Below are 72,089 nucleotides of genomic sequence, written 5' to 3'. Positions count from 1 at the left end.
CTTCGGCTCAGGTCACTGGATAGCATCCATGTCACATAACCATATAGCAAGACAGGAAGCACCAGGACTCTAAAGACTTGGACCTTCATCCTTTTGCAGAGATATCAGGAGTGCCAGACACCTCTTTCCAGCGACCTAATGACCCCTCCATGCTCTCCCAATCCATCTACTGACTTCATAGGAAGAGTCACCAGAGACATGAATGTCACTGCCAAAGTAAGTAAACCTCTCAACAAGGTCAACACTCTCTCCACAAACAGACACACTGCTGATGGCTGTACCCAAGAGGTCATTAAAGGCCTGGATCTTGGTTTTTATCCAGGACACTTGCAATGCCAGACATTCAGACTCCTCACTCAGTCTCTCAAGCGCCCCGATCAGAGCCTCCATTGACTCCATGAAGATCACGGCATCGTCAGAAAAGTCAAGATCTGTGAACCTTTCTTCACCAACAGATGCCCCACAGCCAATGGACCCCACAACCTTGCCCAACACCCAGTCCATACTAGCATTGAACAGAGTAGGAGCAGAACACACTGCTGACGAACCCCAGAATCAACTGGGAGAAACGCAAAGGTACTGCCTCCACTCTGCACAGCACTCACAGTACCAGTGTACAGTCCGGCCATGATTTCCAGCAACCTCGAGGAGATCCCGTGAACCCTCAGGATGTCCCACAGGGCAGCTCAATCAGCCGAGTCGAACGCTTTGCGAAAATCGACACGGTTGCAAAAAAACTCTACTGATATTTGTGTTTGCGCTCAGTGCTAGGATGCAGTCGATGGTAGACTTCTTAAACGTAAAACCAGACTGTTCTTGTCGCTGGTAGGTGAGCAAGTGATCACAGATCCTATTGAGGATGACCCAAGCAAGGACCTTACCTGGCACAGACAGCAGTGTTATCCTCCTGTAGTTGCTGCAATCCAGGTGATCACCCTTCCCTTTCCAGATAGAGACGACAAGTCCCGTTTTCTAGTCAGTTGGAATGATGCCAGTCTCCCAAATGGAAGCAAAATTTGCTTGCAATGCCAGGAGGATAGCCTTACCACCAGCCTGGAGAAGTTCACCCCGATACCACAGATCCCTGCAGCCTTTCCCCCCCTTCAGCTGGTTCACTACCCGTGCAATCTCAGTGAGATTGGGTGGTTCACAATTAATTGGAGGATCAGCCTCAAGAACCATGGACCCAGAGATATCCAACATCCTAGCCGGAGGATCAGCTTTGAACAACTGCTCAAAGTAGCCAGCCCAGCGGGTCACAACTGCAGTGTCATCTGTAAGGACCGTTCCATCAGCCGCCCTGACTGTGACTCTCCGAGGAACAGATTCAGATGTGCATAATGCTTCGATTCCTCTGTAAGCAGGATGTGGGTCTCTAGACCACAGATGGTGTGTCACTTGCTCACAGATTCCTCTAACAAACGTCTCTTTATCTGCCCTCGCAGCCTACTACTACTGCCTACTATGCTAAAATTAAAATATATCTATCTATCTTATCCTGCCTACTACGCTGAAATTAAAATCTATTGTAACAATCAAGAGTCAAAGACATCATAAAGGTTTGGGGCAGCCACCCGTCTATAGTTTTTCCCAGCTGCAAAAGGGTTTTAAATAAACAGTACGATGTGCATATCACAGAGTCCAAAACAGAACTGACGATATCAGTCCAAGATGGAGGCTTTAAAGGTCCATATAGGAAATGATGTCGTCAGAAGGGCCAGAACCAGAAGTGACGTCAGCAAAGGGGCCGGCCTCGGGAGTGATGTCAGCAAAGGGATCGGCTTCGGAAGTGACGTCATCTGAGACGCCGGAACCTTGCAGGATTTCCCGGGAAAGGTCTGTAGGGAACTGAGAAAGACAGTCAGCGCACTCCGCCGCCCCCTGGTCGGATGTTTTATTACAATTACTCAGACCCTTTAGCTGCCTCCTACTCGCACGTGTGTGACACTATCTATCTTATCCTGCCTACTACACTAAAAATTAAAATCTATCTCTTATGATGCCTACTACGCTAAAATTAAAATCTATCTATCTTATCCTGCCTACTACGCTAAAATTAAAATCTATCTTATCCTGCCTACTATGCTAAAATTTAAATCTATCTATCCATCCATCATGACAAGACAGTTTTATTGCAGTATTATTTTCATCTAGCTGTTAAAATGATTGACACCCATTAAAAAGTCTTACACACCACTACCCATCCTTCCCCTCATCTCATTCCCCCCACCACAAAGGGCAGCCTGAACAGCATCATAAGCCCCCCAGTAAAGTAGTGCACTGCGGCCACTGTTTTGATTGCAAAACAGATACATACATAGGCATCAGAAACAATAGCTAGTGCCATTGTGCCCATACGTTAAGACAGCCCTGCAAAAAATAATACAAACTTGACAGAATATTTTAAGGCTTCATATAAAGGAGACTTCCTCCACACATATGTAAATGTTTAATTTCAGGGACTACTGCTTGTGCCTAATGAGTAGAGTAAGTGATCTTCCTAAAGAGCTGATTGCTTTATGGCTGCTGAGGCTGCTTTTGTGCGACTCTGAGAGGAGAAAGCATTGCAGCTTTATTGTTAGCCTGTCAGCATGGTTTATGTTAGGCGTAGGCCCTGGAAAATCTGCAGCAGAGAGGAGCTGCCGTGTAATCACAGGGGGTAAAACCTCTCCTCTCCTACAGAGACACCACTGCCTTCTGTGCCCTGGGACCGAGTGCTCAGATTCCACTGCAGTTTATGGCCTGAGGGCAGCAGGTCTCCAACAGTATATCAGGCGGCCCAGATGCACATTTGCCCTATGAACAATGCTTATAGCCAAAGCTCATGCAAACCATGACATCATCCAAATCCACTGAATCATTTCCTGCTTCAATTCCGTCTTCTGTAGATACTCACAGAGGTCTTCAGTCCCTCCTAGTGCTCCAAATGTCACACGCGAGATTCAATGTTGGGCTGATTTTCTCTTCATTTAAAAGGTGGGCTTATTGCATGCAAGTTCAGGTAACTTGTTGTCCTCCATTTGTATGTGAAAAAGGCCTGGAGTATCTTGGACAAACACTTTGCCCTCCTTTACATCTGTGGCTCAACAGATTACATAAATCCTGTAAATAAGGGTCAAGAGTGAGCGGACCATCACCGGGTGCCACTGTTCAGTGCTGGCTCTTGGTCAGCTCCTGCCATGTTCTACTGCACTCCAAGCCACAGTGTGGACCTGTCACCCTGTCTGTAATGCTGGCCGTTCAGCAGATGGTGGAAACCCAGCCCTGTTCTGGTTTGCAGTGTGTTATGTAACTCTGCACTTCTCACGCTATGAGACAGGAAAGTAGAGTCTTATGTGAAATGAAGGACAGCAGGCACACCCTCCTGGAGGGGCATCTCCCTTTCTGCTAATAGGTTTCAGCCTGTAAGTGCCTGCTTATACAATATTATATCATTAATTTGCAGTTTTAACCCTTCTTAAATTATTTTCTTAATTTTATTCAACCCTGAGTTGTTTTCCACAGATATGGCACCTAGACTCTCGCACAGTGATGCCACTCTTCTAAATAGTATTACATCTCATTTTTCCTATGATGTGCAAAGTTGCAGAATGCAGCACCAAAGTTCAACCATATCACAGCTTTGTGGACCACTGGTTTTAATCTCCAGCCCAGGCACCATGCATGTAGAGTTTGCCCGTTCTCCGTGGAGAGCAGCAGCAAAAAGAAAGAAAATAAAGGAATCGAAAATGCAAGTGACCAATATTACTTTCCACAGTTATTTCTACATAATATTTGCATTTTATACATATATTTTGTATATTGTGGCCTGCTAGGGGACACACCAGATGCCCAAACCCAACAAAGACAGACACCAGACACAGTGTGTTTCCCCCTCACTCCCCACAACAGCACACCAATAAGCATAGTGCCTTCTTCTCTTTGTCTTCTCTTTCTCTCCTTTGCCTCCACTCCTCCTCCAGCAAGCTTCATCCCACTCCCTCCCGACTCCGGAGTAGTGGCCGCTGGCTTCTTTAAAGCCTTCTAACCCTGGGAGTGCTCCAGGTGGCTCATTAAGGAGATCTGTAGTGAAAGCCCAAAGTAGGGCTCTGCAGCTCCCCCTGGCGGCTGTCACAGAACCCAACAGGGCTGCAGTGAACTCCAACTCCCAGAGTGCCCTGTGGGAATCCGTGGTGCCACAGCAACCCAGGTGGGGGCCGTCCTTTAGCATCTCAGGGGAGGTAATGCCCTGAGCCCACTCTCTCCCCAGGTCCTTCCATCCAGCTGGCCCTGGATGTACATGACATTAAACAATTTTTTTTTGTTTTGGGACATTGGTCATTCATCGTAAGTCTTGCTAATTTTTTTGTTTTTTATGTGTCTTTGCTGCTGGACTGTGTTACAAAGTCCACATGACACTGTCCCTGCATTGCTAAATAAATTACGCCATTGTGTTTGACTCTTTTTGTCTGTAGCTCTCAAACTACAAGGACGCCCGGTCGTTTGGTGCCCACATTCCCACTACATGGGGTGCCACACCCCTCCATTGGCCATCTTTGGAAGTGCTTTTGACACACATGACCCAGGAACTTCTGTTATAACAAAATCCAGCCAGCCTCGAAACTGCTAGCTTCCGATTGGCTTCTGACCTAGCAGATCTTCAAAATAGAAAGGTGGATTAAATAACTAAAAAAATCCCAGAATACAATAAAAGCCCCAGCAGGTGAAAAATAACCAAAAACATTCATCTGGTATGAACAGAACAAACAAGGAATTTTTAAAAATAAAGGATATTTATTAAAAAATATAAAATGTAACAAAAAAATATTCCAAAGGGCAAAAGGCAATCTACAGCAAACAAGTTCCAATGCATGTAAACCAGGAAATAATACATGATACAGAGCCAGATATTTCAAACAGCTCTCGTATATCTCTCAATGTAAATCTAGAAGGAGGGACCAGCAGAAGTGATGTCACGTGGCTCCGCCTCCTGGGGCTCCACCCACAAAGCACAAAACATGGCAGAACATTCTACTGCTAAAACTCTCCTATATCTCTCAATATATACTTAGAAGGAGGGGCCACCAGAAGTGATGTCACACGGCTCCGCCTTCTTGGGGGTCCACCCACAAAGCACAAAACATAGCACAACATTCCACTGCTAAAACTCTCCTATATCTCTCAATAAAAACCTAGAAGGAGGAACCAGCAGAAGCGATGTCAGTGTGGCTCCACCTCCTGGGACTCCACCCACAAAGCACAAAACATGGCACAACCTTTAAAGTAACAGAACACAATTACAAGCTCAATGGAAACTACATAAAAATGTGTAAAGATATGTATATATAATAGACCCAAATTCGAACTGTTAAATAACATGTTTCAGCATTAATGCTGTTTCCCCTGTTGAAGCCCTGCTGGAGGTGTAATTTTTCCAGACATGAGTAACCTTAAACAGCCTTCCTTCTCAACACTGTTCAAGGTTGGCTGTGATGGACTGGCATGCTCTCCAGGACCATTTCCTGCCTTATGCCCAATGCTGCCAGGATTAGCCCTTACAACACTGAATTGGATTAAGCAGATTTAAGAATTTTAGTTTATGTCATCCACGTGGATTTGTTCTGATGAAATGTTTAGAGGGTAACCTTTTATTCCTTATTAAAAATGCCTGTCTATGTAAAGAACAAGCTGGCTTCAGAAAGAACAGAGACTGCAGTAACCCGATTTTTACCTTGCACAACATTATAGAGCAATGCACAGAGCAGCAAAGGCAGTTATATATAAAGTTTGTGGACTTTGAAAAAGCCTTTGACAGCATCCACAGAGAAAGCCTATGGCAGCTTTTGAGATTCTATGGAATTCCCATCAAGATCATACATATCATCAGAAGTTTTTATGCAGACTTTACCTGTACTGTAGGCAACGGCACCCTGTCATCTGAAGTCAAGATTGAGCGGTGTGGTGTCTGCCATGCTTTTCAACCCGGCCATAGAGTGGGTGATGAGAAAGACAACAGAAGATGCACTGAAGGGTATCAGATGGACTCTCTTCACCACCTTAGAAGAACCTGACTTTGCAGATGATCTTGTCTTGCTGTCTCGCACACACCAACACAAGCCTGTGCCTCTTTGGAGGTCGGGTGGGACTGACAGTGAGCCAAAAAAAAAACCAAGAGATTTTGACGCTGAAGGTGGAATTCCCAGCACCAATCAAAGTATATGGTACTGACCTACCCAGGATAAAGGAGTTCAACCATCTAGGCCCGGGGTCCTCAATCACAGTCCCAGATGGCCGCAGTGGTTACAGCTTTTCATTTCAGCCAGTTTCCCAATTAGAACTCAGACCTTGCTGTTAATGAAACTTGCTATTTAACTCTAGGCCTTGTTAGTGCTTTCATCCATTAAAGACAGATTTTAATTACATTGTTAATCAGAGGTCCTCAGTTACAGTTCTGGAGGTCCGCAATGGCTGCAGGTTTTCACTTCCACCATTTTCTTAATTAGAACCCATTTATTTACTACTAAAGCAATACAGTTTTTGGGATTTTAGTTAACTGGCCTGTTACAATTCAGAAGCCTTAATTGCCTGTTTTAATTTTTAGCAGCTTCATTGTTGCCTGTTTAATTAACCAGACATTCCTTAATAATGAAATGCAATAAACCAGCAGCTCTCCAGATAAAGGGTTTCCTTTTAAACCTGTGCAAGTGCACAATGAAGTATCTGTGTTAAAAATGTTTAGAAATAAATGAGAGGGGAAATGGAAGGACCGTCCAGTTTGATTCTATTCTGGTCCACAAAACACTTGGATAATGTTCTCAGAAAAAGCAATTCAAATTTCCCTTAGATAAATGAACGAACTAACAAGCCAAATAGTTAAATACCAAGATTCGTTATCAGCAAGGACCGCCTTCTAATTACAGTAGGAAACTGGCTGGAAGGAAAAGCTCCAGCCATTGTGGCCCTCCAGGACCATGATTGAGGACCCCTGATTTAGGCAGTGCGTATGGTGAGACAGGTCAGGACATAAAGAGCAGACTGGGAAATGCCTCCAGGACCATGGAAATTGTATAGAAGTCATCCAAGTAGAGCCTCCACACCACTGTGTACACTGCTGCATGGGTCAGAATGCTGGCGCATGACAACAAATGACCTAACCAAGCTGTCAACACTCCACAACATACTGTAAGCCTGAGGAAGATATTGTGCTTTTTCTGGCCCAGAAAGATCTCCAACTGTGATCTCCACATCCAGTTTCCACAAGAGGACTAGGGGTACTATCATAATTAAGAGGTGCTGGAAGTGGTTGGGCCATGTGATGCGGAGAGATGCTGATATCGTCATTAAAACAGCACTCCACCGGACACCAGGAGGATGTAGGAAATGTGGGAGACCAAGAACAGCCTGGTGACGAACAGTGGAGGATGAAATTAAAGCTATGAACTGTACTTGGTGCACTCTGGAGACAGTGGGGGCCAAAGACAGACTGCTGTGGATGAACAACGTTGCTGCCCTACATGGCAGAGGGTGTAAGATAGATAGATAGATAGATAGATGGGAACAGCACTATATAATAGATAGATAGATAGATAGATAGATATGAAAGGCAATATATAACAGATAGATAGATAGATAGATAGATAGATAGATAGATAGATAGATAGATAGATAGATAGATAGATAGATAGATAGATATGAAAGGCAATATATAACAGATGGACAGATAGATAGATAGATAGATAGATAGATAGATAGATATGAAAGGCAATATATAACAGATGGACAGATAGATAGATAGATAGATAGATAGATAGATAGATAGATAGATAGATAGATAGATAGATAGATACTTTATTAATCCCAAGAGGAAATTCACATACTCCAGCAGCAGCATACTGATAAAGAACAATATTAAATTAAAGAGTGATAACAATGCAGGTATAACAGACAATAACTTTGTATAATGTTAATGTTTACCCTCCCAGAGTGGAATTGAAGAGTCGCATAGTGTGGGGTCTCCTCATTCTGTCAGTGGAGCAGGACGGTGACAGCAGTCTGTCGCTGAAGCTGCTCCTTTCTCTGGAGATGATCCTGTTCAGTGAATGCAGTGGATTCTCCATGATTTACAGGAGCCTGCTCAGTGCCCGTCGCTCTGCCACAGATGTCAGACTGTCCAACTCCAGGCCTACAATAGAGCCTGCCTTCCTCACCAGTTTGTCCAGGCGTGAGGCGTCCCTCTTCTTTATTCTGCCTCCCCAGCACACCATCGCGTAGAAGAGGGCGCAGTGAGTAAGTAACTTAATATGCTTTAGTATCATTAGTCGTTGTGTACCGTGTATTGAATTCATGCTCATGATGTTCAAGTGCTGGCATGGCTGGCAGTTTTTAAGATTACCAGCACCACTATTTATTTTGCAAGTTGTTGTAATTCAATAGAAACACCAACTCGTACCAAGAACAAAGGAAAGAGGAGAAAGGCATTTGAGCTCAGATTGTTTGTATCAAAGTCCCACCCGGCTTCCAAGAGCTGAAGCACATCCAAACAATGTTGAAAGGGTTTTGGCAGCCATGTGTGTTTAACTCTGAGGAACAATGCAATTACACGACTGTGGTCCAGACTTTCTGTTATCTCATGTTTACGTGTCCAATTTGAGGCAAGCTATTGTGCTTTGTACTTCATTTTAAAGATTTTGATATTTACCAGCATGGGGGGAATAAACAAGCCAAAGAACAGATCGAAAAAACCAGCAGACATCTGCTGCAGTTCTCCATAGAAAACAGCTTTACATCGGTCAAAGAGCCTAAATGTTAGAAGACAGGCTTACCACTTAGTGACCTCGAGAACGTGCAGCTAAGACAGGATGGGATGGACGTAAGGGAGCTTCTGCAACACGGGGCTACTGGGCAGATTTGCCTTTGATAGCTTACAGTATTCATGTGCAGGAATGGGAGGGTCAAGGCCACTGACACCCATTGGCATTGTCCTGCCTATTATTTCCTCCTGAAGCTGGCACGCCACCAAAACTGGAACATAACAGGTGGATGCAGTTCACAAGGAAACACTGGCATGGGTTGCTTTTCCAGGAAAATCACCCTGCTTGCCAGTCTCTACTTGTCTCATCAATGCTCCGCACCATATACAGTATAACATTAGATAGTTCTGAGATGAGCAGCCAGAGGTTACTGCAAGACAGGGTCACGCATACCTGAGAGAATAAACAGAGCAATCAAAGGGTAATACAGTTATTTAGGGGTAACATGGTTTTGATATGCAGTCTACATTAAAAGCACAAACAACATTTGTTTTCAAAAAGTATGAAGAGACTAATGTAATGGTTAGGTAAACAGATAAAATGCCCTAGGAGGTGTCATTTGAACAGGAAGACTTGCCAGTCGTCATGCATAAAGAAAACTTCATTAAAGAAGGATAAAAGTTGAACTAAGAAATGTTTGAGAAGTACAAGAATATAGGAGAAATGAGACTTTTATTTAGGTATGCTTATGTGAATATGTAAGCGGACGAACCAATCAGAGTAAATATTCAGATGGTGTAAGCGGAGGAACCAATCAGAGTAAATATTTAGAGGGTGAAAGCCAATGAACCAATCAGAGTAAATATTTAGAGGGTGAAAGCCAACAAACCAATCAGAGTAAATATTCAGATGGTGTAAGCGGACGAACCAATCAGAGTAAATATTCAGATGGTGTAAGCGGCACGAACCAATCAGAGTAAATATTCAGATGGTGTACGCCAACGAACCAATCAGAGTAAACCAGGTCACATGTAAGCAACGCACATACCGGGCAACATTGTGGGTATCCAGACTGGGACCAAACTAGAGGTGCACTGCCCCTTCTAAATCTGGGAGATAAACTGTTCAGAGTCATCAATCAACCCCCAGTCCATCCAGTATCCCTTTATCCTGCCTGGGATACGAATCAATAAACATCCCGGCCAGGTTGAGCCTCCACTCACATTGCCCAACCATTACGGCAAATATTCACCTTACAGACAGTGCATCCTCCATGGCATTTACACTGCACAGCCCAACAGCTCTGATATAGATAATCGTCAATGGACAGTTCAGGTGAGAAAATGGATGGCTGATTTAGGCAAAGTGAGTTATTTTTATTGATCTACTAGCAAAATACCCGCGCGTCGCAGCGGAGAAGTAGTGTGTTAAAGAAGTTATGAAAAAGAAAAGGAAACATTTTAAAAATAACATAACCTGATTGTCAACGTAATTGTTTTGTCACTGTTATAAGTGTTGCTGTCATCAAGGATTTGATTATCATGATTTCTTTCAATCAGGTTCGTATTTGGAGGACGTGTTGTTTTGAAGTTACATTCCGTGTTTGTCAACCGTTGTAAAGATAACAGGTTTCATTCATCGATTGTCTTTCACTACGCAGATCGCTACTTGTAAATGTAAGATGTTTAAAAGGCATTCCCGGTATTAACTTGTGCTAAACGTACCATGGTGTGACGTAAGGGGAACTGACTGTAAAAAGGCAAGGAGGCGCGTATTTTGAATGAAAAGGGAGAAGACAGCGAAGGAGCAGAAAAGTGAGAAGGAAAACTGTTTAAATAAAGAGCTAGGAAGGTGAATGGAAAGAAGCAGCCAGCGGTAAAGCAAGGAAGACTCCGTAATAAGGACGGTTAGGTGCACGTAGAAGGTGTAACAGTAAGATTGTTAAGCCTTATGATAATGTTCCCGCACGGAGGGTTTAGAGAGACGCACTGGGAGAAGTATAGAATAGAGAAGCCCGTGTAACTGTTCTGCACCTCTCCAAAGTCAGTTTGTCTTCTCTCAGTAATCTTTGTTGCAAACTTACATCACTGGTTCTTCACACAATTCGGTCACATATAAGGGAACTTTTAATCTCCCTGAAATTGCATGTGCCTGCTAACACCCTCAGATCTGTGACGTAGTTGTCTATATTTTCTCCCCCTGCCTGATTTCTTGAAAAAAATCTGAATCTCTCTACAGTTTGATTTATTTTCGGGTTATAATGTTCATCAAATTTATGTATCATCAAGCTCATGGTTGACTCAGTGTCAGTGCCTGACACAATTCTCTGCCACTCTCTCCAATAAGATAACGGAATAATCTCACCTTAGTGTTTTCCTCTGCCTACGGCATTGCAAGTTCTGTGTATAATCTAAACTCGTCCTTCCATGTTCTCCATGACTTCGCCAGGTCTTTAGCATCAAGGCTTTATACCCTGCGTCTTCTCATTAAACTTGAATCTCACGAATATCGGATTCGTCTTAGGCATGACAACTTAAGCTTTACACCTTGCTTTCCTATTCGTTTGCATAAGCACTGTCCTTCACCAGCAATTTTAACTCCATTACAGCAATTTTAACTCCCTTCCAAAGTGATCAAAAGTCTCGTTTACACCCTACGTCTTCTCATTAAACTTGTATCTCGCGAATATCGTATTCGTCGTAGGCATGACAAACGCCAGCGGCAGCGTGTCTATGAATTTAATTTAAACTTAAGGTTTACACTGTGCTTTGTTTCCGCAGTAGCTGCACTTATAAATATGCTTGTATGCGTCACTCGCTTCATATTCTTTTGCTGCCTTCTCAAATGTGTAATGCGTTTTTTGAACAGGTTTCATTCATCAAAGTGATCACTACCCAAATCTGTACTCATGAATCTAAGATGTTTAATAAGCATTCCCGGTATTAAGTTGTGGATTTGCCTGTGAATATTTAGCGGCAGCGTGTCTATGAACGTAATTTAAACTTAAGCTTTACACCTTGCTTTCCTATTGATATGTCTACAAAGGCTTGTTAAGTGTCAGAGGGTTTCCACAGTAGCTGCACTTATGAATATGCTAAGCACAGTCCTTCACCCGGGAATATTTACCTAATATGGGCAGGCACTCAATTACATGGGAGGCGTGATGATGCGGGACGCAACTCCACCTCACACAGCGACCGAGCTGCAGGCTATGGCTGTATATATGGACGAAAGTAGGTTCCAGTTATGACCGTTACGTGTAGAATTTGGAAATGGAACCTGCCTAACTTTTGTAAGTAAGCTGTAAGGAATGAACATGCCACATTTCAGCCTTCCACCTACAGGGGAAGTTCGAGAATTAGTGATCTCAGTCAGTCAGTGAGGACTTTGCCTTTTATTAGTATAGATTCTAATTTAACAAAAAAAATAAATCCTTGCTTGTGTTTGATTTTGCAGCATACCTGCAATAAAAGCAACAGCAATATAAAAATCCTTGGAATAAAATATATATATATATATATATATATATATATATATATATATATATATATATATATATATATATATATATATATATAGTGGGGAACAACCCGGAAACAGACAGGCAGACATGATGTTTTCACCCAACACACGTTTATTTACAATATTATACAATAAGGTGAGCACAAACCCAGTGCCGCAGTACCAATCACCCCTCAAGTCCAGGCCTTCTCACAATGCCTTTCTCTGTCTCTGGTCCAGCTACACTCCTCTCCTCCTCTGGGTGTGGCAGAAGTGCTGAGGTCCAGGGCTCCAAAGGCACCAGGGCACCCCCTGGCGGTGACCACAGACCCCACCAGGGCATCCTCCTGGGCAGCAGCCCCAGCCACTCACCACAATATATATACTGTATAGATAAAATCCTAAGCCTAAAAGTGCAACGATTTTGTGCAATGATTTTATGCGTTTTTATGTCACTTTTTTTGTCACGCTTTCAATCAGGCTTATTTTAAAACCTACATATATATGTTTGGTAACATTATTTTCAGAATTTTCACTCTTTAATGTAATGTTAGATTTTCAGATTCTTATTCCATTTTTTAAATTATAAACAAAAAATATCAAGAACTCACGTCCTGTGAGATAAGACTTTGTGCCAAGAGATTTAACCAGACCTGGGGCTAGAAATAAAAGACAAAGAGGAGGACAGCTGCTGTACAGGCTTTTAAATGTCCAAGATGCATATCACGCGTACTGGCAGCAGCAGGAGCAACCAGCAGCTGATCGAGCAAAGAGGAGGTAAAAAAAAACTATTTGTTTCCCATTGTATCACCGTTTAAGAGGGGCAACCACATCTCCTTGGGGTGCGTTCAGCTCCCCTCTTCACAATGCGAGAGGCAGAGATGTGAAGTGGCTGGTGTATCGCAGGCCAGGGGGTTGGCGAGCAAAGCGAGCAGGGGGTGAATCCCCTAGTATATAGATATGTATATATAAACTGCTCAAAAAAATTAAAGGAACACTTTGAAAACACATCAGATCTCAATGGGAAAAAGAAATCCTCCTGGATATCTATACTGATATAGACTGGGTGATGTGTTAGGAACGAAAGGATGCCACATCGGTTGATGGAAATGAAAATGATCAACCTACAGAGCCCTGAATTCAAAGACGCCCCAAAAATCAGAGTGAAAAAATTATGTGGCAGGCTAGTCCATTTTGCCAAAATTTAATTGCAGCAACTCAAAATTGTACGCAGCACTTTATATGGCCCCTGTGTTCTTGTATACATGCCTGACAACATCGGTGCATGCTTCTAATGAGATGACAGATGGTGTTGTGGGGGATCTCCTCCCAGATCTGGACCAGTGCATCACTGAGCTCCTGGACAGTCTGAGGTGCAACCTGGTGGAATTGGATGGACCAAAACATAATGTCCCAGAGGTGTTCTATTGGATTTAGGTCAGGAAAGTGTGGTGGCCAGTCAATGGTATCAATTCCTTCATCCTCCAGGAACTGCCTGCATACTCTCACCACATGAGGCCAGGAATTGTCGTGCACCAGGAGCCACTGTACCAGCATAGGGTCTGACAATGGGTCCAAGGATTTCATCCTGATACCTAATGGCAGCCAAGGTGCCTTTGTCAAGCCTGTAGCGGTCTGTGTGACCCTCCATGGATATGCCTCCCCAGACAATCATTAACCCACCACCAAACTGCTCATGCTGAATGATGTTACAGGCAGCATAATGTTCTCCATGGCTTCTCCAGACCCTTTCACTTCTGTCACGTGCTCAGGGTGAACCTGCTCTCATCTGTAAAAGCACAGGGCACCAGTGGTGCATCTGCCAATTCTGGTATTCTATGGCGAATGCCAATCGAGCTGCATGCTGCTGGGCAGTGAGCTCAGGGCCCATTAGAGGACATGGGGCCCTTGGGTCACCCTCATGAAGTCTTTCTGGTTGTTTGGTCAGAGACATTCACACCAGTGGCCTGCTGGAGGTCATTTTGTAGGGCTCTGGCAGTGCTCATCCTGTTCCTCCTTGCCCAAAGGAGCAGATACTGGTCCTGCTGATGGGTTATGGACCTTCTATGGCCCTCTCCAGCTCTCCTAGAGTAACTGCTTGTCTCCTAGAATCTCCTCCATGCCCTTGAGACTGTGCAGGGAGACACAGCAAACCTTCTGGCAATGACACGTATTGATGTGCCATCCTGGAGAAGTTGGACTACCTGTGCAACCTCTATAGGGTCCAGGTATCGCCTCATGCTACCAGTAGTGACACTGACTGTAGCCAAATGCAAAACTAGTGAAGAAACAGTCAGAAAAGATGAGGAGGGAAAATGTCAGTGGCCTCCACCTGTTAAACCATTCCTGTTTTGGGGGTCATCTCATTGTTGCCCCTCTAGTGCATCTGTTGTTAATTTCATTAACACCACAGCAGCTGAAACTGATTAACAACCCCTCTGCTACTTAACTGACCAGATTAATATCCCATAAGTTTCATTGACTTTATGCTATACTCTGATTAAAAAGTGTTCCTTTAATTCTTTTGAGCAGTATATATATATTTAAAAGACTGATGAGAAGACAGCAAAAAGTTTTGGGGTTTTCCGGCCCCGAATATTGTCGAGAATCCACAATATATATTCAAAATATAAGGTTAAAACACAAACAAAACTGTTTATATGCGCGACGCTGTATCATGGCGTCGGCGGCCATTTTATTAGGGAGGAGCCGGAAGTGGAGGGATGCTGGGAAGGACCGTGAGGGAGGATGGGATTGATGACGTCAGGACAAGATGGCGGAGGAAGGGCGGAAGTACCGTACTGCGGTCAAAACCCGGCTTATTTCGGCGGAGGGTCCTTTTTCCTATGAGGAAGCAGAGGGAGAAAGTTAGTACCCCGCCATTCCCTGCCGGCTAATGTGTTCCCAGGTGCTCAAATCCGTCCATGTCTCCTACTGCTACGTATGACTATATATATATATATATATATATATATATATATATATATAGCTATAGATATATATAGATATACAGTATATACATATACATTTTCATTCATTTACTAATTTCAGCTAAAGCTGTATAGCACAAATTGATTTAGAGCAGATGGTGCAAAAAGGTAGACATAAACACATTTAACAGGGCTGTCTGGCATCCAGAGTGCTGTAGGTATTGTTCGAAACTGCAAAAGGAGGATGATGAATCAGTAATTATTTCCTGCACTTACTGCTCTTTTTATAATCTTAGATTTCCTAATGCTTTAAAACTTTCATTTCCCCGATTGGTTCGCTTTCTCTGCCTGACATCAGAGAGTTTAAATCGCTGAGTGTCGCTGCTCTCATCATGTCTGACTCCCAAAGCAAATACTGCCAGGAAGGGAGAGAAAGAGAGTAAAGTCAGTCCATAAAAATGCACGTCTGCTCCCTCCGAAGAAACCTCTCCCAAAAGAAGAACCAGAGGCACCACAAACTGAAAGGGAAGTTAATATTTTATTAGATTTTTTTTTTTTATCTCTTCTGTTATGGATGTGCGGTGATAACCCTGGCTTTCAAATGCATTGTTGGCTTTGTGTAATAAAAAGTCATGGGAAGTGATAATAATAATAATCTTGTCTTTGTGGGGCTGTCCTGTTTCGTCAGGCCTTTAACCCGGCAGGTTTATTTGCTTCTGACATTGTCCCTCTTGCTGAAGTCCGCCCTTAGTCCCACCACTGTATACTCAATGGCACTTTATTAGGTACACACAGCTCATTGGGGGGCAACTCATTATATGGTATAGAGCATGCAGTCATGGTCAGATGTTCTGGTTCTTGTTCGACCAAACACCACATTGGGCAGTGGTCATCAGAGTGAAGAAAGGTTGACAACTTGGTTTGGTGTGCCTACTAAGCATTCCATGTTTAATTGCAGTTTCAACAAAAAAACAACACTCGATGGAGTAAGACAGCAACAAAAATGACAATCGCCATGTAATGGGGCATAAACTTGGCTCTGTCGATAGTTTGTCAGACTCGGAGCTCTTTCACTCAGATCGTCTCTACAATAAGTGATGTCTCCTTCCAAGCACTCGTCCTTTCTCAGTGTAAAGGCAGAAACATTTGAAAATGGGAGATATTGAAATATCAAGGATTTGAGCTATCGTAATGAAGCAGCTGACAAGTCTTACTGCAGAATAAGCGTGCCACCCTTCACCAAATCTGGGATACTGGGAGCTGGCCTTTTTTCCTTTTCTCTTTCATTTCAGTCTTCCTATCTTGATCAAGTTCAAGTTCAATTTTCCCTGTAAAATGAAATTCTTTCTTTGTTGTCCACACCAAATGACAAAACCAATGTATAAAGATAAATGTAAATAATAAGTAGCAGATAGATAATAAGTAACAGAGGCAGCATAAAGTATAAAAACAGAATAGACATATAAAGTGTAATGTGCAGGTAGGTGTGTGATGGACAAGTCAAATACAGTTGTGTGAGGTCGATAGAATGAGGTGGCCCAGGGTTATAAACTCCAGTCAGTTATTTAGGAGTCTAATGGCCTTGGGAAAGAAAGAGTTCTTTCGCCTGGAAGTCCTGCATTTCATACGTCTATACCTCCTGCCTGAGGGTGGAAGTGTGAACAGTTCATATTGGAGGTGAGTCGAGGCAGTTCTCCTGCAGACTCTGCACTTGTAGATGCTCTGCAGAGAGGGCAGTGGGGTCCTGGTGATCTTCTCAGCAGTCTTTACCACTCTCTGCAGGCGTTTGTGGTCCATAGCAGTAGTGTTGCCGTACCACACGGTGATGCAGCTGGTCAAGATGCTCTCAACAATGCAGCTGTAAAAGTTGCAGAGGATCTTAGTCGACACACCAAACTTCCTCAGCCTCCTCAGAAAATACAGCCACTGTTGAGCCCTCTTGACCAGTTGTGTGGTGTTGAGTGTCCAAGGGTGAGGTCCTCACTTGTACAGTAAGTACTACAATAGTTGCCATTAATGATTTTGTGCTACCGCCACTGGCTTGTGACTCATGTTGTTTTCAGAGTTCTCACTCGTTTCTTCTCTTCTGAATCTGATGACCTATGAGGCGATACCTTTCACTTCTGCTTTTGTAGTTTCGATTTCTGGCCGCACTAATTCATCACACCGCATGCTATGATACAGTCTGCTTACAACTACATTTTTATTCTGTGCTATCTGTGGCACTACACATTGCTATGGCTGAAAGGATCATCAGGAAAGATCCATCCTTCTACTCCACTGCCAATCGCTCTTGCCTTTTCAGGTGTCTTCTTACAAAGCATCTCACTCCGTAGAGACCCAAAAGTAAATGCAGAAGAGGAGGATAGACACACTGCTCTAGGTGGAGTTGAGATGCATCTCTCTGAAACTCAGAGCCATCCCTCAACAAATTCAATGGATACCATGGAATCTGGTTTGATTTTATTTGCAGTTTTCCCTATTTTATCTTCAGTTTCTCTTGGGTTTCTTTTAAAATCTTTAAACATAGGATGACCTGCTGTGAATGAATATGCCCAAACCATGATGGTTTCATCCCTGCATCTTCTGCTGTTGGATTCCATTTCCAGCTGCCCTGTACTAGATACAACTTTTTACGAGGCTTCTCTCTCTTGTGCGTATCTACCCAGTTCTACGCAGTCTTCACAAAGGATGATCATCTGCTCAAAGTCAAATGCAAACCGCTTTCTGACTCTCAGCTCCATTTCCTTTTCATTAATGTTTTTTAAATGCGCCTTATAGATCTGCCCAGCTGAAAATGGGATCAAGGAAAATGATCTCCTGCTAATCGCACAGCGTACATTAGAGCAGTGACTGACGTGTTTGCGTCTGATTAAAAGCAAGAGTTGGCGACTGGCCAGAATGCTTTAAATACTTCCACATTTCGCACTGTCAGGGGATATTACACCACTGGCAAGCATAAAATCGCCTCTCCGTCTCCGTAAGTAGAATACAGAATGTCCTCTATAGGCAAAGCAGCATGCCGGTTTATGTTCCTTATGACATGGCAGGCTGAACTTATTACACACATGGTGTGAAGACTTTTACAGAGAATTGCTTCCAGCTGCCAGGTACCTCACTGTTTAGGACCAGCAGACCTCCTGTAAGAAACAGCCCTTGACATCTTGGTTTATACACCTGAGGTTACATGCAGGACTAACTTTATGTTTTAACTTTATGTTTTGCACAAGTAAGATACTCTGTACACATGACAATAACTCTATAAACCTCTTGACCAGTAGGGGGCTTAACAGCACCCGCAGACCCCAAACACAACCTCACAGACACAGTCTTGGCTACAAACACAAACATTTATTTTTTCAGACTTCCTTTGACAGGCCCTTTCCCAATAAAATATAGCATGGTACCACAATGTAACTTTTCTCCTATCCTTGGACAGTATCCTCCAGCTCCTCTCCTGACTCCAACGCAACTGGCTGAAGAAGAGCTGCTTCCTTTATCCAGGAACCAGGAGTACTTTCGGTACCATGAAACTGTCCATTGTAAGCTCTTCCAGGTTAGATGAGAGTTAGAGGTAGGGACCATTAATCACTGCAGCACCCATGGAACCAAAAAGGGCTGCCCTACAGTACTACAGCTCCTAGAATGCCCTGAGGGTATCTGTAGAGGTACAGTAACCCAGGGACACTGCCATCTAGTTTTTGGGGTAAATAACCCAGGCAAGTTGTCTCCCCCTTCCCTCCATTGTACTGGCAAGTCAAGTCCTCCCAGGATGCCAGCATATCAATTTCTGTCCATCTCCTAGTTGTGGCAGACTACCCTGTGTATTTGGTAGGCTGAGTAAGGGGTTTTGATCCAGCCCAGATGGTATGCCAGCCCATGCCTGCCATCCATTATAATCTTTAACTGTTTTCTCCTTGAAATAAATGGATTGCCACAAAGAAAAAGGTTTGGGGACTGTCCACATATAATGTCCATATGGACAAGAAAAAAATTGCAAAGATTTTTGCAGGGATCAAAAAGCATGTATGGTGTTTATATACAGAGGACAAAATGGAGATGGGAAGTGAGTTGGCAGGAGGTGACGTCGAAACTGTGGGACGGATACAACATCATTAAAGGAGGACCGGAAATGATGTCATCAGAGTGAGCCAGTAGTAGCATCATTTGGAAGGGCTGGAAGTAACGTCATTTGGAAGTGCCGAAAGTGATGTCTTGGCGGCCATCTTGGAAAGTTTATTTTTCTTCTCTTTGTCTGATGAAATGAAAAAGAGAGAGAGACGTTAGTACCGCGCATCAACCCTTTGTCTCGTGATGTTTCACTCATCTTTGGGCTTGTTGACTGCCTCCTAAGTGCAGGTGTGTGACAACAGGATACATTAGGAGCTATAGCCTGGCAAAATATAAGCTGCTATTATACGTGAACGTGCTTTACAAAGGCATCTAAAGCTGGCTAATTTTTTAACATACCTACTTTCAAAATGTCATGCGACGTACACAAGCTCCAACATAATTGCCTGATTGTTTATTTCAGCCGTTCTTAAATGGAGGCCACATAACTATAATAGGGCGGCACGGTGGCGCAGTGGGTAGCGCTGCTGCCTCGCAGATAGGTTTGCTTCCCGTGTCCTGCCTATGTGGAGTTTGCATGTTCTCCCATTGTCTGTGTAGCAAAGTGTACATTGTTATCTATAATTTAATTTTTTTTGTTTTGAACTTCCCCAAAAGAGTTGATCCCTGTAAATAGTTAATAGTATACCAACAATATAATCTGTTGTAGCACGAGCGTTAATTAGCGTCACACCTCACAACCTGCATGCACCACGTTTTTGGCTCTAACGCCAGAAGTGCCGTGGACGCTGTAGGGGTAGGTTGTGGTTTCAGTTTCTTTCCTGATTTTTTCTTTTTTTTATTTACTTTGTGTTAATAATTTATAATCGATTTTATTTATTATTTAATAGGCAGAGGGAAGAAGACGTATATGTGACGCTCTGTCTATTTCTTTCCTTTTGTTTTGCAAAGATATGCTATATATATATTTTCTTTTATTTTCATTTGTTAAGAATATATAATTATAAAATTAGGATTTTTTTCTATAAAGCTATGTGTATTGTAAATAGTTCTCTTTGGAAAATTGGAGTAATTTTTTTGTAAATATTTTTATATGTAATGCGTTTGTATAAATAATAACGTGAGAAGCGCGGTGGACGCTGCAGGGGCAGAAGGAAGAAGACGTGTATGTGATGCTCTGTCTATTTCTTTCCTTTTGTTTTGCAAAGGTTTTCTGGAAGAGGAAAATAAAAGCTTGTGTTTTAACCCAACATGCCTACGTGACAATAATTTACACAACGCAGGGAAAGGCGGATTGCAGTTGGTTACATCTGCGTGGGTTTCCTCCCACAGTCCAAAGACATGCCGGTTAGGTGCATTGGCGATCCTAAATTGTCCCTAGTGTGTGTGTGCCCTGAGGTGGGCTGGCACCCTGCCCTGGGGTTTGTTCCTGCCTTGCACCCTGTGTTGGCTGGGATTGACTCCAGCAGACCCCTGTGACCCTGTAGTTAGGATATAGCGGGTTGGATTTTGATTGGATGGATAACTATAATAGTAGTGTCAAAGGATTTTTGCAGGATAGAGTGCCTTTTATTGTCATTGCAAAGATGTACAATGAACTTTTAGTGTGTCCCGTTAATAGCACATACAATATAATAAAAACAGAATCTACAGCAGATTCAACATTTGCTCTGCATTTTAAACCACACATATGGTATGCATTAACATAAATCAATAAAACAATAAAAAACCGAAGGTGGAAACATATAAACAGTAAACAGTGGAATAGTTCCATTTTACAGTGATTGCATTGAGTCTCCGAGAAGTTGTGCTTTTGTCCCAGGGATGCCACGGCTGGCAGTGAAAGATATAAGATCAAAAGCACTTAGATGCAGTAAACGTTTATTTAAGAAATATTTAGTTCTCTAATAGCATTCGGATAGAAGCTGTTCAGTAGTCTGGAACCGTGCGTCTTAATAGAACTATAATGCCTTCCAGAAGGCAGCAGACTAAAAAGTCTTGGGTGAGATGGGTCCCTAATGATTTTTTGGCCCTTCATAAACATTGAGTCCTATATGTGACTTCTAGTGAAGGTAACGGGGTGTTGGTAATTTTTCGTGCTGATTTAATGACTCTTTGAAGAGGCTTCTTGTCAGCCAGCACACCGCACCAGGATGCCCCAGGTAAGTGTGCTCTCCTCAGAGCAGCTGCATGGACAGGCTAGCCCTCCTCAGCACCCTTAAGAAGGAGAGCCGCTTCTGTGCCTTCTTCACTAGAGAAGTTGTGTTAACAGACCATGTGAGGTCCTGGGAGATGTGTGTGCAAGGAATTTAAAGGTAGGCACCCTCTCCACTAGATCTCTGCTGAGTAAAACTGCTGGTAATATGGCAGAGTATTAAAGGAGCTGGACTTCAGATCCTGAGTTTGTTGGCTCAAATCCCATTACTTGTCACTATGTGACCATGAGCGTGTCACTTCAACTGCCTACACTCCAGTAGGAAAAACTATAAAAATGTAACTGACAGTATGTTTTAAGTCACCTTGGATAAAGGTGTCAGCTAAATAAGGAAATATCACTAGTGTAGACACATTTTAAATACTCATCTATGACATGGATTGTTCATGGGGGATTCCCCCGTACCTGGTGATAGAGGAGCTGCACATTAGATGCTCAGTTGCTTTATGCAAAAACAAAAAACACACAAAGGGTCTCCTTTTTTTGGTAAAAGGGTGTCTTAAATTCAAGCAAAACGGAGTAGCATTATGTGTCATTGAAGCGCACCCAGTGTGTTAGGTTCGCCAACCCTCACTGAATTTTGCTCTGTTAAGAACACATACCAAAAGAAATCTGTGACAACAGTCCACAAATGTTGATTGATATACAGTCGGCTTTCTAATTTCATATGTATTTTACTTGTTTTTATATATTGTCATGCATGCATGCCACATGACCTTCTCGTAAGCTCAGTCAAGATATGTATTAACCCATCGAGATGGGAGGGGGGGCGCTGATGCTGAAGTTGTCATCTCCTTCTTTCCCCGCAGTGACGAGAAGTCGCCCGGTGAAATCATTAGACCCCGCCCCTTCTGGTCAAGCCTCCTTAAAACCCCAGGTGTCCCAGGAGGAGGTGTCATTACTGGCTCGAGAGACCCACTGGATGGAGCTCTGCTAGCAGTGACTGCAATTCTGCGACTACTTATGTTAATATCCCGCCCTCAGGACAGCACTATTTTCTTTTCTTTAATTTCGCTTGTCCACGGATAATGAAAGGGGCCATCCGGTTTGCTCCCCTAGCTTTCTTTAACTGTCTGGAGACCTGTCATTCCTGCACCCAGCCACAATATGTATCGATTTACTGGTCAAGCTATGTCTCTGTCCTCACCGATGATCATGAGCTGTGGGTAATGACTTGAAAGAATTAGACAGCGAATACAAGCAGTAGACATGAAGTTTCTCCGCTGACACTCCATACTTAAGTGAGAAGCTCACCAATTCGGGACAGTCTCAGAGTAGAGTTGCTGCTTCTTCAGATTCAGAGGGGCCAGTTGAGGTGGTTTGGGCTTTTTATATGGTTGCCCTCCTGGAAGTCCCCTCTAGAGCTTCTTCACGTACCTTCAGAGACCCTTCTGCAGATCTGCTGGAAGGATTATATCTCCTGCTTAGGAATTACCCAACAGAAGTTGAGGATAAGAAAGTCTGGACTGGTCTGCTTTGTGTGCTGCCACTGTGACCCTCACCAGGAAAAGTGGTTTTCAGATGGAGAGATGTGGGGAGTGCTGCTGTTATCGCTAGGACTACAAATAAATGCTTTGCTCTAGAGGAGGGGTGTCGAACTCCAGGCCTGGTGGGCCGCAGTGGCTGCAGGTTTCCATTCTAACCCTTTTCCTAATCACTGACCAGTTCTCACTGCTAATTAACTCCTTTTCCCTTCATTTGAATAGCACTGTTTTTAAGGATTCAGTCCTCTGAATTTATTCCTTTCTTCATTAAATGAGAGCCAAACAGAAATGAGATGTGAAACGAGCCAACAGATGACCAGCTAAACTGGGATTTCAAACTCCAACCAATTTCACTCTAACCAATCTCTTTATGAGAAGCCAGTTCTTGCTGTTAATTAAACTCGTTATTTAATTCCATGGCCTGTTGCTGCTCTTGTTTTGCCACAGCAGACATTCCCAAAATGGTTGGATTTTCTGTTTTTTTTTAAGAACAACGTCAAGATGTTTTGGTGACCTGAGAGATCAACTGTACTGAGACCTTCACCTTTCTTTATTTTCAGATATTGTGTGATGGGCACAGGAGAGCTGGTCATGCGGCTGCTAGTTTTGTGTCTCATTGCTAATTACTAATTAAGGAAAAAGAGACAACTAAGGGGTCTGAGTCAAGTTAATTAAGATTAAAACAAAAGAAGTTACAGTAATTAGCAGCAAAAACAGGTCACTAAAGGGTTAGAATGAAAACCTGCAGCCACAGCAGCCCTCCAGGATTGAAGTTTGACACCCATGCTGTAGAGCAGGGGTCTCCAACATGTCGCTTGCGAGCTACCGGTAGCTCGCCACCCCTTTCCAAGTAGCTTGCCGAAGGGTTAATGAATCCTACATAAATTTGAAAACTTGATTAGTCAAATTAGGGGTGGACAATCTTTCCAAAAAATCATATCACGATCCTTTTAACACAAAATCACGATCCACAATCTGAATTGCAATCTATCTTTTCAATGTGGCATACACTTAAGAGAATATCCGGACTCAGACTCATTAAGACCTAAGTAACACTTTATTTTAAATATCAAACAAAGATGAGTTCAATTGTTCTCTCGTTCGCTAGCTAAGGAGTGCTAAGGAAGACACCCCAAAGCTGGCGAGTGAGTGAGGAAGGCCCCACCACTCAGGCCTGTTGCGTGGATCTCAGGTTCGCACAAATAAATCGGTAATGCAAGTGAACTATGATACATAGTGAAATGAGAGAAGTTGCGAAATCAACCAAATTATAGAAAATAAAACTCGATCTAAATCCTATAAGTAGTTCTCACATGAAATGCAGACAGACAGAGAGACTTTGGATTTTATATATTAAATATTAATAAACCATCAAAATAATGTGCAGTTAAAGTCTCAACAGCATTCTCAGCATTTCTGGAGTTTAGTAGAGACAGATAACTATAAGAATCTTCACCAAGCAGCTCTGAAAATGTCTGCTCTGTTTGGGTCTCCATACCTCTGTGAGTCTGACGTGAATGTCATGAAATCAAAGTTCAGAACAAGACTGACAGACGAACATTGAAATAACTCCATAAGAGGGAACCTCAGTGGCTCCACTGCACCAGACACCTGCCTCTCTTGTTGACTCCATGCAGTTCCAGTCGTCTCACCAACTAAACAACACATCACACACACAACTGGACCTGTGAATAAAGTGACACGGTGACATGTGAGAAAATGACAAATGAGGACGTCCTATCTGTGGATTTGGAATTGCATTGTTTTGTTTTGACAGCATTCATGTTTTAATTCAATAGTGTGAGATACACTAAGAAATACATACAGACATACAAAATGCACTTGCTGGCGAACTAAACATTTTTTTGTGATGTTTTAATGCAAAATGCGAGTTGTGGACACCAACATTTTGTAAATGTTCAGGCAAAACAAGCTTCAGTTTGTTTGGGTTTGAAATAAGCTGTGAGAATAAACGTTAGGAAACATGAGTAGCTCTCGGCCATTTTCATTTTGTAAAAGTAGCTCTCGGAGGAGTAAAGGTTGGAGACCCCTGCTCTAGAGGGTCACTGTAGCTGAAGTCAAAGTTGATGATGCCATAAAACCTGTGACTAAGAAGGGAGATGTGATTTCAAGGAGCTGAAGAATAGAAGTGCAAACTGGGAGAGATGAAACGAGAGTGCTGTCAAAGAAATCGATGGGCAGGTTTTTCTGGGAGGATTGTGAAATAATGAGGCCGCGGTGTTGTCTGGAAGTACTGCACGGTGCATTTCCTGCTTTACAAGACGGGCTTTGAAAGAAAATGTGACATCTCAGAGGTGTTTTCATCCAATCCCAGGAAATTGGCAGGAGAAATTGTTTTTTTTTAGTGGGACAGCACTATCATGCCAAAGTACATCTACATCTCTTTACAGGCCAACAACGATTCTTTATATCATCAGGGGGCTACATTTTAAGGACTGTAACAGTTTTTCTGTAGTTTTTTGTCAGCCTTTGTCTTAAGCATTCTTTCTGTTTAAAGTTTTTGTTGTGTGATATATATTCTTTTTCAAATGATGACTTTCCTGTGCCTTGAATTTTTTAGAGAATATTTGCTTTTTAAAGAGAGGGTATGTGTGAAAGAGAAGAATGAACCCAAGGCAGCATTGAATTCATTTCTTTGATTCAAAGAAGGAAGTTTATTCTGCTGATCAATGAAATAGCTAGGTTGTCACTGTGAAGAAATAATGCAATACAGTTTATGGTAAAAAATTAGGCAGCAAACATGCTGCCACCCTGTATGCTGAAAAATCAGCAAAAGAAAAGAAACATGTCCATACAGAAGCGGTGTTCACAACTGATCTAACTAACTGGTTGAGTCTGCGCTATAAATATGGTGGATAGGAAGAAGAGGTGGAGTCAAGATGACCGGAACAGAAACTGATGTGCCAGGAAGGTGGATTCTGGGTACCAGAAATGATGTCATCAGGGTTTGCTGTAAGTGACATTGTTTTGTTTCTCTGCTTTCCCCTTTTGTATTATTAATATGTAGCCTTTGTCAGAATGCCTCAAATCTCAAACTTACCACTGTTTATAAGATGTTGTACCATATAACATCTCCCCACCTTCCCTTCTACATGTATAACCGCAGGCAATTAGGTGTAGTAAAAGACAAGCAGGAGTTAAGTTACAATTTAAGTAATGTATTATTGATAATATTCATAAGTAATAACAATATGCAAAGTACATTTGAATATTGGCAACCATACAACCTGATTAAATGGTGATGTGTAGTTTCAGGTGGCACACAGACTTGTTAGTTACTGAAAATGTCTCTAGTTCATTTGTGGTCAGCTTTCTTCAGAACAGGCCACAAGCCTGTCTCAATATGGCTGCCTAGCTGTGCTCTTCTTTGTGTTGACCTTTCCAGTTCATGGTGTGTGATGGTCTTTCATCAGTTTGGTAGGAGAGATAGGGTGAGGTAAAGCAAGCAAATTTATAGGTTTTCTGTCCAACCCCTACAGCCAATAGAATGTCATGGTACTTAAAGGCTTTTGATACAAGCCAGTTCCAAACAGCCATACTTCAGACCAATAGGGGAATAGAACACCTCCACACCTGCCCCCCAAACCAGGTGTTAAGGTAAAGCTTGGCAGTTAGGCAGCCTGGCTTTCCTGTGGGGGTTGACTGAGAGACTTTAGCAGAGAAACATTGGTCAGACTTGTTTGAGGCACTTCCCCCAACCCTGTCGTAAAATTACAAAGAGACTCATTCCTAAAAGGGGGGAAGGAGTTCTTAAACCATCAAACCATTGCTGTTATTATCAATAATGTAACACTAAAATTTCATTGCTTTGTCTAAATTGCAAATAAAGACATACAAAACATTTGTTAACTTGTATGCAAAATTTCACATTAAAACAGACGTCAACAGTGGGTGAGAAATACAGTCATACCGGGAGAGAGTTTGGAGTTGAGCCGAGGATCCAATTGAGGTGGTTCGGGCATCTGAAATGGATAGGGCTGCCAACTGTCCTCTTTTTCCCAGGCATGTCCTCATTTTTAACACGCCATGGACTGTCTGGAAAGAACTAATAAAATTTTGAAAATATCTGGAATTTTGGCTCCTAAAATTAGAAAATCTCCATATCCTTATCATTGGTAAAAAGTGAACGCTGTACACCAATCAGCATTTGCGAAAGTGTTACACACACTTTTTCCCCAGAATCTTCACTTCCTTTCCGGTAGTAAACAATACAGATATTGACGAGAATAGTCGATGTCTGTCTAACTTGTCTCTTTCACTTCACCTTTTGAATTCAGCTTTATCTTCTTGGCAAGCAGACAGTTCATTATAAATGTTGTTCCTTTCCTTAATTATTTGCAATCCTAATTCACCGTAACTAAGTAAATTTATTCAAAATCGAAAAATTACAATTTCTCAATTCCTATGTGAGATCTTATTTTCGATTCTTCTTTCAGCAGCTCAATTAAACAAGAAATTTCACACATCCAGGGCAATGTTCCCTCTAAGCTGAGCGTGTGAGCGATCATTCACACGAATTCAGAGCGTCGCTCATACTTCCCGCACGATCGCTCATTCCGACGGCGTTGCTCGTACTTATCGCGAAAATTGGTGCTCATAAATTTTTTCTTAAACAAAATGTCGCTCATAAACAATGTTTTTTGCTCACTATATGCTACTCCTTAGAGGGAACATTGATCCAGGGATAGTCCATCGTATTTAAGTAAGTACTGCTTTGAAATATTTTAATGGAAAATATTGTTATTACCACCTGTTGTTCCAAAATGGATTTATAATTGTAAATGAATGAGGCAACTATTAAAGTTTCAGTTAATTAAAAAAAATCACACATTTATTCTGTCATATAAATGCAACATCTATTTAGTAATCAGTTGATCAAGTAATAAGTCGCTTCTTCAAGTAATTTTATATTTTCATTTTCTTTCATTTACATAACTTCACGAATACCCATTATGCCGAAAAGAGTGCAAATTCACAGAAAACTTGAACAACAAATCCCCTTGTTTTCGAAAGAGCAGAGAAGATTCAATGAAGGAGCTAACGCTCCCAAGATTCAATTTCAGTAGCATGCTATGTAAAGATTTCGTATCATTTTTTACAGGTTTACAACAGTTAAGCTATCCAAATAAGAATGGAAGGAATGAAGTCTGTTCATGTAAGATACTTGACATGTTCAAAATATTTAACGAGATATTAGTTTGCCAGTGACTGTGATTGTGGCAATCATATCATAATTATAGTAATAAACTACTACTAAAGGTTTATATCATTTAAAAAAAAACCTTAAGACAGTATAAAGCTGTCATTGTAGGGAAAGTCATCCTCAAAAGTCCTCATTTTTCGACCCAAATGTCCTCACTTCCAGATCAGCCCTAGATATGGATGCTCCCTGGATGTCATCCTGTGGAGGTTTTATGGGCATGAGCAACTGGGAGGAGACCCTGGGGAACGTCCAGGGCTCACTGGGAGATGGCTTGGTATCACTCCGTATGAGCTGGCAAGTGTGGCTGGGGAAAGAGACATACTGTCTCATACTGCTAAGACGGTGGCCACCTTGACTCGGCTTCGGGTAACTGGTGAAAAATTAATGAATGAAAGGGACTGGAAGACTCATCAGGAATAAGGGAAAGCTATAGCGATGGCTATAGCTACAGGACAAGAACAAAGACTCCGGTAAGACTGTACGCAACAAATGACAGTTATGCTTGCTGTGTAAGTGCCATGTGTTGCTGCATTTCTTTCACTGCACGTGCAGTCTGAACATAAAAGCATCATTCGAACTCCAGATCATATTTCTCTCGAATTTAGCGTTCGAACTCTGGAACGTTTGAAGTTAGAATCGTTTGAAGCATGAGGCACCACTGTACTGTACTGTGGACATTGCTTGCTTCAGATTACCTTTTAGGCAACTCCTTTTGTGCATCTGTTTGCATTTTTGAGCTCCACTTTGTATTTTGATATATATATATATATATATATATATATATATATATATATATATATATATATTTTATGAGAAAAAAGCTTTACTTGATAAAGATTCTGTTATGTTTCAACCAGGCTAGGGTTCAAATCTGTTTTATGTCATTTTTGATGTTGTTGTTTACATTAATTTTCATTTATATTAATTTGCATTTTTCTTTGTATTTAATTTCATCCATGCATCAGTGCCTTTGTTATGTGGCTTGTGTTTTATGGGTGGTCTTCCACCTGGTCATTATTGCCCTCAGGCCAGTAAAGGTGGGGTTTTCCCACAGTTCCTGGCGGTTCAGCTTGAATGTGCTAGGGAGTGGCAGTGAGAGTCAGAGGACCAAGGCTTGGTGGAACATCATACCAGGAGCCTGGGACTGGCAGGGGACCTCCAAGCCGTGTTAAGGTTGAATGTATCTGTTGATGGATGTCTCTTCTGGCAATCGAGATCCTGTATGGGGTAAGTGATGGAGACATCAGTTTTTAGGAAGGAGGCACTGTTTCTTGGGAGCGTTTTTAATGGAGGAAACCGTCCTGGGTTTTTAACTACATTTTTAATGGATTATTTATTATTTGTTTATTGATTTGAACTTCCATCACCTGTTTTTGTTGTGGATTATTTGTTACTAGCTGTCCCCTTGGCTCTGCCCTGCGTAGTAATGAAACAGGACAGCGAGGAGGGTCCCTCCTAGCTCCCCACTCCTGATGTCACACTTCCTCTTCTCCTCGGCCCACAGCCTCTGTCTCAGATTAGCACGAATATATCGCTTCTGCAAGCAAACTAGGATTCTTAGCGCGATGAGAGAGGTCGCAAAAATCAACCGAAATGTTAGAGCAAATTATTTAAAAAAGCCCGATCTAATTCCATTAAGTATTTCTTTTGCTCGCTAGCTAACTGGAGTTAAGGAACACCCTGAGGCTGGTGCAACCCGATGAGTCTCTCTCGGATTCACGCAAATAATCGTGTACCACAAGCAAACTATGATACTTGGTGTGATGAGAGAAGTCACAAAATCAACCGGAATGTTCAAGCAAATTATTGAAAAAAGCTCAATCTAATTCCATTAAGTATATCTTTCGCTCACTCTCAGATTTACGAAAATAAATCGGTACCGCAGGCGAACTATGATTCTTAGTGTGATCTCATTCTCTCATGAAAAGCAGACAGACAGACAGACATTAGATTTTATATATGTTATGGCCAAAACCCGAAATCGGCCAAAGCGGGAAATAGGAAATGTCGCTGTAAATTGATCTGCCAATGTCCGATGTTTTCCTCGATTTTGGGATTTGGCCAGCCAGTTTGCGAAATTTGTAATGGGGCAATCGGCCAAAGTCGGAAGAAAAAAGGCATGAGCAGCGATTTGTTGCGCATTTAGTAGTGTAATTGCATCAAGTGTAGCCTTGGCGGCTCTTGTTTAGAAATCGGACGCCACAGGGTTGTTTCACGATAATTAAGATTAGGTATATAAGTAGGTTTCACATTTCTGTTATCATTTTAGCCCTAAAATAGGGACCGATTTTATTGACCTTAAGGTTAGTGTTTGGGCGAGGGGAAGGCCGTCTCAAGTGGCGTTTGCTTTTTGAACAAGACCTGCCTTGAGCAGTTTCCCGTGCAGAATGGAAAACTTACTTCTGAATCTACATCTGAAAGTTTTTAAGTGTCTTCGTACCTTTTGCGGACAGTCTTACATCAACACATCAGGATTTTGGCCAGGAAGTTCTTGCCACTTCATGAAATGACCGGCCAAACTAGCATATACACTGGTCATTTCTAGTAATTTGGACTTTGGCCACAGCTTGTGGCCAAAAGGCGAAACGGCCGGCCAATTTGAGAACTGGCTGAACATCGGGTTTTGGCCATAACATAGAGGTGAAGAAGATTGTGCACTTTGGTCTTAAATAAAAGCACTTTTAAACTTTGCACCCACCCTATGTGTGCCCTTATTTGTCCGGCTCATGCTCGGGTATGTTATCAGAGGTTCCGGGTTCAAGAAACAACTAGGGAGGGTGGCACCAACCCAAACTACCACAATTTAATGAAAGCTACGGCTGAAAACCTCTCAAAAAGTCATCAAACGTAACACGGTCTTTATTCTCTTTGATATTGGCAGTCGAAAAAAAGGCACTGTAAACTTGTACTTGAATATCTACTGCGTAGTACACCTTCTTCACGTGGTGCCTTCCTGTAAAATTCACCACGAAATGTTCCGCACCTAGCCCAGGATTGCCATTCTCTTTGCTTCAATACAATGGAAACCAAGCTGTGAAATGTTATTCCTGAATACAACATCATCATCCATCCATCCATCCATTATCCAACCCGCTATATCCTAACCACAGGGTCACGGGGGTCTGCTGGAGCCAATCCCAGCCAACACAGGGCGCAAGGCAGGAAACAAACCATGGGCAGGATGCCAGCTCACCATAGGGCACACACACACCAAGCACAATTTAGAATCGCCACTCCACCTAACCTGTATGTCTTTAGACTGTGGGAGGAAACCCACGCAGACATGGGGAGAACATGCAAACTCCACGCAGGAAGGACCTGGGAAGTGACCCCGGGTCTCATAACTGCGAGGCAGCAGCACCACCGTGCCACCCCAACATCATCATATTTTGCAAAATTTTCACGCCTTACCCCAGGATGCTTTCTTTTCAATTCTGTTTCCACAGAAAGGAGGAACTGCCATCGCAATATCAGCCCAAGAGAAAATCCCGACCTGCTGACGGAGTTAAGTTCAAGGCAAGCGTGCTGACATCCTGACACCACCTGTTTAATTATTTATCATGTCACGGTTTTTCCATCTTGATTTCTTGTTAATTGTAGCTCCTGGCGACACATTATTTGGTAAGGGAATACCCTTGTATTTTAACAACTGCGTACGAAGTGATTAACATTGGATCCCCGCGTCGGGTGTCAAAGTGACGCAACACTTTCTCCCCATGGCAGACGGGTGCCCCTGCTGAGATAAAGTTAGCTCACAAACAGTGACCGAGCGTGTTGTCAGGGGCTCTCTGACGCAGGCGAATCGTTTTATTATCGGGGTCTGGTGTCACAGCAAAGCGTAGCAGCGCAAAACAGGGATTATAAATACACCAGTGACTTGCATAGGCAGGGCTATTTAAAACCAAACCGAAGCAAACTGGTCAGTCAAGAGCCCCCGCTTCATCAAACCCACAGCCTTTGCATTTTTAAAGATATTCTGTCGCCGGTCCAAGCGGAGAGAATGACTGGCATGTGGAAACCTTTATGTCTAAAATGCAGTGGGCCGCATTCAGCAGCAGGAATGTCCTGTCATCTACAGTAACCTAGTGCTGATTGACACCGTAAAACAGGAATAGGGTGTCAAAATCCTGGCCTTAATCAGCATATGGTGTGTATAAAATCTTGTTTGTCTGTCCCAAATGCTTCAACAATACCAAAAACTGCAAGTTCCTGAAGGGAAAGTAATGATAAATAAGCCAAACTGTTGATATTTCATTATTGTGCCTCCAAGCTTCTAATGCATTTCTTGTTTGAAATATTTAAAATATTGTCTTAAATCAAAAGAAATAAGCATAATAGATAGATAGATAGATAGATAGATAGATAGATAGATAGATAGATAGATAGATAGATAGATAGATAGATAGATATGAAAGGCAATATATAACAGATAGATAGATAGATAGATAGATAGATAGATAGATAGATAGATAGATAGATAGATAGATAGATAGATAGATAAAGGCTGCCACCCGTATAATGTGGTATCCTGGCTGCAAAAGTCGTTTTAACAAATAATCAGCACTGAAGTGCATTCAACTGAGTCCAGTACAAGACTGAGGAAACAAAGGAAAAGGGGCAGGTTTTAAAGGGGGAGACAGGAAGTGAGGTCATATGGATCCGGCACGTGGTCTTCCACCATTGGTTCATAGCCAGACGTGACATCAGAGGGACTGGAGCTGGTGTGGCCGACTTCCATTGGCTCAGTCCCGGAAGTGATGTCAGGAGAGCCAGGTGAAATCCCCCGGGAATGGTCTACAGGCAAGGGAGAAAAAGAGTCAGTGCACTCTGCCACACCCCGGCATGCCTCCGAACTGCCTTCACTCAAGCCCTTTAGCTGCCTCCCATGCGCACGTGTGTGACAATTGATAGATACTTTATTAATCCCAAAGGGAAATTCAAATACTCCAGCAGCAGCATACTGATAAAAAACAATATTAAGGGGATCAGTTTTAGAAAATTAAAAAGGTGCACAGCCTCAGGGCCCCGCATGTCCTTTTCTTATTGGAGATTTTTAAAATGTGATCTTTAGGACAGACAGTCATAGTTCACCTGAGTAGGACTTGGACCCCAGTCTGTCACCCAGCTCACCGACTCCAGTTATTCTGACGTGAAGAATTCTGTAATGTCATGTTGTGTCATTTTCTGACCTGCTTGATCTGGAGCAGCGACACGGTGGATGCTGGGGCCTATTCCAGCTAGCACAGGGTACCAGGCAGAAACAAAGCAACACATGCGCGGCCATTTTAGTGTCACCGGTTCACCTAACCTGCATGTCTTTAGACTGGGGGAGAAAACCAAAGCACTCAGACGCGGAGAGAACATGTGGAACAAATCCAAGCAGGGACGTGAACCCCAGTTTCTTTATCAAGAGGCGGCAACTGTGCCACCGTGCCGCCCATCCTGTAATATGACGAGATGATGACACAGGGACAACATGTAAACCCCATAGACAGGGTGACCAAAACTGAGACACAACTCATTAGTCCAGCGAGTGTGCTGGATGAAAAATAAATCTGAAGACCCTTGGATTTCCTCATGGAGTATCGAGCGCCTTGTAAAAATTCATATGTAATCCAAGTCCTGTAAGGACTGTGCCACTTTAAACCAGGACATTATAGTTCATATGCCAGACACAAAAAGGGCACGATGCATAAAAATGAGATATCTGGTGTGGACTATGGCCGGCAAGTCATCCCGGCCAATATCACTAGGCCACCAGGTGGAGCTCTCCCTGCAGCATGGAGGTGCCCCGAATACCAGCAGGGAATTATGGACATTGGAGTTTTTATCCACAACCCTGCTGGATACCACAGGGGCCCCTAGTAGGCGCTGCAGGGAGGAGCAGCAAGTCTTTTGTGTACAATCCGGAAGTGCGTCCTAGTCACATGGACAAAGGGAATGACGTGCTTCCGGGTTGAAAAAGAAGAGTTTTCTTCTGACCCGTAAGTGCTAGGAAGTGACATGGGCAGGGGTTCAGAAGCACTTCCGGGTCACGGACTATATAAAGGACTATGGGAGATCCCAGAATTGAGCTTAGCTGGGTGGCAGGGTGGCAACGCGTCTGGGAGTGGAGGATTTATTGATTATTGTATTGTGGAGTATTTAATGAGTATTGTGGAGAGGAGGGCGCTTTGGGCGCTTTTGTGCACTGACGTTTGATCCGAGGGTTGAAGGGAGCGATAGTGCCCCCTATCTGTCACACTGGTCAGCCAAACCACGATGCATAACTGGAAATCTCTAGTAACCGAGCTGGACTCTTCAAATATTGATGGGACTACGAAACGTCCATAAAAAAAACCAAAATAAACCAACTGAAAGGTGGCAGGTAGTATAAGGTAATGTAAGTATGAAAAATGGAACATGTAGAAATGTTAAAAGATGAAACAAGTTAGAAAATTTGTGCATGGCGTAATATTCGGCTGTGTTGCTTTAAATGTTGGAGCATTTTTACTTCTCTTTATTTACTTGATCAGGAGACAGTTACTACAGTTTTGTTTATTAAGTAGTTTTGCCACTCTCAAAAATAACAGTAATAATAAAATATAATTACATGTGTGTGATGGGTGAATAATTGCAGGGAGAGTCCTAAAAGTGATGGGGTGCCAACTGGGTCGCCTCTTTTAATTCTCATCTTGATATATAATACTCTACTGTGGCTGTTCGTTTGTCTGTCCAGGATTTAAAATCACCTGTAGTTCGAAACCGTTTGATGTATTGACCTGAAATTTGGTACACATTTACTACGTGACCTCTACTGTACGCTTTCAGGGTGATGAGTTACCTCCAAGGTTATTCCTCTTTTTACTTTTATTTTATTGTATTGTAGAATAAACTGTCGGCAGTGGCCAGCAGGGCGACCATGCGACGCATGTGTACGAGCGCCATTCTCATCCCTACCATCTTCACCGTCACTTCCCTCTACCTTTTCATATCTTAAATCATTCTTGATGCAGATTGAAGACTTAAGTGCCAGCGTAAGTGAAAAATTAAAAGAAACATACTAAGTAATTGCAACACAAACATTGACTTAAATCAGTTTTAACATAAAATGATGCCGATGGTAGAAGAGAAGAAGTGGGCCACTGGGGTGGAGAAAAGAAGAGCTGCTCAGGAAGCAGCAAGCGCATCAACCTCTGAGCAAACGAATGCTAAACGTACAGAGAAAGAGGAGGAAAACTAGGAATGCTCAAGTCAAGTGTATTCACTGCACGTTATCATACAGTGCACCGTTACTGGTATAATATAACTCAGAATCAATGTCTGAGGGCACAAAATAGAAGTGATGTCAAGCAGCCTTCCTGGCTTCATTGAAAGGTTTGGCTCAGTCATAGGAAGCTCTCCATCCTTTCATTAAGTTCGGGTCCAAACGAGATGCCAACATCAGGAGGCATCAGACTTTTATAGTCCTACAGCTGAAAGGGAGGAGGGAAAAGACAACAGCGCCCCCTATTGTGAGATGAGCCAGGAGGGTGATCCTCTGATGTGCACGGGTGACACTGTGTTAGTAGAGTACATAAAATACACATTTTTTAAAATAGCATTTTAAAATATCACGTAGTTAAAAATAGAGCCCAGATAGCCTTGTGGTGGCTGAAAGATCCTTCAGACCCAGCAGACCTTAACTCATTTGGCGTAAAAATAGTGTATTAATAGTTGTTGGTTATGGAGAATCAATGTTTAATTGTAATTTAATTTCTTAAAGGAAAACTTCAACCAAAAATTATATATTTTTTTATGCTACTCACCCCCTCATTCACTGGTTGAGTCCTCTTGGGTGAGTGGTGGATCTTCAATTCAAAAACTCAGTAGTGTGTGACTTGCTTCTCATGCTTATGATGTGCGCTGATTTTTCTTTGCTCTTTATGAAAACATGAGACTAAAAATTTTTTTTGCCCATCACTTCAAAACACTTGGTTCAAGTAACAACATAAAATATGTCTGGCTGGAGTATTCCATTGAAAAAAATTTTTCAACAATGGAGAGTTAAAATAAAAGTTCAGATCTAACCCTAAAATTATTGGCTGTGTTGGATCATAATGGACAGCAGGTCATTGTTGCACTTTGCTGATAAATTAAAGCATCAGAGATATGCTGAATCATTCTAATCGGTAGTGTGGAGGACTGCCGGCTTCCCATGCCGGTCTGCACCCCCAGGCCGCCAGGAGGAGCTCTCCCGACAGCAGGACCGTGCCCCGAGTTCCAGCAGGGCCTTATGGACTATGTAGTGTTTTTACACAGCCCTGCTGGATACCTTGGGGACCACCAGGAGTCGCTGTAGGGGGGATCATGGGCTCTTGTGTGCCCTATAACCCGGGAGTACGTCACGGTCATGTGACAGGAAGGAACGACGTGCTCCCGGGTTGAAGAAAAGGACTGTTTGCCCTAACCCGGAAGGAATAAGGAACTGTGGACTGTTGGGACAGGAACACCTCCGGGTCAGGGGTTATAAAAGGATGGTGCCTCAGTCCAGACACTGAGCTGAGCTGGGAGGTAGAGGAGCAAAGTGTCTGGGTGAGGAGGAGAGTTTATTGTTGGAGAGAATAGAGTTTTGAATGAGTAGTGTGGAGGGTGCTTTGTGCACATTGTTGTTAAACAAAAATAAACAATCGTGGACTTTTACCTGGTGTCTGGAGTTATACCTTCAAGGGTGCACTACTGCCCCCTACTGCCACAGTAGATAATGCAGCCATGATGTTCTCTTATAGATAGATAGATAGAATATGAAAGGCACTATATGACAGATAGATAGATAGATAGATAGATAGATAGATAGATAGATAGATAGATAGATAGATAGATAGATAGATAGATAGATAGATAGAAAATGCAGTATATAATAGATAGATAGATAGATAGATAGATAGATAGATAGATAGATAGATAGATAGATAGATAGATAGATACTTTATTAATCCCAAGGGGAAATTCAAATACTCCAGCAGCAGCATACTGATAGAAAAACAATATTAAGGGGATCAGTTTTAGAAAATTAAAAAGGTGCACAGCCTCAGGGCCCCGCAGTTCCTTTTCTTATTGGAGATTTTTAAAATGTGATCTTTAGGACAGACAGTCATAGTTCACCTGATAGATAGATAGATAGATAGATAGATAGATAGATAGATAGATAGATAGATAGATAGATAGATAGATAGAAAAGGCACTATATAATAGATAGATAGATAGATAGATAGATAAATAGATAGATAGATAGAAAAGGCACTATATAATAGATGGATAGATAGATAGAATATGAAAGGCACTATATGATAGATAGATAGATAGATAGATAGATAGATAGATAGATAGATAGAAAGTGAGAAATTTTTATTATAGCATACTGTAAATAGTAAGTACAGTATTTTTTATTCACTGCCTGAATAACGAAAGTTCCTTTCCTCTTCTATAAATTTCTACATACGTTAAGTTGCTTGCAAATTTTACTTGTACAGTCAAAATGAATATGTACATTTCCTAGTACAATTTCAAACCACACGAGAAGTGTTGGTTTAAAAAAATGTCTTAATTAGCGTACCTGCTCAGAGGGGACTGGGTGGTCTCATGGTCTGAAATCCCAGCAGATTTTATTTTTTTCTCCTGCCGTCTGGAGTTTTTTTTTGTTTTTTCTGTCCACCCTGGCCTTTGGACCTTACTCTTATTCTATGTTAAATATTGTTGACTTATTTTATTTTCTTACTGTGTCTTTTATTTTTCTACTCTTCATTTTGTAAAGCACTTTGAGCTACTTTTTGTATGAAAATGTGCTATATAAATAAATGTTGTTGATGTTGTTGAGAAGTGAGCTGGAGTGACAGAAGTCTGTGCACGCAGCTGCATCCACTTCTACTAGCAGCATCGGGCCAAGCACTCGACTCTGCACGTGTCTCCCTGTTTAGCCATCAGGAAAGGCTATTGGATAAATTAAAAAAGGAAAAATGATTAATTTTACTTGTTCAAGTAATCTCTGTCAAGGTAAATTTTAAACTTATCTAATTTTTAAACTAAACTAATTTTCACAAAATGTTTCTTTACTTTAAGAGAAATGTCTGAACATTTGCTAATGCTTTTCAGTTAGAATTCCTACATTTTCAAGAATGTGCACAGTGTGCTCTATTCAAGATATCTCAACAAAAGTCAAACTTTCTTGACAAATATTCTTGAAATATAAGTGTGTCAAATTTCAACAAAACCCATTCACTTGGACAGATAGACAATGACAGTAGGTGTTTTTTGCATTATTGGCTGTAATGAAACCACAAAATGAAAAGCTGGGGCATCACCCAGTGACCCCGTGTATTAAAAGAAAACAAAAAGTTCTTTTGACAGAAATCAGATTAATGTCTTTTCAGATGCAAGTCTGCTGCACGACTGATTCAAGATGGAGGTGCCTGTGGTTTTATATGATCCCTGTAGGAAGGGGCGGGTCCAGGAGGGTGGGCAGTGGAAGGGATGTCAGCCGTGGAATGGATGTCAAGGAAGAGAGAAGGCATTAGACAACAGTGCCAACCTCAAGTTCGGCAAGTAATTCTCATCCCCAGGGCCCTTAAGCTGCCACCTATGCACATGCACTTGACAATGCAAACACACCTAAAAATACACGTAAGTATATTTTTCTTACTATATTAACCAGAACAGTAATTTTTGAAGGAACCACATTTGTATTTAATCAGTTTTGTCAACAATTTTTAATGCTCCTGAACTGGAGCAGGATTCACAACACCGGGAGTTCTGAGTGGTGTACACCGGGCCGTAAAACCCCGAATGAATTAAAGCAAATAACAGCATGCTTTGGGATTGTCACACAAGCTAAAAATACAGTGTATCCCATTGCCATAACAATGAAATATTGTATATGGGGGGGGGGCAAATACTCAGATTTGTTAAAAAAATAAACAACACAAACCTTTATTATAAAACTTACAGCAATTCCCTTTTAGTCAGCTTCAAAATACTTTCCTTGAAATACAACACACTTGCTCAGCACTTCTCTCATTCCAGAAAACATTTCCTGTACTCATCTTTTGTAACCGTGTCTTGAGCCTCCTGCATTTTTTTTCCTGGATTTCTTCCACGGTAGCAAACCTACTTCCTCTCAGTCTCTAAAAGAAGTCACAGGAGGTGAGAGCTGTTGAAAACAGGGGTGCAAAGCAACAACCCCATGATTTCTGGTCAAAAACCTCTCTACCTGACATTATGGTGTGTGCCACTGTACCATCATGGTGCAAAATCCAGTTTTAGGGTGTACCACTTCTCTGGATGTATTCTGCCCAATGTTTTCCTGCAGATGCTTCGACCATGGAGTACATGGAGTACAAACTCTTTATGAGCATGTCTGTCAGTGTCAAGAAATGTCATCATCATTGTCCCTTGAAAATCTGCCATGATGGCTTGGAGAAAAAAAAATCCCAGTGCACAATTCTAAAATAAACACTAGGAATGAGCATTCGACCAACTCAGCACAATGCCACTTAGCGGACTGATAAGCAGATTACAATACCTAGTGGCATATTTGATAAATACATCCTCTTCCTGGGCTACTGGCTGATTATGAAATATTTGAGTCCCCCCTTGTATAAAGATAAAGATGTCGAGTTTTTAAATAAGTAAACTTCAGTCCCACCCAACTGAATTTTGTTTCTGTGTTCTTTTCCTCTACGTATCCCAAGGGGTCACTATAGCATAAATCAATACACTGCCTCAAAAATGAGCCCTGCTTTAATGCAATAAAGTGTAGTTACCTACAGTATTAAAAATCACAAAAAGACTATAATAATAATTTAAATAAATTGAATAGTAACTTTCTCAAGTTAAATAAAGAGAAAACTGAAATCTTAGTGATTGGCAATAATGGATACAATGAGGCTATTAGAAATAAACTGGATGCATTAGAATTAAAAGTTAAGACGGAGGTAAAAAGCTCAGGGTGATTGTTGACTGTAATCTGAATTTTAAATCGCATATTCATCAGATCACTAGGACAGCATTTTTTCACTTAAGAAACATAAGTAAAGTTAGACCTCTTATATCACTGAAAGATGCTGAGAAATCTCGCGTTTGTTTTCAGTCAACTAGATTACTGTAACGCACTCCTCTCAGGATTACCCAAAAAAGACATAAATCGTTTGCAACGAGTGCAGAATGCAGCTGCTAGAATCCTAACTAGGAAAAGAAAATCCGAACACATTTCTCCAGTTTTGATGTCACTACACTGGTTACCTGAGTCATTCAGGATTGACTTTAAAATTCTGCTTATGGTTTATAAAGCCTTACATAATCTCGCCCCACCGTATATATCGGAATGTCTGACACCTTATATTCCAAATCATAACCTTAGATCCTCAAATGAGTGTCTCCTTAGAATTCCAAGAACAAAACTTAAAAGAAGTGGTGAGGCGGCCTTCTGCTGCTATGCACCTAAAATCTGGAATAGCCTGCCAATAGGAATTCGCCAGGCTGATACAGTAGAGCAGTTTAAAACACTGCTGAAAACACATTACTTTGACATGGCCTTTTTATAACTTCAATTTAACTTAATCGTGATACTCTGTATGTTCAATTCTTCATAATAACTATTAATGGTAGCTCTAAAATCCGTACTGACCCCTACTCTCTCTTCTGTTTCTTTTTCCGGTTTCTTTGTGGTGGTTGCCTGCACCACCTCCACCTACTCAAAGCTTCATGATGCTCCAACAATGATGGATGGATTAAAAGGCAGAAGTGGATTAAAAGGCAGAAGTCTACGTGACCATCATCATCAAGTCCATCCGTGAGAACCCTAAATCCAAAGAGGACTGTTTCATTTATGTTAGGTAGAATGCCCAGAGGGGACTGGGCAGTCTAATGGTCTGGAATCCCTACAGATTTTATTTTTTTCTCCAGCCATCCAATATTTAGATCACAGGCTTCTCATTGTGTTGTGTGGACATAACTGTGTATGAGGACATTACAAATACATGTAAACATATAAAACTAGATTTCTACAGGGAAATCTTGGGAGTAGCAGTGAGCGGAAGCACAGAGTGGCATCATCTCCCACAGGCATGTAGCCCTTTGCAAACACCCGAGTAAGTTCAACTGAAGTAAAGCTGGCAGTTGACCAGGAGAAATAACTGGCCAGTGAGAAATCAAAGTCTATATCTCAGCGGGTTGTGGAAACTTAAAGCCGACGGTCTCTTAGTGATTCAGCTGAACATGGAAAGCGCCGAAGTTACGACAAAAATGAAGAAGATGATATCAACGCTAAACATAAGTTCTATCTGCTCTCTGCCCGTTGAAGGCATGTTTATATGTTGTTTGTCCTGCAGCATGTACAGTTCAGGTTTTCCGGCCAACAGTGTAGACTGCTTCACCTGACAAAAGTGTTTAGTTAATTTAGAGTTGGTCGGGTAAATACGCAAATTGGAGGACTGCATTAGGAACCTGATAGTAATTAGGCAAACTGAAAATTAGATCGACTCGATTTGTTTGGACAATTTGGCTACTTGTGATTCGGTTTTAATCTCTCCAGGTCCCACCATAGTCAGTGTGCAGCACCAATTCAGCCACAGGGTGAGTGGCTAACAGGGGTCTAAGAAGCCAAAATTTAGTTCCTCAGCACCCAGGTCACCAATTTGGACTCAGAACAGATTCTCTGCACTCCGCAGCACGCCTGTGGAAACTGAGAATATGAAAGTGCTCATAATTGGTGATTCCATAATGCAGAATGTTACAATTCCAAACTATGTTAAACCAGCAGTTAATGTCAAATGCCTCGCAGGGGCCAAGATTTCTGACATAGAGGCCGCATTGGACCTTGTTGCCGATGATGAAGTATCTACCTTATTGCTGCATGTTGGCACTAATGATATTTATTTACAGCAATTTGAGGTATTAAAGAGGAACTTCATCTCTCTATGCACAAAAGCTAAAAGAAAATGTCGGAATTTAGTTGTATCTGGCCCCTTATCAAGATTATATAGAGGAGATGTGATTTATAGCAGATTGCATTCCCTTCACTGCTGGCTAGAAACCTGGTGTGCAAATAAAAGCATAGTGTTTGTGAGCAATTGGGATGATTTTTGGGAAAGGCCTGGATTTTTCAAAAGAGATGGTCTTCATTCTAACTGGAGGGAATCTTATGTATTATCCCAAAATATGTCAGCAAAACTGCCTGGCTGACTGATTAGAGCACCATCCAGGCCACAGTCATGTGATCTTAGATCACAGGCTGTTGTTTTTCCCACCTGTTACTATCCTGAAGCTGTTACCCATAATCCCTGTTGTGGAGCACCCAGTAAATTTAGTCTTGATGCAAACCTTAAATTACCTGATAACCAAAAAATAAGGTGCATAATTAGACCAAGGGGTAAAACCAGACCCTCCACCAGGGGCATATGTAATAGAAATTTACTTTAAAACAAAAAATATATCACCAGTTCAGAAAGAAACATGCCGTTTTAAATGCTGCTTATTGAACATTCGCTCTCTTGGCAGTAAAGCTGTTTTGGTAAATGATATTATATTAAGTACAAAATCTGATCTGTGTCTTCTTACTGAAACCTGGCTTAGTAAATGTGACACTGTTCCCCTAGCTGAGGCGTCACCAGATGGATACTCGTTCCTTCATAAGTCTAGAGATTCTGGTCGAGGGGGAGGCCTTGGAATAATTCATTGTAATAAATCACGTCTAAAAATGTAGGCGACTTTACATCCTTTGAGGCATTCATTTTAAATATTAAAACAGATTCCAACACAATTATAGTGCTAGTCTACAGACCACCAGGGCCATATTCATTGTTCATGACTGCATTTAGCGACCTTTTATCTGATTTTGCTATAAATTATGGTCAAGTAGTACTGATGAGGGATTTTAACGTACACATTGATGTGGAAACTGACACTTTTAGCAAACGTTTTACTTATTTTTTAAATTCAGTAGGATTTTGTCAGAATGTCAAAGGTCCAACTCATAATCATAACCACACATTAGATTTAATTATACTGTGACTTACAAAGTTCCATCCATCCATCCATTATCCAACCCACTATATCCTAACCATATGGTCATGGGGGTCTGCTGGAGTCAATCCCAGCCAACACAGGGCACAAGGCAGGAAACAAACCCTGGGCAGGGCGCCAGCCCACACGCCAAGGACAATTGAGGGGAAAGAAACCGGAGCACCTGGAGGAAATCCACGCAGACACATGTTTGAGAACATGCAAACTCCATACAGGGAAGTGAACCTGGGTCTCCTAACTGCAAGGCAGCAGCGCTACCCACTGCGCCACTGTGCCACCCCACTTACAAAGCTGAAATTCAAAATTTAAATATTACTCCATTAAATGAATTTATTTCCGATCACTACTTAATTACATTTGATTTAGTCCTGCCCTTGCCAACGCACTCACAGATTAAAACAAAGACAGTGTGACATCTAGATTGTAATTCTGCTTCAAAATTTATAGATACTTTGAGTAAGTCGAGTGTAATTGTGGAAAACCATTTAGATCAGTTAACATCAAATGTAAATGTGGAAAACAATTTAGATCAGCTAACATCACATTATAATGTGACCTTGAGAGATGCTCTGGACACAGTGGCTCCCCTTAAAACAAAAGTGATCAAAGCACATAGAAACTCTCCCTGGTTTAATGAAAACACTCAAGCTCTTAAATTAGAGTGTCGAAAACTGGAGCGCAGATGGAGAACAACAAAGCTACATGTCTTTCAAATTGCATGGACAGAGAGTGTTAAAAATATAAAAAAGCTCTCTTTAAAGCTCGCTCAGAATACTATTCTACAATAATAGATAGCAATAATAAAAATCCTCGGTACTGTTTAGAACAGTGGCTAAATTAACAAATGGAAATTCAGATCTACAGTGCAAAATACCAACAGATATTAGCAGTACAGACTTTATGAACTTCTTCAATGAGAAAATTAAAAATATAAGATCCCAGATCTCAGCATCACAGTACAAACCAAATACTAGCTTAGCAGACCCTGTCTCACATTGCATTCAGCACTTTAATAATTTTAATCCTGTAACTGAGCAGGAAGTCTTAACTTTAATTTCTAAAATGAAGCCCACTACTTGTTCCCTAGATCCAGTGCCAACAAAACTAGTAAAAAGTGCAATAGATGTTCTTGCAGCTCCTATTCTAAATAGTTCATTATTGCATGGCACAGTACCTGATGCACTAAAAGTGTCAGTCATTAAACCATAAGTTAAAAAGTCAGACCTAAACCCACACATACTAAATAATAATACGCCTATTTTAAATTTACCCTTTCTCTCTAAAATACTAGAAAAGTGGTCAACCAGCTTCAGTCACATTTTACGCATTACAATTTATTTGAGAAATTCCAGTCTGGTTTCGGCACTGGTCATAGTACAGAAATGCACTAACGGGTTGTAAATGACATTCTGATATCCTCTGATGAAGGAAACTCCACTGTAATTATGTTGTTAGACTTAAGTGCAGCATTTGACACCATTGACCATTCTATTTTACTGCACAGGCTAGAAAATGATGTTGGGCTTACAGGCACTGTGCTCGCTTGGTTTAGTTCTTATTTATCAAATCGATTCCAATATGTACAGAAATGTGCTGACAGTACTCCATCATTATACACAGAAGTTCAATATGGTGTCCCACAGGGCTCAGTACTGGGACCTTTACTGTTTTCACTTTACATGCTTCCACTGGGATCTCTCATTAGGAAACATAATGTTAATTTTCACTGTATGCAGATGACACCCAGTTATACCTTTCATTTAAATCAAATGAAGTTTCTCCGATGTTGTCTTTAATTAGTTGTGTTAGTGAATTAAAGGAGTGGATGAATGAGAACTACTTGTCTTTAAATACAGATAAAACAGAGATGTTAATTGTTGGAGGGAATGACGCTGATCACAACAATATTTTGTCATCATTTAACTCAGTTGGAATCCCATTAATTTTACTGAATCAGCCCGCAATCTAGGAGTTATCTTTGACTCTAGTATGTCATTTAAAGTGCATATTACAAAGTTGTCCAAATCATGTTTCTTCCATCTTAAAAATGTTGGGAAATTAAGGCTTTTTCTAAATAAACAGGATTCTGAGAAATTAATTCATGCATTTATCTCTAGTAGGATTGACTACTGCAATGCGGTGTTCACTGGATGTTCAAACTGTTCTTTATACAGCCTCCAGTTAATCCAAAATGCTGCTGCAAGAATTATTACAAGAACAAGAAAATATGAACACATAACTCCAGTTCTTAAATCCTTACACTGGCTCCCAGTTAAGTTTAGGGCAGATTTCAAAATCCTCCTTTTAACATATAAAGCATTAAATGGCCAAGGTCCGGCTTACTTGTCTGAACTTATCATGACTTACAAACCTGAGCACATTAAGATCTCAAGATGCCGGTCTACTTATGATTCCAAGGATTAATAAAATAACAGTGGGAGGTCGAGCTTTTAGTTACAGGGCCCCTAAACTGTGGAATGGTCTGCCTGCTACTATAAGAGATGCCCCTTCGGTCTCAGCTTTTAAATCCCGGCTGAAGACTCACTACTTCAGTTTAGCATATCCTGACTAGAGCTGCTGATTAACTGTACAGACTGCATCTCTGTTGTTAGTCATTAGCACTAAAACATAAGTAACATGATAGTTATAATTTGGATACTAACCCTCACCTATTCTGTTTCTTTTCTCAGTACTCAAATGTGGCACTCAGTGCCACGGCCCACCTGCCAAGTTGTTTTGCCTGCCTAAGGTAAAGTCATCCCTGATGGAGGATCACAGGAATCGGGGGGTAGAGGGGTCCTTTCATCGGTTTAGCACTATTTCAGCTGTGGAATGGCCAAATGGGGGAGGCAGCTTGATGAATGAGGTCTCCAGGACTCTAAACAAATCCAAATTATATTATGTGATATCATCTACTGTTAAATTCTACTCTGTACTTATAATTTTTTTATTTTTATACTGTATTGAGGATTTGTTCTGGTCTGTGTATTGTATTGTATTGACCCCCTTCTTTTTAACACCCACTGCACGCCCATCCTACCTGATAAGGGTCTCTTTTTGCACTGCCCTTCCCAAGGTTTCTTCCGTTTTTTTGGGAGTTTTTTCTTGTCTTCTTAGATAGTCAAGGTTGGGGTTCTGTCAAGAGGCAGGGCCTGTTAAAGCCCATTGCGGCACTTCTTTTGTGATTTTTGGCTATACAAAAAATAAATTGTATTGTATTGTATTGCAACTCAATTAAAAATAATGTCCAATCATTAACATACAGTCTTTGTTGGCCAACGTATTTTGGAATATTCCTTTCTTTTTTAGAGCCAGATGTACAATCAACATTTAAAGACAGTAAAGTAAACAACTTGAAAACACTTATTTACAGAGAGCGAATCCTCATCTGGGGTACTCACAATGTCAGGACAAAGATTCAACCCAAATGTCCACAACTAGACAGCCTAATCAGAGTTGTTGCTAGGGTGCTATTTATTCCCTGCTCCATTGAACTCACCTTATCCTTCTATTCACTTTAGAACAACTAACTATCTTAAAGCAATTGACGCCATTTATACCAATTAATGTTATAGTAAGCTGAAGTACTTTAAAATGCAAAATAAAGACCCCTTTGTCTAGTGAAATTCAGATTCCAGTAAAAAGCGATAGAAACTGCTGAACATAATAAGTAATATAGTTGAATGAGATGGTTATCGATATATTTCATTATCTATTAAGGCCTGTTCATTACATTTACATATCATTTGAATTTACTGTTTCATCAAAATGATTTCATAGATTTAGATAGATAGATAGATAGATAGATAGATAGATAGATAGATAGATAGATAGAAAAGGCACTATATAGATAGATAGATAGATAGATAGATAGATAGATAGATAGATAGATAGATAGATAGATAGATAGATAGATAGATAGATACTTTATTAATCCCAAGGGGAAATTTACATAATCCAGCAGCAGTATACTGATACAAAAAACAATATTAAATTAAATAGTAATAAAAATGCATGTAAAAGCAGACAATAACTTTGAGTAATATTAGCATTTACTCCCCCGGGTGGAATTGAAGAGTCGCATAGTGTGGGGGAGGAATGATCTCCTCAGTCTGTCAGTGGAGCAAGACGGTGACAAAAGTCTGTCACTGAAGCTACTCCTCTGCCTGGAAATGACACTGTTCAGTGGATGCAGTGGATTCTTCATGATTGAAAATTCACATTTCCCCGGATCACAGAAGGCACCGACGGTTTATAACGCCATTTTCTCTCAAGTTGTCTCGCTTTTATCTTATCTTTTATCTTTGTGCCGGCTCGGCTGCCCTGATATCATCTTCTTACCTCATCAGGTAAATAAGGAACCACACCGGCATTAGAATTTCTTCTCAGTGCTTTAAGCTGACTACTTGAATAGGCGAGTCTCGGAGTGTAAAAATCCAATTTTGAAATAAAAATTTCAGCCAGTTACCTCAGCTAAGTGTGTTTGTCTTTTTTATGACATTCACAAAAGCTCAAAAGTTTTCATTTCACGCATTAACAGGTCTCAATGTGTGCCCTTATTCTCCCAATAGTTTTGCTATATCCTTAACACAGCTGGCTCCTCATTTGAAGCAGTGCTGCACAGATTGAGTTGGTGGGCAGGCCACAGACTGAGTGTGTTGAAAGTTTTCTTTTTTTTTTGGTCAGAACATTCCTTGTAAACCTTGGCAGGCTGACAGCCTATCAATCCTGTAACATGGTTGCCTTTAATTTCCACCCAACAGCCCAGCTGTGAGAAGTTAAGCAGACCACCAAGAAAGCTGACCTCATGTTGAGACCATTTAAGACATGAAACTGAGCAATAAAGAGCAAAAATGAAAAACATGAAAGTATAACTGAGGTCTGCCAAATTAAACTAATAAAAATTTGTTTTAGTTGTGAATAGTTAATTTTATTTGTTTTCATGAACAAAATAAAAAAACATACTGTAATTAGAAAGTTTCCCATTCTCTTTTGTCCACTTTTTCCGGGGGCGTCCTCATGAATCATCCAGCAATAGTCCACCGTCATACTGAGATCCCATCATCCCTAGTGCCTTCTTTCCATATCCTGATAAAATCTTTCACCCTGATCTTCACTCACTGCTCCAGCATTTTCAGAGAAAAATTCCAAATGTAAAACCAAAAAATGAGCAATGACATTTACATTGTAGCCCAGTTCCTTAACCTAACAAATACATTTTCACACTTTTTTATATCATTTGGATCCTTATTGTTACCTACAATCTTAGATCTTTGAATGATATCTAGGCCTCTTAAGGTCATTTATCGCACCATCAAGATGGCTCCAGAACCCCTACAAGATGGCGTCAGTGTGTTAGTCGGATACCCGTTTGCTGTGTTCTAGGATTGTTTGCTTTTTTCATGTGGATTATACCTGTTTGTTGTGTTTGTACAATACGCTATTATAGGCAAATCCTTCTCAACATCTGGAAGTCTGCTGCTGACTCATATATTGTACATTTGGCTGGAGGTTATTTTGGATGCGTTTCTGGGACTGCAAGGGTGTTGACTGGCACCAAAAAATGAGAGCATATCTCATCTGTATTGGCTTCCCCACACTGGCTTCCAGTAGAGTATTGGGTGAATTTTAAGATTTTATTTTTCGTGTTTAAGGCACTGCATGGGTCTGCTCCTTTATATATTGCTAAGCTTCTTACCCATATCTACCATCCAGGGTTCTCAGGTCCGCAGATTTGTTATTACTATGCATTCCACCGACACATCAGAAGTAACGGTTTCGCAGGAGTGGCCCCAAGGCTTTGGAACACTCTGCCTTTTGAAATTAGAGCTGCTCCCTCAATCTACAGTTTTAAATCTAAATTGAAAACATATTTTTATTCTCTGACTTTTGGTTCAAAGTGAGGGCTTATTCTTATAATGATTTCAGATGTATGCACTAATGCTGTGTATACTTTTTTTAGTTACTTATTTCTTTGTTTTTATATTATTAATTTGTGAACAGTATTTTTACTAGATGTTTTTTTTTATTCTAAAGCACTTTGGACAACTTGTTGTTGTGTTAAATGTGCTATATAAATACAACTGACCTGACCTGACTTGACATCAATTCTGCAGTAGAAACCAGTTTTCGAATATCGAAATCACCATCTTCCAAATTAGCCTCAGACAGTCCCAGAAAAGGTTAGTGCCAATCCATAAAACAGGCTCTGTCTTTTCATAGGACTTTGACAAACGGCTTCATTAAGCCCAATTTACTATGAAGTGGTGGTAGCAGCACTTTTTCTGGATCCACCAAGCTGAGCCTGATAATGTATTGGCCACCAAGCTGTAGGTTTGTTATCTAGAGGATCATTCCTTCTGAATCCAAGGTCCAGTCTTGGCTTTGCTCTCCCATTCACATATGGGAGTTTTTTTATATTCTGATTGGTGACCCAGTAAGATACTGAGAACTTTCAGGTCCCTACATATGAACCAATGGTGCTCATTGTAAGTTTTGCTTTAAATATAGATTTTAATATTTGGAAATATTAATTTCAAACAAATATTCTTATTCAGGTTTCTTCTTCATCTTTCCCACTTTTATGTGTCTCCGTACAGCTCAGTCTTGCACCTCCTCGCCAGTCAGACCCTTTTCCTTCAGATCTTCTTTAACTTCATTCATCCACCTCCACTTTAGCCTCCCTCACTTTCTCTTCCATTGTACTTCCATTCTTTTGCCTACATATCTCCTCATCACACGTCCATATTACCTCACCCTGCTCTCCTGAACTTTTTTAGATTCTTCTCTTTTGTTGTACCTCTGATGGTCTAATTTCTTACTCTGACCTTCACTGAAACTCCACATATCCATCTTAACCTTCTCATTTCTGCCACATCTAACTTTTTCATTTACTGCCCAAGTCTCAGCTCCATACATCATTGCTGGTCTTACTGCTGTCTTACAAACCTTATCCTTAACCTTTACTTTAATAAAATTCAAACAAACCACCATTAAAATAAAATGCAGATAAATAAAAAAAACTAGAATTGACGTTAAAAGATGTGCTTTGTGAGAAAATGTTACAATACATGATTGAAAAAAATTGTCTTCATTTTTGAATTCGGCACCCCAAAATAAATCAAAATCATCCATCCATCCATCCATTCATCCATCCTCTTCCACTTATTCGAGATCAGGTCGCGGGTCAGCAGCTTGAGCAGAGATGCCCAGACTTCCCTCTCCCAGGCCACTTTTTCTAGCTCTTCCGGGGGACTCCCAAGGCGTTCCCAGGCCACCTGAGAGACATAGTCCCTCAAACATGTTCTTTGTGTTCCTCGAGGCCTCCTTGTGGTTAGACATGCCCGGAACACCTCACCAGGGAGGCGCCCAGGAGGCATCTTGATCAGAAGCCTGAGCCATCTCATCTGACTCCTCTACTCTGAGCTTCTCCCAGACAACCAAGCCTTTCACCCTACCTTTAAGGGAAAGCCCAGACACCCTGCGGAGGAAACTCATTTCAGCCGTTTGTATTTGCGATTTCGTTCTTTTGGTCACTACCCACAGCTCATGACCATAGGTGAGGGTAGGATCGTAGATCGACCGGAAAATTGAGAGCTTTGCCTTACGGCTCAATGATAGACCAATGTAGAGCCTGCATCACTGCGGATGCCACACCGATCCGCCTGTCGATCTCCCGCTCCATTGTTCCCTCACCGGTGAACAAGACCCCGAGATACTTGAACTCCTCCACTTGGGGCAGGATCCCACCCCCAAAATCACATGAGATAATTAAAACCTGTGTAATCAGAAGGATGTCTCCGATCTCCAGAGCTATATTTGTGATGAACATCAGTGGAGGTCAGTGTCAGGAGTTTGCTTCCTCTCTGTGTGTCTGCCTGGGTTTCATCCACATCTTTGGTAGCTTGGATTGGATTAGCTTGGATTTATCCAGTAGATTTACATCGAGCCCTGTGTAAGTGTCATATTGATTAGAAGACTTCTTGTGAGGAATAAAACTTTTTTTTCTTTTCATAAAGATTGTGTTTGTCCATTTATGTAGCCGGGGTTTGGTGGTATTTCCCCCTCGTTTTGGAAGTAGTTATGGAGCTTATCAGCTTTTAGAACTCCCAGTTCATGATAGTACCAAAACCCCCAAGTCAGTGTTTCCCAACCTCGGTCCTGTGGCTCACCTGTGGCTGCAGGTTTTTGTTCCAACCAGATTCCTAATCAGTGACAACACCTGATAGCGCTGATCTCATTTCATTAGCTGGTATTATTTTTCTGTTATTCTACATTCAGAAAAGCATGATGATTTTTACATTTATAAGACATTTAGAAATATTTCTGCTTTTCATATAGATTTAAATGCTTAACTCTCTTTTGTTTTCATTATATTTTGCCCTTTTTCTGCGCAGTTTTTCCCCTTCGTTTTATCTTATTAATGACAATTAAAAATGAGCAGAGCAGACACGCTTGCGAATAACACTAAATAATCAAAGGCTGTAACTACGGTTCCAAGCCATCTATCACAATGTATATGTATTTTTTTTTTACCAAACTTAAATTTCTAATTTTTTTATTGTTCTCAAAACCCAGAACTTGGGAAATAACACATCACTTAATTAGCCCAGGCCAATTAGCCAATTAAAAACAGAAGCTGGTTGGAACAAAAACCTGCCACAGTGTGCCCTCAGGACCAAGGTTGGGAAACACTGACTTAGGGGTTTTGGTACTATCATGAACTGGGAGTTCTAAAAGCTGATAAGCTCCATAACTACTTCCAAAATGAGGGGGAAATACCACCAAACCCCGGCTACATAAATGGACAAACACAATCTTTATGAAATGAAAAAAAAGTTTTATTCCTCACAAGAAGTCTTCTAATCAATATGACACTTACACAGGGCCCGATGTAAATCTAGTGGGCAAAAAATGATATTTTATTATTTATAAAATAATAAGCAGGGAGAAAAGAACACACATATAGTATATAATCATAAAAGCATTAATTTTTTTTTCCTATAATAGGAAAAAATGGTACCTCAGTATACGTTCGCTTTGGAATAAGTCCAACTTAGTAAATGTCCTGTTTGGACGTGAAAAATTTTGCTTGGTATACGACCTTTGTTTGGAATACGACTCGAGTGCTAGAACACCGTGTGCTACCCTTGTTTACCTCTCGAGACAAAGCCACGACTGGCCACGAGCATCAGTACGCCAATTGCTAGCATTCAGTGAACAACCTGCGATATAACTCCATGTGAATTTTCATGTGATTTTGTGTTTTTTTGCATAAATTTGAATTGATTGTTGAAAAGTGTGAAGGTGGCATGCGTATCCGGGACTTGGCTGCTGCATACCATATGCCGAGAACGATAATATCTATGATTGTGAAAAACAAAGACGTTATTAAAAAGTAAAGTGAGGTTAAATTTTCATTTATTTCATCTAATTGCTTTTGTTTTTATATATTTTAGTATTAAGCAGTGTTTAAATTATTTTATACAACCCCATCAGTGTATAATATGCCAATAACAATAGGATTTTTTTCCATGGGAACGGATTAATCATTTTCCCTTTATTTCTTATTGAAAAAATTTGTTTGGTATACGTCCTGTTTGGTATAAGTCAAAGGATCTGGAACAGATTAAGGACGTATACCGAGGTACCACTGTACTTTGTTAATCCCCAAGTGGAAATTGTCTTTTCACAGGACCTTTGGGGGTCAGCCATTGTACACTACCAAGGAGCAGCTTTTCAGGTAAAGGGCCTTGCTCAAGGCCCAATGGAGTAGGATCCCTACTGACAGTAACCTTCCAAAAACGTGCGCAGATCCTTAGCCTGAGAGCCACTATTCCGCCCATAATCATGATGCCAATTAAGTGCCAGTCACAAGCAGGGCTGACTAAAGGTTTATATAGCATGTCCTATTAGTAAAGAAGAAATACACAAAACTCATTCAGCCTACAGGCCACCTCTAAAAAGTGAAACAAATTGAATTTTGCTAAGGAGAGGACAGGAGAAGATGCTTTTGTTTTCCTGCCATGTCACAAATGTGCACTTCAGGCTCCTTATGTGAATATTTCTTGGGAAGGGGGTCCATAGCTTTCATCAGATTCTTAAAGGGGTCCATGACGCAAGAAAGATTAAGAAGCACTGGTCTAGAGCTGGACAAAAAGATACCAAACTCGAAACTTAAGCCCGTTATCAGGTGACGATGTGCTGATGAATTTTTGAGCCAAATTGTGCGATAGAATGAGACGCTCTAGAGGAGCCCTTAAATACAGGAATTCTACAATTAATTAGGAATTCTTCTCATCAATTGCTATTGTAATGACCTATTTTATGATCTGAAAGATTAGCATCAGAACGGTGAATAATTAGATAGACAGACAGATAGATAGATAGATAGATAGATAGATAGATAGATAGATAGATAGATAGATAGATAGATAGATAGATACTTTATTAATCCCAAGGGGAAATTCACATAATCCAGCAGCAGTATACTGATACAAAGAAACAATATTAAATTCCACATAAATAACTTAGTTCCTAGAGTGCCAAGCCTACTGACGCTCACATCCAAAGTTTTTGGCTGTTTTTGTGAATGGCCTTGAGTGGCACATTGATGACATGCAATGACTCGGAAGAGGGGTTGACATGATGTATCTTGTATACCTGCTCAGTCTCAGGCACAGAAACTCATTTGTGTGGTCATCCATCCATTTTATTAACCAAGTGGGGGTTATGAAGGTTGTCTTATTTTCTTAACCCATTCAGTCCAATAAAGGGTATGAGGTGGGAGTCTAACTCTGCTGGTAAAGCTCTTTTTATTTAGTTTTCAAGATATTACAGACGCTACCAGTTACAGAAAGTATAACCATAAATATTTGCTATAATTTAGTTACAAATGGTTTGACCAAGGTTGAAGAATAAGGGAAACAATCTTCTTCTTCTTCTTGAGGAGTCGCCTGTGTCCGTGTCCTGGAAGTGCAGTAGCCTTCGATCTTCTAATGGATGATGTGTCCACATAAAACACACCAAACAGGCTTAACCAAGGGTGGAAAACTTGTTGTCTGCTACTTTATAGTCTAATGATAACATATAAAAAGAGGACTGTTGTTTGCACTTTTACCAAATATAAAAAGCAAATCTTGAAGTACCATTAAGTGCCACAGTTCAGTCAAAACAGAACAAGATGGAATTGGAAAATCGTGCTTTTTTTATTCCCCTTCTCAGTCTGGCTCTTCGTGGTGGTTACAATAGTTAATAGGAAATCCGCATCCAAGGCCCAGCTCATTTATTTCTTTAATAAACAGTAATCCTTTAGTTCTGGCTGAAATCCAGGTTATCCAGATGGGATTCTTTTAGGATTTAAAATGATCAGTAAAAGCAAAGACAGTAACTATTATCTGTGTTGCCATCTAAGAACCATTGTCAATGTCAAGAGAGCGTCACGTACACCTTCTCTTTGAGGTGAAAGGCACAAACAAGTAACATTGCCACCACAGACCAGCATTTGAAACATGGAGAAGCAGAGTGCACGGGATTTAAATGAAGCTGGAAATGACGCTTTCAAGCAAAACTGTTCCTCTGGCTGGCCATCAAAGCGGCCTGGCTCTCCCGCCGCTTTGCCTTCTTGCACTCGTGCCGCACTTTCCAGCACACGGCACTTGATAATAATAAAAGCAGTCCAGTAAACAGCAGCACCAGTCCAATTACCGAGATGATAGATCCGTGGGAATTAAAGCTGTAGGCCACTGCCGTCACCACGATGCCCGTGATCAGGATGAAGACGCCAAAGGGCACAGTGCACCGATAGCAGGACAGCTCAGCTCCCCCAGTCGCAGCGGTCAGCTGCACCTCACTGACCAAAGGGACGGTGCCCACTGTGCAGTCGTTGGAATTCGGTTTATCCATGTTTGCTGTCTCAGGTCCTTGGGATGTCTTCCTGATGTCTTTCATGGATGTCTTGGGCATGTCAGGCCTTTCCTGTATGTTTTGTCTACCACGTGTTAAAAATATTGGGGGTCACACATATCCTCACTTGTAATATTTGTTTTAAGGGTGATCCAACTGAAAAAAAAAAAAAAGAAAAAGAAAAATATTGGTTTGAAAATGGTAACCACATCCCAGTTTTGTTTTTTGCATTCATAAAGAATTACTTTGGAATGCTTGGAAGTCACTTCAGTTTGTTTGTCCAGTGCCTCCTGATAAGAAACCCCCCATATGACATACCATACAGCTAGTCTTGATATCTATGTATGCAAGAAAATGAGAATTGGGGTTGGGGGGGTCCCAGCTATTCTTGGATCTCTAAACATGAAAGTGTCGAAACATGGGCTCCCCACAAAGAAGACACTCGGAGTCTCAGGACAGGCAACAGAATTGACATTTACTGTACGACTACAGGCTGACTGAGCAAACAACTAAAAGCACCTCTTACATTTATGACAATTCTTATCACACAAGTCAGTATTCATCCTCATCTGACTCCTCAATATTTGCCTGCCCCTAATTTAATCTACCATCATCTCTCGGCTGGGTGGGTGTCAAACTCTTCTCTGTCCATCATATCTGTTTGACAGCCCCTACCTGCACACCCCCTTCTTACCAATTATTTACAGCCCAAGAGTTTACATTCCCCTCCTTATCAAGGGGCCCATCTCTGCTCAACTCTCCTTCACGTCCAGACTTTAACTTGAGAGATAATGCTGGTCTGTGGCTTATACAGGGTAATAAAAAATATACTGTTCAAAAAAATTAAAGGGACACTTTTTAATGAGAGTACAGCATCAAGTCAATGAAACTTGTGGGCTATTGATCTGGTCAGTTAAGTAGCAGAGGGGCTTGTTCATCAGTTTCAGCTGCTTTGGTACACTAGACGACCCCCAAAACAGGAATGGTTTCACAGTTGGAGGCCACTGACATTTTTCCCTCCTCATCTGTTTTTTCACTCATTTTTCATTTGGCTACGGTCAGAGTCACTACTGTTAGCATGAGGCCATACATGGACCCTACAGAGCTGGCACAGGTAGTCCAACTTCTCCAGGATGGCTCATCAATACGTGTCTTTGCCAGAAGGTTTGCTGTGTCTCCCAGCACAGTCTCAAGTGCATGGAGGAGATTCCAGGAGACAGGCAGTTAGTCTAGGAGAGCTGGACAGGGCCCCTTGTAGAAGATCCTTAACCCATCAGCAGGACTGGTATCTGCTCCTTTGGGCAAGGAGGAACAGGATGAGCACTGCCAGAGCCTACAAAATTACCTCCAGCAGGTAGGCCACTGGTGTGAATGTCTCTGACCAAACAATCAGAAACAGACTTCATGAGGGTTGCCTGAGGGCCCAATGTCCTCTAGTGGGTCCTGTGCACACTGCCCGGCACCATGGAGCTCAATTGGCATTTGCCACAGAATACCAGAATTAGTAACTGGCTCCCTGTGCTTTTCACCCTGAGCACATGTGACAGACGTGAAAGGGTCTAGAGAAGCCATGGAGAACATTATGCTGCCTGTAACATCATTAAGCATGACTGGTTAGGTGGTAGGTCAGTGATGGTCTGAGGAGGCATATCCATGGAGGGACACACAGAGCTCTACAGGCTAGACAATGGCACCTTGATTGCCATTAGGTATCAGGATGAAATCCTTGGACCCATTGTCAGACCCTGTGCTGATGCAGCGGGTCCTGGGTTCCTCCTGGTGCATGATAATGCCTGGCCTCATGTGATGAGAGTATGCACACAGTTCCTGGAAGATGAAGGAATTGATACCACTGACTGGCCCCCACACTCACTCGCCTGACCTCAATCCAATAGAACACCTCTAGGTGGGACGTTATGCTTCAGTCCATCCGAAGCCGCCAGGTTGCACCTCAGACTGTCCAGGAGCTCAGTGATGCCCTGGTCCAGATCTGGGGGGATATCCCTCAGGACACCATCTGTTGTCTCATTAGGAGCATACCCCCCCAGATGTTGTCAGACATGCACACAAGCACAGGGGTGTGGGGGGCCATACAAACTACTGAGGAAGATTTGGAGTTGCAGCAATGAAATTTTGGCAAAATGGACGAGCCTGCTGCATCATTTTTTCCCTTTGATTTTCGGGGTGTCTTTGTATTCAGCCCTCTGTAGGTTGATCATTTTCATTTCCAACAACCGATGTGGCATCCTTTCATTCCTAACGCATTACTATATCAGCCCATATCAGTAGAGATATCCGGCAGGATTTTTTTTCCCATTGATATCTGATGTGTTTTCAAAGTGTTCCTTTAATTATTTTGAGCAGTTTATATAGGCATGAGCTTTTTAACTACTAACTTTTACATCTTAATAAAATATAATGTCCTCTTTTTTTATGTGGTTCTAATACAGGGTGGTCCAGATCTAATTATGCAGATCCAGATCGTCTAGATGACTTTGATTTATGCGGGGACGATTCCAGTTCGGCGCAACAACGATTCTTCATGTCGTCAGTTCACACACTTCTTGATGGTCCGGGATTTTTTGGGTGATTTTCTATGTAATAAACTTAATAAGTTATAGCGTAATGAAATTTGCATAATTTGATCTGGACCACCCTATACTTTTCTAATACATAGAAATGACCAATTATAAGAATATCCATCCATCCATCCATTTTCTAACCCGCTGAATCCGAATACAGGGTCACGGGGTCTGCTGGAGCCAATCCCAGCCAACACAGTGCACAAGGCAGGAACCAATCCTGGGCAGGGTGCCAACCCACCGCAGGACACACACAAACACCAAGCACAATTTAGAACCGCCAATCCACCTAACCTGCATGTCTTTGGAATGTGAGGAAACCGGGCGCCAGAGGAAACCCACGCAGACACGGGAGAACATGCAAACTCACGCAGGGAGGACCCGGAAGCGAACCCAGGTCTCCTAACTGCGAGGCAGCAGTGCTACCACTGCCACCGTGCACGCCATTATAAGAATATATTTTTCTATAAATGCCCCTCACTTTGAGGCCATGTTTTTTTGCCGGAAATTACATCCTTATGATAAAGAATAAAAACCTAAAGGCGTCTTCAGGAAAAACGATCAGAAGGACTTGATGTTTTGCAAGCCATGTCAACAGACCCTAGGGGGTCTCCCCTCTAATGGGAATTCTGTTACTTGTAGGGATGCTGCTAAATGACACATTCTGCACTGTACTGTTGATAGCAATGATTCTTCTTTGTACTGATCTTGAGTGTGTGTGTTTGCAATGACATTGGTTGTTAGATGTTGTATCTTTGCTTATCTATTGGATCTGTGGACCAACATCTTCTGTTTTGTGTACTTTCCTGCTGTATGCAGATTTCTAGCCTGAAGAAGTTGCCTCAAAAGCCTGCATATTGTAATCTTTCTAGTTAGCCAATAAAAGGGGTCATTTTGCTTGGCTTCTCACTGCACCCATAATGGCTAACATGGTATAACACCCTAGTACCTCTGGGATAATAAAGTCTACCTAAACCTAAACCCCCCTAATGGGATACAAGGGGTTAAAGTTACCCTGTTTCAAAAAACTCTGAATAACAAAAATGAGAGGATCGCTAATGAAGGTGCATGGAGTGTTGTTTTTGCAATTTCAAGGTCGCTGTTCACAAACACCATAACATATCTGATTCTTTACCGGTGGTCCTAGCCAAACTCTAAGAGACACCCAAGGTAGGATAAAAATGACAATTTCAAACATAATGTTGTGGGGTATAGTTTTAGGCTATGTGAAGGCCAGTGATTATAAATATTAACTTATTTTTCCTTTACAAACATCCATTGGTGGGAGAAAAAACGACAAAATTTCAATTACAATTGAGAATATTCAGACTTAAAACCATTTAAAGGGAAGCACACATTTTAATATTTTAATTATCTGATGCAGGTGGTACTTCACAGTAAGGAAACCAATGTTAGAAAATGACATGACGTGACAACACCAATCTTGTTCATTATGTACTTCTACCTCATGAAGGATATCTTTACGTTTCTCATGAACACACAGAATTAGGGCGGCTCACACTAAATAATGAATTCCAGATGTTCTTTATAAAGTTGATCTACATTACATTTCACAGGTTTATGAAGATGTGCAAAGGTAGTGTATCCATGATTATTTTGCTATCTTAGATATTAAGCAGGAATAATGAATTTCTTGGAATAATGTAATCTATATATATATATAAAAACCAAATGCCACTGATTCACTCATCTCCCGAACCATGAGGACTTGGGACTTGAAATTTGGAATGTAGGTTACCCTTGGCCCATAGGTGCTCGCTAAGAAACGGTTTGAAAATATTTCGTGGTCCAAGCGCAAAATTTCTTACAGTTTTTTGAGACCCATTCACTCCATTTCTTTCTAAAATAAATTTCTTTAAAATAAATTAAAAATAGTATCATTTTTCTAAAGAGTGCAAGTTTTGTTTTGATATTTTCGAGTTTCCACAAAGTGTTTAGAATTTTCCATTTGTTTAAATTTTTAAAAATAATTCAGTTAGGTTATTCTAAGCATACTAAAGCAATTTTTTTTTTTGAGGATTTTGATTTTTATACTTTTTTATTTTATTCTTTTTCATACTTTCTTCACGAATTCTTCTACTAAGTTTATACCTCTTTAAATAAACCCGTAAAACTATGACAGAGGAAGAAAGGATTTATATTGACGAAGTAACGGTCCCTCACCCCGTGGTGCGGATGAGCGGTGATGCCGCGTGCCTGTTCTTCTCGCTGGCCTACCCTGTGCACGCCACCGCCTCAGATGCGCGTTCACATTGTTAGCCATGCAGGTCTCTAATACCTGGCGGAGGTTCAAGCCAATAATCCATGACGCGGACCGGCGACAACCGCACCAAGCCTCAGTACCTCTCCGAAATGTCCAGACCCGCAACCTATGACTGTTTAAGTCAGCTTATATTTAAGTAAACTATTTCAAGAAATAATTAGTAACCTACTGTGTTTCGTTTATGTGCTAAATCTTACCTTATGACCTTTACAGGACGTATACTGTCACTCTGTATATTTTAGAACACATTTTTCCTGTTGCTATCCCGTAGCAAAGCACGGGTATTCAGCTATAATAAGTATACTTAAGAGTGTTTCCAATAATAAAGATCCTTAAGGTGCTGAACACTCCTTCTTAATGCAGATCTCCGAAATGTTCCGTCGACAAGAGCGACTTTTAAAGGAAGACTCGGTAAAAGCGCAAGGCTGCATTGCTGCGCCTGTCATTAGGGCTCTTTTGAGATTTTGGTTTTAGTCTTCTAGCAAATCTTGAAGTCGTTCATATTCTGCATGGCTCATTTCTGTGCTCTTTTCGCTGTTCTGATTAAATTCACAGTACACTCTTAAAAATGAAAGATTTTTAATGGCACTGTGTTGTGTGGCTTTTACAATTACTTAGCAAAGAACCGTTACATTTTTGGAAGGGTTCTTTATACAGGTATATGAAACTGGTTACTTGAACTTTAAAAATAATACGTGGACAAAACAGAAGTCTTTAATGTCTAGCAGGCTGCCTTGTGTTATAATAGCAGATCAAGACAACCTGAACAAGCCTGTGTTCCTGCACGAGTGCAGCGAGAGTCTTTATAAAATCAGCGATCCACTGATGTTTCAAAAAGCTATTCAGAATTGTTTATGAAGCCTGTTACCGGTTTAAATAAATAAATGTTCTTTCTGGAACCTTCAGATGGATGTTCTTTTGGGAACCATAGAGGGTTCCCCTATTGTATTGCCCTAAAGAGCCACTGTGGCACCTTCATTTTTAAGAGTGCAGCACTCGTCTGAATAAGTCAACACGGAATAAAACACAGCGACCTTCTCCTGCCAGAACGACGTACGGCTTCTCTGATATCAGGCCAATAAGAGCAATCTCCCCTCGGGGATTAACAAAAAAATCAAATAAATGCGCCCGGGTGGAATTTAATGGACAACAAATGTTCAAAAAATATACATAATGTAATTTAACTGGAACATCACATTCTTACACACGCTGAAGGTAATGCAGGATCACAAGACAAAATATTTGAAAATAAACCTGAACATTCAGAATGGTGTGGAATATTGAAATGGCTTAAAATGTTAAAGGGGTTGATTAAAAAGTGTACAAGCAGAAAACGTGGACCCCATAGGTGAAAAGAACTGCATTTGAAATAAAAAAACTGGACACTGAAGAATGGAATTATTACTAATAATGCTATACATTTGAGGGTCTCATACAACCCGTATATTTAGAATTTGTATTGAATATTACTTGAAATTATTCAAAACAATATCTAAGGTTACATGTAGAAAAAAGATTCCTGCTGAAATCGGGGTGGCTGTTATTATTACTATCTTTATTGTTATGATGATGAGAAATTTTTTTTATTATGATTATTACAATGGACTTTCAAAAAGTTTCCGCACTTTTTTTTATTTTATTTATCAAAAATTTAAAAAACAAATGACATCACTTTTTTACTTCTTCACCTTCCTTTTTCGATGCCATTTTCCCAACGTCGTACGAACTTTTTAATGTCCAACTCCTCCCGCCTTCACTGTTTCCAACAAATATACGAAAGTGCGGAAACTTTGTGAACGTCCCTCATATTATTATCTGTCTGAAGTCTTTATTTAAGGCCACTTATAACATGTGACGTACGATGCGTTACATTCCTTTTGGTCCAAACAATTCATGCACATGACAGGTGAAGTGAGCTGCTCAGGGTCACACAGCGTCACTAACGGGGTTTGAAATCCAGTCAGTCTAACCACAAATATCCTGTGTTTTGGATGCGTGAGATTACGTCACATTTGCGAGTAATAAAATAAATACAGAATCGAATTTTAACTTAAAGAAATGCGCCGTCGTCGTGCACTGATTGTCGGTAAATCGTAGTCTGCATTTAAATATCTGTCCGACGACTTTATCCAAAGCCACTTAACAACATTTGAGACAGAATGCGCTTACATTTCATTTTTTCCTGAATTCAAGCACATGAAGGTGAAATGACTTGCTCAGGGTCACACAGTGTCACTAGCGCGATTTGAAGTGACTTGCTCAGGGTCACACTGTCTCACTAGCGCAATTTGAAGTGACTTGCTCAGGGTCACACTGTGTCACTAGCGCGATCTGAAGTGACTTGCCCAGGGTCACAGTGTGCCACTAGCTGGATCTGAAGTGACTTGGCCAGGGTCACACAGTGTCACTAGCGTAATTTGAAGTGACTGACTCAGGGTGCCATTGTAACGCCATTTGAATTACCTAGTTTATGGTCACAGTGTGCCACTAGCGGGATCTTAAGTGACTTGCTCAGGGTCTCACAGTGTCACTTTAGCGCGATTTGAAGTAACTAATTTATGGTGACACAGTGTCACTAGCGCGATTTGAAGGGACTTGCTCAGGGTCGCACAGTGTCACTAACGGGATCTGAACCCACAGCCTTAGGGTTTGCAATTCAAAGCTAAATAAGTTTAATCTCAAATATATTAAATTTTGGATGGATGCGATTACTTGAGGCGCAAGTAATACAAATTACTACACAATAGAGTTTTACTCGGTGTCGGCAAAGAGCAGTTTGCATTAACGGCTGACGCCTTAATTCAAGGCGACTGACAACATTTACGATACAATATGTTATATTTTCTTTTTTGGTTTTCCAGTTGTAGCAGATCAAGTGACTCGATCATGGTCACATAATGTCAGTAACGGAATTTGAACCCACAACCATGATTATCACCATGGTAATCACCGCCACCTTGCTTTCAAGGTGTTGCGGAGGTCGCTGCTACTCTCTCTCCCAACTCCCGGTAATTTTTTTGGACCCCGATCCAGTCACTGCTTCACGGCCAGTGCGGTGCACTTTTCACGTTCTCCCATATTCTCGTCAGTGTTCTCCGGTGCCTTCCCGAATCCCAAAGGACGTGCGTGATTTGTCACTTTTGATGTGACCATCAAAAGTGTCTGTTGTAAGATAAATTATGCCCTGCGGTGGACTGGTATCACGTTCACGGCTTGCTCTTGTCACATGAAACCTGTTGTGTACCTCCGCGACAATGCGTTATTGGAATAAGTGGGTTTAGGAAATGGAGGGAATTATAGAAACATACGGAATGACTTGAACGATCAGGAAGGGTATTTTGCAGAACTTAAAAATATTTTAAAGATAAGCAATCACGTTGCGCTGCAAACTGTGAATAATGAGCAGTCGTTAACAAAATGGTAATTTTCGCATAATTTAATGCTTATAAAAAATTACAGCTTGTAATGAGAGCAAAATTAACAGCTAAGATTTGAAATAAAGTCTGTTACTATTTACTCAGCGTTGAAGGCCATTTTTCGATACATTTAAATTTGAACTGCTGTGACACGGTACTGGGCGATAAGTAAAACGGAAACCCAGCACTGAAAATGCGACAGGCATTTGTAACTCGCCACCCCAGTGCTGGGGCCACTCGCGGCTCTTGTCTCCTTCGCAGCCCAAGTTAACTCACGTGAAGTCGCTTACCTCAGCCGCTGGCGCTCCGACTCACGGCCAGGCACACAGGTCACTTAAGATGGGAACGAAAAACGAAGAAAGCGATTAATATCCAAACAGCAAATTGTACAGAATTAACTCCGAACTGATTTTCTCCTTGAGATCTGACCATAACACGCTACTTGGAGAATCACACAAGCGACAGTTTGCGCTTCCACTCGTCTCTCTTTTTTCCTTCCAGGCTGAAACATTTGAGAGCGTCTCTGGCGGACTCGTGTCCCATTCATCAGCGGCCCCTGTGCGCCTCTCCTACTAGAGCAAGAGGGAGGAGGGAAGGGGGGTGGGGGTGTGGGGGGGCTTAGACTAGACTGCAGTTCTCAGACGGGAGTTCCTCAGAGCACTTGGATCAGCTTCAGCACGCGGTTATATTAGAAGGCGCACAAAATAACCCCGGCGCTGCCAAAGCCACAGCGCTCCGCTCGTACAGCCCAGTTTGTCAAGAGAGTGAAGGTCTGAGCCATGTTACACAATACAATATATCAGGTTTGACAGGCAATCACAGAATCATTCATAAGATTCTCCCTATTAAATAAACCGTTTTCATATGGACTGATAATCAAATGAAGACTATCTATCTATCTATCTATCTATCTATCTATCTATCTATCTATCTATCTATCTATCTATCTATCTATCTATTATATAGTGCCTTTCATATCTATCTATCTATCTATCTATCTATCTATCTATCTATCTATCTATCTATCTATCTATCTATCTATCTATCTATCTATCTATCTATCTATCTGTCTGTTATATAGCGCCTTTCACATAGATGCAGTCTGCTCACTTTTGTTTGTTCAGAGTTCACAATCGTCCCTGTTATTTGTCTCATTAGTGTAATGATAAATACAAAAAATTAAAATATATAAATCTGATTTAGCATAACTGTTCTAATTTCTGAGTGTTTATAATAAATGTAATATTTTGCTTCATGCGGTAGCAGAATGTATAAAAACAATAATAGCTGCGTCAAATATTTGAAATATTTACGTTCTTCTATTTGGTTAAAGTATTTCAAATATTTTCGATTGTAATAGAAATCTGTCATTTTTTACAGCCGTCAAGGACTAAGTCCCAAATGAAGAATCAAAAATAAGAAATAATGTCATATTCATAATCACTTACCATCGAATAGTTTAAAAGCGATACCTCATTTTCACCGTCTGGGCGTGGCCCTTTGGGGTCTAGGACCACCGATAAAAATTGGTATAGATATCAAAAATATTTTCATATTCGTGATGAGCAACCTGGGAACAGCATGCCTCTCTTAGCGATCCCTATTTGTTCGAACTTTGACTCCTGGTATTCCATTGTGCAGGGTTAAACCCCTGTGGTCGGTATTGGTTTACTGTTAGGTTGTTCCTACACGAAATATGGTCAAAGTTGGCCTAAAATTGAACGGTTTTCGGGTCTAGAGAGATAGCGTGTAGCCCCCAAAATCAGGACAAGATAAATGGTATATCGCACAAATGAGTCTGGCGACGCCAGACCAAAAAAGTGATTCCTATGCCTTCACAAGTAATACTTATGAACACAATAGGTCGGAAAATACTGCACAATCTCCCACTAGTTCTAATAACATGTATTCAGATCGTGATGTTTTCCTTTTCTCCCCACGTCGCTCGTTCTCCCGGAGTTCGAAAGGCTTACATCCACGTTCAAATTAAATGCATGTTAACATTGCTTTTTAACTCTAAAACGAAGCCAATGCACAGAAGAAAGTGGGCGTGGTCGTGACGGACCGGCTTCCCGTCCAGGGTGTGTTTCTTCCTTGTACTGGAGTCTGCTATACTGCAAAGGACGAGGACGGTCCGGTAAACTGCTAGGTCTAAACATTCGATTTGTAATCTTAACAAACAAACCTCTCCTTTTATATTAGAAATGAAACGTTACACTGCCCAGTTGGTGTTTGCTGATTTCTGCAGAAGTCTTTCTTGAATACATTTGAGCCGATGTTAGGGTTTCTGTCACACAATTTCCAGGCCAGCTCCGTTTGCATGTTTTTTGTCTCATCACAGACGTGCGTGGGAAGCTGACTTAATTCTGCCCTCTTTACCAGTGCCCACCCGTCCCGTAGCATAGCCTTCTGCTCCCGGAGGGTAGGTCGCGCTGTTACGGCCGGCCTGCTGCGTGTGCGCTGCGGTTTAAGGGAGAAATGGCGGGCGATTTAAATGTGAAACCACTAACTGATCTAACCACTCTGAACCCCAAATCTTGTTTGATATTATTTATATCAGGTTACTTTCAAATTACTTGTCCCTGACATAGGAATTTTAATAAAATAATAACATCTGACAAGCTTCAGTGTGCAGGGAGGTGACGTGATTAATCGGTTCAATCTGTATTTTATACGAGGGACGTTCAAAAAAGTTTCTTAACTGTTTTTATTAAGAATTTCAAAAACAAATTACATCACTTCTCGACATAGTCACCTTCCTTGTCGATGTAGCTTTCCCAGCGTCGTACCAACGTTTTAATGCCAAATTATTACTCCACCTGCCTTAACCAATACACATGAAAATACGAAAGTGCGGAAACTTTTTGAACGTCCCTCGTATAGTGCCTTGTACAGATGGCACCAGGTAAATTACAATGTAGCTCAAACACTTCATGCCCGCGAGCTGATACAATCTAAATAACTCGCAAAACAAAATCATATGCCACAACAAGAGTCAATTAAAAAAAAAATGAATTGAAAGGAAAACGTGACCCTTGGAGTTTTTGAAAATCAATTTTAACATCAGCAGAACTCAAAAGAAAATTCACACTTCAAATTAGAAAATTAAGTTTACAAGCAGTCCTTATTACAGTAATACACCACTCTTTTACAAAACGCTCCAGATTAAATGTCATTTTATAGAATTTGTATTCCAAATAAATTCTGGCCTTCACCAGAGCAATAAATATCTTGAGCAAGTCATGAATCCTAATCTCTAAGGAAATCCTGAGATGAGACTTTCTGTGAGATAATTTCAGGTCCAGCGAGATGAGACGTTTTGCCAAGAGATTGTGACAAGTCCCGCCCTCCTCTCAAACATTTACAACCCCGCCCACCGTCCACTTACTTCTCATATGTGCGAATGCTATTGTCGGACACAGTTCCTGTGCTCTCAGCTCCAAGCGGAGTTGGAAATAAAAGACAAAGAGTAGATGACAAAGTAGAACGTAGGAAAGAGGTTCAAAAATGTTGGCGTGATACACATGCAGAGTAAGTTAGAGATTATGAAAGTACTGAAATTCGAAAGTCTCAAAAAACTGATAGTAAAGACCGCATTAGCACTAACAAACGGAAATGATTACTCTGTGAAATAATGGAACATCGAATATATGGACATAGATGAAATGACACTGGTTGGCTTTAAACTTTAAGACGGAGACTTGTCGATCATCTAATTCATGTTGCCATCAGGGAAAACTAGTGTTTCTTCCCAATGAAGAGGCCTATCCGCAAGAATTAAAAGATTTGTTGTTTGGTGAAAGTGAAATCCACATATGTGAGTGGCAGAGATGCGAAGTGGCTGGGGCACAGTGCCCACCCAGGGTTGGTGAGTGAATTGAACAGGGGGCAGAGCCCCCTAGTTTGATTAAATTCTGAGATTTGTGAATTGCTAACTTTACTTGCCCCAATCAAGAAATTGCCAGTCTTCACCTTCAGATTGATTACATTTTGTTCCCAAAACATCATAAATAAATAAAGTTATCAAAAGACAAGTTGAGAACAGCAAAAATACTAAAAAAAATAAGTAAAAGAGGTTGAATTCTAAAACAGAATGAATAGCAATGCAAGATTCTATTTTAAAATGGGAATATAAGCCTAAAATACAAGACAGAAATGTTGGGAAGTGGGAATCATAATTCTTTGAGTGGGAAACTTATGTTGCATAGACAGGGTCGAGGGGGGTCTCAGGTGTTACACGGCTTGACACGGAGTGAACAGCAGACGTGATGTGAGGATCACTGGTCTGATAAATCAGCAGCGCAGAATCTGCTGTTGTGCCCTCAAAGCAGCTGAGGGGCGATGCCAGTGCATTATTTTTTTGTTTTTTTTGGAAAGCATCCAATCACGTTACCAGCCACCTTGGAGAGGTTTTTAATGGTGGGAATTAAATCCTAAAATTTAACTTTATTTATTTAGTTCTACAGGAGTTTGATCACAAATCTCAGTAAAATGTCTCTCTATTATAAAAAAAATCTCGGGAGGGAGATGAGACACGATCTTCTCGGAAGACACTTTGACGTCACGTGAGACAAGGCAGTGAGACAAAAGCATAGCTGCTGTACAGGCTTTTAAATGATCGACATGCAGCCCGACAAACAGAATATGCAGCTCGGCGGCAGCAGCAACAGCAAGACAGCTGCTAATTTGACCACAACTCCTTAACATGCGTTCAGCCCCCTCGCCATCACTACGTGAGCAGCATTATACATCGCGCGAGAAAGAGATTTAACCACGCCCGGGGCCGGAAATAAAGGACAATGAGTAGATGACAAAGTAGAACGCCATAAAGAATTCAAAAATGTTGGCGCGGTACAAATGCACAGCAGGTTAGAGGTAATGGAAGTACTAAAATTCCAAAGTCTCAAAAAAAAAGATAGGAAAGATTGCATTAGGGCAAAGAAACTGAAATTATTACTCGGTGAAATAATGGAACAGCGAAAAGAAATCAAATATATTGTTCAGATTTAAACTTTAAGTCGGAGACTTGTAGATCGTCTAATTTGTGTTGCCAGTGAGGATTAAAAGATTCCAAAAACATTGGCGCGCTATGAAGTCCCGTGAGATGGAGAATTTCAACATGAGATTCTTTCAAGTCACCCCTACTTACAACTATTTTCAAACAAGACCACGGTCATCTAACCTCTCAGTCGTGTGAATGCTTTTGGCAGACAAATGCTCTGCGCTCTCAGCTCTTATAAATTTTATCAGGACAATAATTTTAAACATTCTAGATGACACATCAACAACAAAGCAAAGAAGAAAGAGCATGGACAAACATTCGAGAAAGTCATTTTATATATTAGAGGGAAAGAAACGATATTCACTCACAGGCAGTTATACGTTGCATTGTTACGATGTAAGTCCAAACATGGAAACAAAATTCAATGTGATCTTGAAGAAACGTTAATTCCAAATATTGTTTTTACTAAAGTTTTAAAGTAAAAGTGAAAATAATGCATATGTAACAATTCCCATGAAAATAACAATCTCTTTAAATTGTATATCTGGTAAACCAAACCTGGGGGTGGGCGAGTGAAGGAGCAGGGGACAGAGCCCCCTAGTATAAAAACAAACATGGATTGAAATTAAGCTTTGAGTTTATATATATCAATCATTCTTAAACAGCCAGGCTCGAGGAGAGGGGGGTACAGCCAGTAAATTGCCTATGAAGCTCAACACATCCCATAATTTTTATTATAATTTAAACATTTATTTATTTCATTCATTTAATTTTTATTGTATTTTTTTAAATGTATCAATGTAATCTACGATTGTTAGAAATAAATACAGTCATACGAAAAATTTTGGGAACCCCTCTTAATTCTTTGGATTTGTGTTAATCATTGGCTGAGCTTTCAAAGTATCAACTTCCTTTTAATAAATGACATGCCTTATGGAGACAGTAGTATTTCAGTAGTGACATTAAGTTTATTGGATTGATAGAAAATATGCAACATGCATTATAACAAAATTAGACAGGTGCATAAATGTGGGCACCTCAACATAGATATGACATCAATACTTAGTTGAGCCTCCTTTTGCTCCTTTGAGCCTCTAGACGTCTCCTGTAGCCTTTGATGAGTGTCTGGATTCTGGATGATGGTATTTTTGACCCCATTCTTCCATACAAAATCTCTCCAGTTCAGTTCAATTTGATGGCTGCCGAGTATGGACAGCCTGCTTCAAATCATCCAATAGATTTTCGATGATATTCAAGTCAGGGGACTGTGACGGCCATTCCAGAACATTGTACTTCTCCCTCTGCATGAATGCCTTTGTAGATTTCGAACTGTGTTTTGGCTCATTGTCTTGTTGGAATATCCAACCCCTGCGTAACTTCACCTTTGTGACTGATGCTTGAACATTATCCTGAAGAGGTTGTTGATATTGGGTTGAATTCATCCAACCCTCGACTTTAATAAGGGCCCCAGTCCCTGAACTAGCCACACAGCCCCACAACATGATGGAGCCTCCACCAAATCTGACAGTAGGTAGCTGGTGTTTTTCTTGGAATGTGGTGTTCTTCTTCCACCAAGCAAAGTGCTTTTTGTTTTGACCAAATAACTCAATTTGTGTCTCATCAGTCCAAAGCACTTTGTTCCAAAATGAATCTGGCTTGTCTAAATGAGCATCTGCATACAATAAGCGACTCTGTTTGTGGCGTGAGTGCAGAAAGGGCTTCTTTCTCATCACCCTGCCATACAGATGTTCTTTGTGCAAATTGCGCTGAATTGTAGAATGATGTACAGATACACCATCTGCAGTGAGATGTTCTTGCAGGTCTTTGGAGGTGATCTGTGGGTTGTCTGTATCCATTCTCACAATCCTGTGCATATGCCGCTCCTGTATTTATCTCGGCCTGCTAGACCTGCAGGGTTTAACAGCAACTGTGCCTGTGGCCTTCCATTTTCTGATTCCATTCCTTACAGTTGAAACTGACAGTTTAAACCTCTGAGGTAGCTTTTTGTAGCCTTCCCCTAAACCAGGATACTCAACAATCTTTGTTTTCAGATCTTTTTAGAGTTGCTTTGAGGATCCCATGCTGTCTGTCACTCTTCAGAGGAGAGTCAAAGGGAAGCACAACTTGCAATTGACCACCTTAAATACCTTTTCTCATGATTGGACACCCCTGTCTATGAAGTTCAAGGCTTAACAAGATAATCCAACCAATTTGGTGTTGCACGTAATCAGCATTGAGCAGTGACAGGCATTCAAGTCAGCAAAATGACAAGGGGACCCACATTTGTGCACAGTTAGTTTTTCACATTTGATTTAATTTCATATGATTAAATACTACTTCACTAAAAATCTTTGTTCGGAAAACACCTCAGTGCTCAGATGTTCCTAGGAAATGAAAGACATACCACTGTTATCTTTTTTGTTGAAAGTAGAGTACATTATTATGCAGGCTGAGAGGGGTTCCCAAACTTTTTCATATGACTGTATATATAGACACATACATGGGTGTAGAATTTTGTATAAGAGCCCACACACCTTCTTCGCACCGGGACCCGGCTTTTCTCTTGGCGGCCCTGTAAACAGCACATACATTAGATGCTGAAACGCACAGATTCTTTCATCTCTGACACCGGACCCCCATACTTGGCCTGCTTTCTTTCATGTGCTACTTTTTAGTGGACTGTTAGCTCCAGCAAAACTGCCTGCTTGATTAATTGAGATGTAAGGGCCAGATTTGGCCTAAGTGTGGTTGCCAAGATGACATATTCTTGAAATTGATTATCTCTACGTATCACAAAAATATTATAAGCACATGAGAAAGCACAGTAAGTATTTCACTAAACATTAAGAGTTAGGATTAAAACGACTTATGCCCACATATTTTTTTATTGTTCTGTATGAGCTAGAAACCACTAACAGATGATTAAACCAAAGGTTAGTCATCCAGGAGAGCTGGAAAAGGATTAGGCCCCTCACTCAGAGAGGGAATGTGAACTCTTTGGCTGTAAATAATGGTAACAAGCGAAGAGCTAGCAGGGAGTACGGGTAGGCCTTGTCAGACAGACATGATGGACAGAGAGGGGTTTGACACCCCCTCAGCTGAGAAATAATGGTGGAATTAATTAGGGGCAGAACTAGAGCAGTATAGTGTTAGGAGTCAGATGAGGATGAAATAAGAATGTAATAAGAGCTGCAATAAATGTAAGAGCTGCCCATGGCTGCTCACTCATTGCATCGGGAGTGAATCTGTATGTGCGCCATACAATAAATGTAGATTCTGCTGAGACTCCGAGTGCCTTCTTTGGGGCTGAGGGTGCGCACACCAGTCTGCTTCAACAGGTTCTAAGGAATTGTAGTGCTCTACCTATAGGTTAACCAGGAGCTTCCAGTCCCAAACTGTTGTTGGCAGGATATCTGATGCCCTACATTGGCATTGTGACTTCTCCCTAGCTTTAACAAATGGCATCCTTAGCACTTGATCAGGAAGCCAGTGAATACCTGCCTTTTGCCAGTTCTTTTGGGCAGAAGCTTTAATATGTTCCAGTAATATTTTCTTCCGGCACAATGGGCATGCTGGTGAATCTTCTAGACCCCCGCAGAAGAGATTTACAGGGTGAGGGGGGATGCCATACGCCAGAGGTGTCCAACTCTGGTCCTGGTGGGCTGCAGTGGCTGCAGGCTTTCATTCTAACCATCTTCTTAATTAGTGAGC

The 72,089-nt window shown here is 41.2% G+C and overlaps 1 protein-coding gene across 1 annotated transcript; it reads right to left on the bottom strand.

Moving 5' to 3' along the window:
- Positions 1-53,985: 53,985 nt before the first annotated feature.
- On the bottom strand, positions 53,986-63,964 carry tmem100a (transmembrane protein 100a). The gene is made up of 2 exons (XM_039740416.1): positions 63,667-63,964; positions 53,986-55,250 (listed from the first exon to the last, which is right to left on the bottom strand). The coding sequence occupies exon 2, from the start codon at positions 55,152-55,154 to the stop codon at positions 54,750-54,752; it is 405 nt and encodes a 134-aa protein (XP_039596350.1). The 5' UTR covers positions 55,155-55,250; positions 63,667-63,964; the 3' UTR covers positions 53,986-54,749.
- Positions 63,965-72,089: the final 8,125 nt, after the last annotated feature.

Source organism: Polypterus senegalus, chromosome 17 (genome assembly GCF_016835505.1).
Source record: "Polypterus senegalus isolate Bchr_013 chromosome 17, ASM1683550v1, whole genome shotgun sequence".
NCBI classification, from domain to species: Eukaryota; Metazoa; Chordata; class Cladistia; order Polypteriformes; family Polypteridae; genus Polypterus; species Polypterus senegalus.
This window is presented reverse-complemented; position numbering and strand designations above follow the sequence as displayed.

Coding starts and splice junctions, on each gene's coding strand:
- tmem100a (XM_039740416.1), bottom strand. CDS start 55,154: ATGCCCAAGACATCCATGAAAGACATCAGGAAGACATCCCAAGGACCT.